General features: G+C 33.8%; 1 non-coding gene across 4 annotated transcripts; it reads right to left on the minus strand.

Moving 5' to 3' along the window:
- Positions 1–4,421: 4,421 nt before the first annotated feature.
- On the minus strand, positions 4,422–37,703 carry LOC105749164. Of its 4 annotated transcripts, none has more exons than XR_001120384.2 (8): positions 37,464–37,703; positions 36,824–36,919; positions 32,701–32,798; positions 29,902–29,926; positions 6,833–6,960; positions 5,335–5,442; positions 4,939–5,046; positions 4,422–4,747 (listed from the first exon to the last, which is right to left on the minus strand). It is a non-coding gene; the product is annotated as an uncharacterized LOC105749164 (transcript). The 4 variants fall into 4 exon arrangements; XR_001120382.2 differs by having other exon boundaries at positions 36,824–36,950; XR_001120387.2 differs by lacking the exon at positions 36,824–36,919.
- Between the last annotated feature and the right edge of the window lie 34,386 nt (positions 37,704–72,089).

Here is a 72,089-nt window from a genome sequence, read left to right on the forward strand (position 1 = left end):
ATTTGTGTTTAATGGTAGTAGGGGGGCTTTGAGGAGGAAGAAACAAAGGAAAAAATGTATATGATAATTCTGTATGTTTGAAAAAAGAGCAAGTTGTGCATAGAAAATTTGCAGTTTCATGTATAATTGTCTTTTTATTGTACTATATTGTAAATATACTTATTTTATTCCACAAATTAAAATAAGATTTGAAAATAAAAAAACCCTCTTTTCATTGGTTCAGAACAAAGTTTCTTAAATTGTGGGTCATAGTCTCACTGACTCATGAAAAAAGTAAGGGAAACTGAGAGACAGAAATGAAGTGTCAGAGCACGCTAAGAATGAGGGTCAGAAAGGTAAGGAGAGAGATGAAGTGTTCTGCTGGGACATAAGGCAAATAAGCTAGTATATATATATATATATATATATATATATATATATATATATATATATTATAGATTATAGAGTCTGTGGTAAGGCATGAAATGTGTGTAAACTAGAAAGCTAGGAAAAGAACCAGGTTATAAAGAGTTTAAAGATCAGGGTACTTGAATTTGTAAGAAAGAGGGAGCCAGTGGAGCTCTAAGTTCAGGAGGGATGACATTATTCCTTTAAAAAATCACTTTGTTGGATGAGTGAGGATAATTTTGAATGAAGGGAAACTTGATGCAAAGACAACAGTTAGAAAGCTACTGTAGTAGTCTAGAACTGAAAGTGGGGGTTGCAAAAAATTTGCCAACAGTAAAAGGTATCAAATATTCTACCAAGACAATTCTTTATGTAAAAATAAACAAGCATGTTCATCTCATTGGAATGACAATTTGTTTTTGCTTTTAATAAATAGTGAAATTATTTATATATGAAAGAGTTGTTTTAAAATAAATTTCTTTGTGATTTCTCATCAGTAAACATTGGATTTGCATACCTATTTTATATGTCAATATACCTGGGATTGCATAAAAATTTCTCTGGCAAAAAAGGAACATCATTCTGATATATAGCATCATGTCATAATGTTTTGTGATATAAAGGATAAAGTTCTAAGAGGCTGGAGGAACTTTCAGCTTTGGAAAAACACAATGCAGTTCCAGATTATCTTCAGAAAAAGGCTCCTGAATAGAGAGAAAGAATTTGAGAAGAAGCAGGAGAGATGCTGGTACCTTGATATATTTTTGATTTCCAGCTTGCCACATTAGAAAACCTGGAGAATTTCTCTGACCAACAGGATGATTTCAGAAAGGCCTGGAGAGACTTACACGAACTGATGCTGAGTGAAATGAGCAGGACCAGGAGATCATTATATACTTCAACAACAATACTATATGATGACCAGTTCTGATGGACCTGGCCATCCTCAGCAACGAGATCAACCAAATCATTTCCAATGGAGCAGTAATGAACTGAACCAGCTATGCCCAGAAAAAGAACTCTGGGAGATGACTAAAAACCATTACATTGAATTCCCAATCCCTATATTTATGCACACCTGCATTTTTGATTTCCTTCACAGGCTAATTGTACAATATTTCAGAGTCTGATTCTTTTTGTACAGCAAAATAACGTTTTGGTCATGTATACTTATTGTGTATCTAATTTATATTTTAATGTATTTAACATCTACCAGGTCATCCTGTCATCTGGGGAGGGGTGGGGGGTAAGAGGTGAAAAATTGGAACAAGAGGTTTGGCAATTGTTAATGCTGTAAAGTTACCCATGCATATATCCTGTAAATAAAAAGCTATTAAAAAAAAAAAAAAGAAAAACAAACAAAAAAAAGAAAACCTGGAGAATTTCTCCCTTACTAAGGGCTTTGGAACTGGAGAAAGGAGTAAGAGTGAACATCTATACAGATTCCAAATGTGACTTTCATATTTTACACACTCATGGGGCTATACAGAAAAAAGAGGACTTTTGACAGAAAAAAATTCTCCTATTAAATAAACAAGGGAAATTCTACAACTAGAATTGCAATACAACTATTGCAAGCTGTCCTCAAATGAGTTCTTACTAAACTGTGCCTGGAGACTTGAGATAATTGGGTGAAGAATCTTCCATTAGGGAGGGCCAAAAAAGGTCATTCTGACCACTCCAACTCGAAGGTTTCCCCAACTGGACTCTTGTTTCTAGAATTAAAAGTGCTATTCCTGTAACTTCTCCCTCAGCATTCCTGAATATTCCTGTGAACCCAGAGAGGACCTGAAACTACTCTTCCACAGGATTCCTGGAAACATACTGGACAGAGAAGGGTGAAATTGTGTGTGTCCGTCTCTCCCTCACTCTAGCTTTCTTTATTTCTTGTTATTTTCCACTTTTTCTAAGTGTACCTTTAACTACACTCTGAGGATGAAAGCTTTTTTCCTAGTATTTTCTCTCCAGCTTTCTCTGTGTCACTCTGTGGCCCTGACAGTGGGGAAATAACTCCTTAGTCTTTAGCCAGGATAGGGAACTTGGTGGGCAGTGGGGACACTCAGGATTGTTGGGTGGGCCCTCAACAACCTCAAGGTAGCCACATATGCAACCTGATACATTATTTGCAAAGGCTCCATTTCCAAATGTCACCATCTCCACCCTGTATGCTGCTCCCTTCACACTAGCTAACCCCCCAGGGAAATAACTTTAACCTGACTATCCCCTGTTTTCTTCCTGGAAAGGATCTCTTACCCACATGATAATTGTGGGATATCCATTCCAAAATTATTCTGGCAAACTCCCTCATAATGCTTCTACACCATCCTCCTTGAAGCTTCTTCATAACCTCCTGAAAACTAACATTCCTATTGGTAGATTTGTTTCCTTCAGACTCCAAGCTAATAACTTCCAACTATTCCAGCTAACTGATTCTGGCACTCAGCACCTTTCTGAATGCTGCTGCTGCCACCATCTTCAAGTTGTGTGGGTCCCCCTCCTCAGTCTGGACCCACTAACCAGGGACAGCTCTACACCCCTTATCGGCATGAAGCAGCTCCAGAAGATAAGGTCTCTCTCCCTTGGTCCCAAATGAATTTGAGGTACAAACTGCTTGAGAGAGGAAATGATATAATATAGCTTCTAGGGGAGACAGCAATAATTTTAAGGTCCCCTGATTTTAGGGGTCTTCTATTCTAATAATCTGTCAGTGATTCTAAAGTCCTCTGGCTTTGGAATCTATGATCCTGACGTCCCTCCCCTCACCCTAAGAATACTGTTGTTCTGACAATCTGTTTGTCAATAAAACATTACTGTCAATTGGTCAATGATAACCAAATTCTATCTCTGGGCCATAAAATTAGCATATAAATAACATGGAGAACTAAATAAATATGTTTCCTTGCTTCTGTTTTTTACAAAATTCTCTTAAAATTTAGACTACTTCAATTAATGTTACAATTACAATAAACTTTTGCCCTTGATTTGGAAATGGGTTCAAGCCTGCTAATTCTTTTAAGACACCTCTTAACACTGGCCTGTGACTCCAATCTTTTGAGGTTCCTTCCCAAACTCAAAACTTCTCTTCTATTACTTATAAGTGTAACCTTGACTCATTCAGAAAAAAATAAGATCCTAAAACAGGAAACAGGACATTAACATTACCAGAGGACAAAAGAACCTTGTCAGAACAGAGAAATGATTTATTCCTCACATGTGTACCCTAGTTACATGTATTCCTTATAAGTATGTACTTCCATATATGTATCCAGTTTGATTGTGGTGAAACTTTGGTTTGAACAAAATATAGCCAAAATAATTGAATTGATTAGAAAAAGTAAACAGCTTGAAAGGAGGACAGATAACCTGGTCTTTTGAATTATGGTTTTTTAATTGCTGTAGGTCAACAGAGTGACCTTGAACTTGAGTATGTTCTTTGTTTGTTTGGTCTAATCTGTTCTGCTTTGAAAGGGACCCAGAAGCAAAGAAAGTAAACAAATTATCTATGTATATGTCTTATACTGGTACTAGACTGCAAGCTCCTTGTATCTATTTACTCTTAGTAGTTCCTGGTAATGAGGAGAGAAACATTGGGATTAGGTATAGGTTCTGCACACTGTAGTACTTAATATATATTTGTTCAATTGAAATTCTGTCTCTATACCATTTATGGCCGTTTGAACCTCACATTTGAGAATCAATTATTGTGTTGGCATGGTATTTTTGAATGTATCAAACATTACTTATTAGTCTTGTCTGCTTGCCTTGTTGTCTGGATCATTGATTCCAGAGAATAGTCTACAGTAAATCTCAAATCCTTTTCCTGAGTCACAAACTTACAAAGATCAAAATTCAAAAGATCTCAAAAAGCTGAAATGTTGAAATCAAAGTAAATAATGTGAAATTCAACAGGTAGTGTGGAGAAAATAGAAGGTAGAATCAGAGAATTTAAAATAAGAAAAGATCTTAGAATTAAAAGGGATAATAGTTTCCAAAATTCTGAATAAACTTTATGACATTCTTTATAAATGATTACATAAACTTGAATTTTTTTATTAGCAACTCCCATAGAGAAAGTTCTTATTATCACCATTTTATAAATGAGGAAACTGGCACAAAAAAAGTGGTTAAATAACTTATCCAACATCACACAGATAATAAGAAAGGGGAGGTACAAGATGTGAAGCTAGTACAACAATGCTCTTGGAACCAAATGCAGCCTTTCCTTCTTGAATCAAAGATGTCTTCCAATTATACAGCTGGATTTCAGAACTAAAGGGTATGCTGATGCTAGGACATAATCCATAGTTAGATGTCACAGGCTGATGCTAATTTTCCTACTTTTTATTGAGGAAGCATCGATCTGTGGAGATAAAAGTAACACATGATTGGCTCTTAGACTCCAGCCCATATCAAACATTCAGGATGTCCCCATTCTGTATGAAAGAGAATTGAAACATTATGTGAGGATAAGAGTTGAACAGTGACTACTTCTTTTACATTGAATCCTCTTTCTTGTCACAGTAATCAGAGACAAATACTAGAAAAACTTACCAGTAGTGGTCAGGTTAATGATATTTTCATTTGTGAGCCCATATAATTCACATATTTGCTCAAATCTATCTTTTATCATTTCATTCAAGGTCCCATCTTTATGCCGGCCTGCATTTGAAGAGGATTAACTGTTACTCATGAAAACATATTTATAACCTCAACAGAAATTATCATTGAGACAATGGGGTTTTTTTGTTTGTTTGTTTTTGCCCTGGATTTCAGGAAAACAGTGTTAAATGCAGAGTCTCTCCCTGGATGGCCTTAATATTCTCAGTGGTGCAGGAAAAAAGATCATCCATTCATTGAAAAGAAGGGTAAAATGTAAGTAGTAGGATTGAGAATTGAAATTAATACACACACACACACACACACACACACACACACACACACACTTACTGTAGAGCTCCACCCCTAAGAGCATTTCATCAAATTGATTAGTTGTAGAAATCAGGAGGTAATCTTCTGGATCAACATCTTCTACATGGAATTCATGTCTACCAGGGTCTGTAAAGGAGTAAGATAAGAATTCACTTGGTAATCCAAGAGGAGGAGAGACAAACCCTTCCTAATAATATTCAATGACTGGTATTTCTCTAAAGAATCCTCTCTAGCCTGATACTCTTCATCAACAGGCGTGATAGTCCAGTTTCTTCTGACCCCTGTACATCTGGAGCTCTGCAGTCATATCTGAATGGTGCATTTTAAGAAGAAGCAATGATAAAGTTAAGAAAAGATTGACTAGAATCATTAGAGAACTTAAATCAATGCCATATAAGGATTCATAAATGGAATTAAGGTTGTTTAGATTGGAGAAGAATTCGGGTTGGGGAATAGCATATAAAGTCTTTTGTTTTTTTCAAATTCTATTAGAAGAAGGTCCCATGGAAAGGACATTGAGAAAGGATACTGAAATGATTCAATTGGGTATAGTTTCCCTGATTCTTCCTTTTCCTTGGTGGTAGGGTGACCAGAAGTATTACTCCAGCCTGAGGAAGACTGTAGTTTTTGTACTCTAGTATTCAGAAAGTGAACTCAACATCTCACATCTTTAGTTCACTGGAATAACTAAACATAAAGGGTGGTTTCAGTACTTTAAAAGGAAAAACTAGCCTAGGCTGGTGAGGGTGGTGGTCTGGGATAGGGGGAGGAGTTGCTCCTGACATAGTCAAAAGGAATTAGTTTTGCTTGAATGTACATATTTACAAAATTTACAATTTTCTTCTTTTTTTCCAAATTGAAAATAGAAGGTGAGAAGTAGAGGAAATATATTTTTGTTTATTGAAAACAAATTTTTTTTAAAGGAAAGCTACAGAAAGGCCAAATGAGGAAAAATGGGGGAAAGTTGCAGAAGGATATATTTAGATGTGTAAAGAAACACTTTTTTCACAAGTAGAACCATCCAAAAATAGAGAGGCCTTCTCTATCATTTGCAAGTTTCAAGGAGATGATAGATGGTCATTTCCTATTGAATTGTGTTCTTATTGATACATACATTTGAACTTGTATTTATTAGTTTCAACTCTGTAAGCAACCATTGTACTTGTGTAACATTCCTCTCTTTCCCTAGAAAGAAAAAATCCTGGAACTTAGAAACATGTGGAAGACTTTGCTTGAATTTTATTTTCAATAAAAATGAAATCTAAAAAGTGGCTGTCATGACTTACTTAGGGGATTATGGGTAGGAAAATATTTTTGATTCCAATGGTTCTCCTCCACTTTTTCTTGTAAGCTTTAAGTTCTACCAATACAAGTCTCTATAGCATTCTAGGGTCTCCTTATTCTAGTCCCATTACTATCCTATAGCTTTGAAAAGGAATTTCCACACCTGAATCCTGTATTAGCCTGTGTAGATTCCCCACAGTGACCCAGGAGCTTCCCCTCCTCTCTCACTTACCTGATAGAGAAGTTTATTATCAAATAATGTATAGTCACTTTAATTTCGTACAGTAAAGCTCCAAAGTCTTTTCTTTCCCAACCCTTATATGTAGAAGCCAAGAGAAAGGGATACCAGCGTCCTGAAAGCTGTGGAAAAATAATTTAGTAAATGGAAAGGAAAAAAAGAATGGGGAAAAGGACAAGCTGGGAAAAACACAACAAAGTAGAAAATGCTTGGTGTGTCCTGGACCTACTAATACTAAATACATAAATATGAAAAGAGGAGACAAAGCTTCTAGCTAGGTATAAAAAGATTCTATCCTTTATGGTCTCCAATACAAGAGTGTTCATAGGCTCTCTGGTCCAAGGGTCAACTGAGAGCTGAGTGGGAAAACAGTGGCCAAGGAAAGGTGCAATGTTCCTTGTACCAAGGGAGGCAGCCTAGAAGAGTTACCAAGGGCTTCTGATAATGAGTCCAGGAGAAGCTCATGCCAACTGGGGAATAGTCTTGGCAACCCCTTTACTAAATGGCTGGGCCCACTCTGAATTAGCAGAATGACAATGGCTTCACTCAGTGAGTTCAGAGACAAGGGAAGTGTTCCATCTGCAGTGAGAGGAAGTCTGGTCAGAGTATATGATCAAGGGAGTAGAGAGAAAACCAAAGGAAAAGGCAATCTCCTTTTTTCCTGGATTCTGAGTTTGAAAAGCATACTTGAAATACTTCAGTAATATAGGAATAATAATGTTAACTGTTCCCTCTTCCACTAATTTGTTTTTCAGCATCATTTCTGTTCTCCCATTTGGAGGAAGGTGTCCTGATACACATACTGACTTAAATGCACTTCATACTTCTTATTACCAGGGACAGTTGTCCCTGAGCATAAATATTTCTAATTATACTATTTATAATCTTACAGGATAAAGAGGAATGAAGGGAGAAAATGGTATTTGTTGGAGAGATGCTATGTTAAAAAGAACATTGGTTCAAATAGCGAACTCTTCCCATTACTTTTTTTTTCTTTTTTTTCTTTCTTCCTTTTTTTTGTTACAATTTTTTGGAGCATTGTGTTAGTCAACCAACTAGTTCCTATTTATCAAGTACTTACTATACACAAGGTACTATAACTTTTTATAAATCATTTTAAATTGTCATTTGTAAAATGAAGAGCTCTGTCCTCTAAAGTCTATAATTATCTTTGAAAAACTGGGATTAATAAAAAGAACAACAGATGGCACCAGGAGATTTGGGTACAATTCCCAACTTCTCTGTATAAATAATTGTACAAGTCACTTCCCTTCTCCAGGTTTCAGTTATTTCAACTACAAAATGAAGGAGATGGCATAAATGCTTCATGAAGGGTCTTTCCAGTTCAGGCTTTCTATGATTGCACAACAGCATCAAATCTAGTTTTTGTATGGCTTTCTATCAAGCATGAAACTTTCTTTCAAAGATCAATCAACAATAACTATTTGCAAAGTATTGTGCTTTGTGGAAAAGGCAGAGGAATACACATTTTGTGGATAAGCTTGCTAGTATTTAATGAAAGTTAGTGTTCATAAGGATGCCTCTGTGATTTCTTAAGTTCCTGATCACATTAGTTTGCACGTCAACTTTCTATTAGAGAGAATCAGAACTATTCATTCAATAGGCATGCTGAGTAGCAGGGATCTCAAGGTGGTTTTTCGTAATCATAAGCAAAGATTTATTGAGTCCTTTCATCAGACCGTATCCACCTTTTGATTATCCCTGCAAAGGGTAGAATGGAGGGGAAGACAATTTGCAATGGTTATTGTTACAAAAATATCTTCCATTTTAAGTTTAAAAAGACTGTTAAAAACCAAAACTCCTCCACTAATAAGAGGGGGAATGGAGGCCTATAGGAGGAAAGTGAATTGCTCCGTCATGAGCCTCAGTAGGTATAGCTAAGACTAGCGCGAAAAAAAGGAAATGTCTCCAAAACTGAGGAGCTCTTTCCTCTTAGAGGAAACTGCTGAGTCATATTGAATCTGATTTGCTTTATTACTCTCTATTCCCTAAGTAGCTACTGATAGAACTATTTAGAATATTTCCTAAAGTTTTAAAATTTACCACAAATAATCCGATCAGAAGCCTTAGCACTGAGTACTTTGCTCTCTTTTCTATTTTCTTCCAATCCTCTGATCTCATAGTAAACCAAAAGTAAATAGTCATGGTTTTTTATGCCACTATTATCCTCTGGGAACCCAAAATACATGGATTTAGACTGTTGGTGTTAGAAATCATTTCAAAAGATTGGAAACATGTTGTTATATCACAATATATACCTACCTCAAACACATACACACACACACACACACACACACACACACACACACACAAATACAAATGAAAACTCAAGGTCCAAAACACTTGAAGTTCAGTTCATTAGGATGATTGAATGAAAGATTAGATTTGGAGTTATTGTAAATAAACTATGTTATGCAGTATTGCAAGTAAACTCTTTCCAATGAGAAAAAAACTCATTTGAATACCCAGTTAGTAAAATAATATACATATACACAAATACTTACAGACATGTTCATACCTTCAATTTGTTCTTTACCCTTTATAATGCTAGCAAAAGCTCATACACTTCACACTTTTACATACAAGTTTGCCTCATTTTAATTTAGTAAACCTCACATTCCCACCCTCAGTCATGTGCCCTAGACTACCTTGCTCATATCAAATTCTTCCTCGGTATCAGTGGTCTGAACCTTAAAAGTACAAGACAGGAACAAACTCAAAATAAACAACAGAAGTCTCATCTTTACAGCACTTATCTCTCTTCCTCTAGCAGCCAAGCAAGCTGGAAGATTATTCTTATGAATGTCCCCCAGTTCTCCTTCAACTGAGTTTTTAAAATAAATACAGCCCTCGCTAAAATTGGGTTTTTCCACTAAAACCATCAAGCAAGATGTCTCATGCCCACGGAGGCCTTAAATTGGTTAATAATTGCCCAACTACTCAGTTTCCCAGTGACAGTCATGCTCTGTTGATACTTACTGTCTTATTCCTTCAAGGCTCATTTCCAAAAGCAACAGATCATGCTGTAATGGGCTGGCTTCCAAGTCACTGTATTGGGACCATTTGCTATAATTTGGGAGGTTGAATTAAGCTCTGTCCATGGACTGAGCCCTGATCCCAATTACTTCTGAAAGCACATTCTGAGCTTAAGGAAGAACAGATATTAAAGTCTTTCTTTAATTCCCCTGATCCTGATCACTTCTTTCTCTTATACTCTTTCAGATATATTAGTTCAATTTACAATGTCTTAATTAGTTCTTGATGATACATTGCGGCATTGAATTTATAAATTGTAATTATGTGTATGTGTACATGTGTGTGCATGTCAGGTTAATCAAACAATATCAACCAATGGGGAGTCTTAAGTAGGTGGAATGCTACTCTTTCCTTCTCAACTAATAGTTCTCTTATTTCTGGAGCTATGCAAACATATGGGCAGGTTCATTTATGGAAAAGTCTGCCCACCTAAAAAAAGGTTCAAGCTTTTTTTTCTCACAATCTTTGGAGTTTTGTACTACTACCATAGAGCCTTGAGGAAAATTGCTGAAAGCTTAGGTTTGGTTTATATCTAGAGTCTCCCTAAGGAAAAAGTAGAACTATAAATTTAGATCACATATGAGATGACTATTTATTGCTTTTACATAAAAGAATTTCTTAATCCATACAAGACTAAGACATGGACAGAAAAACTTAAACAAGCAGCACATGTAACAAAATTACTGTTGTAGTCTCCTAGGAGTTTGAGACTTAAACCATGAAAATATGAAAAGTTTATGAGAATACTAAACCAGTTTTTCATGTTTCACCCTGACTCTGCATTGTCCAATTCCATCCAGGTCCAAATCTTCCAGCATACTAAGCTAGGAACTGCTCTCATCTTTCAAGTGTCATTTTTACTCTAAGAATAAATCATATCAACTGATAGTGGTGATACATTCCTGTAATCTCTGCCACTAAGGGCATGATTAATACCATGATTCTACCTCATGGTGACTGAGGAGGGTGGATTATTTAAATTTGGGGAAACTGAATTGTAATTGGACAAAAGCCAATCAGATTTCCATATTAATTCTGGCACCAAAATGATACATTCCAGAATCAAGAGGTCCTCAGGATTCCTAAGAAGGAACAAACCAGCCAAAGTAAGAAACCAAAATAATCAAAGCTTCTTTGTTAATTAGCAATCGTAAGGGTAGATGAGTAGATGCTAAACTTCCAATCTGAGAGAAATATGGAGACATAATTTATTAAAAAAAACTAACAAAACAATAAATCTAGTCCTTTAATTCATTTGCATGCCATTCAATAAAGATTTTAAGATTAAGGGGAAATCTCTTCATCTGAGCCAAACACAATATCCATAAAGCTTTACAGGATAAATCATTTAAAATAAGTTTTAAATGGAGTTAAAGGAATTTTCTAAACTCAAGTCCCAAGTTGTCTTGAACACAGAAATTAAGTTGGCAACAGGAGAAAAGCAATTAAAAGTTAGTCTGATATGTATTAAAAGCAGGCAAAATCATAAATTTAAACTTAATCTAAGAAAAGTATCCATCTTAGTTGAGTGATCGGCTAGGGCTGTTGACTGATCTCTTAAGTGTTAAAGGGGGTATAACTTGCCATTACAATTCAAGAGATGGTAGCAAAAATCAACATGGCTCTAAAAAGCTGAAATCACTGAAAATCAGCAGATGATAGCAGACACATATGACCAGAGAAAATGGTCAGTAGAGATAAATTCACAGAGAATGGAGATATAATACCTAGAAGAGACCAGCAGCCAACAAGCTGATGATATCATATTTTAAGTTACATTAAAGGCACTGGTTACCTTGGCAATCAATTCACATTGGCTGCACATGTCCATAATAAGTGTGCAAACTTTCACTTAAGTTCCTTCATCATAAGCATTCTCTGTTTATGTGCCCTTCACCACTGGTAATGCAGTAACATGTGGGAAAGTATAGTTTATGCATATGTGGTAAATAATACGATGGGAAATCTTTTCTTTCATCTTATTAGCTATGGTATTTAATCAAATATTTTTTGTTTCAGACCAATCACCATAATAAGGGTCCAAGAGCTAGGCTTTGTATGGGTACTACATGGGCACATGGTATCTGAAACTTGGATTAGATTTTGAAAGATTCATTTATGAACAGGACTTTGATTGATAAAGGTGGATAAAATCATTAAACCAGTGCAGATAAATAATTGGTAACTGTTTATTCTCTTTGGAAAAACATAGCAATAAAGGAAGAATAAGGACAACATCTCTGTAGCATAAAGTTGATAACACTTAATGAAAAATTTAAGTTAAAGTTGATAAACTGAGATAGAGATTGAAAAGTTTAGGAGAGGAATAGGAACCATAATAATTTAAGGACATTTTAATATAGTAACAATACAGAAATCCACCACCACATAATAATCTAATATTAGAAAGTTCTAACTTCCTTGCAAGGACCCAGTAAAATAGACATTTTTTTCATCCACTATTGTAACAACCATTTGCTGTCCTTTGATAAGAAACCCTGAAGCTTTATCTAAAAAGGTCTTTCATAATTATGAAAGTATTTGGCCTTTTTTTTCTCCTTTCCTGATTTGAACAGAAAATTTTGTTTTATTTCAATAATAAATCCTGCTACTTTCATTCCAAATACTCCTCTTTTCTCCCTTGGTTGATATTCCTTTTTCTCCCCCACTTCCTGTCATATGAAATTCTTTTTTAACTATCCTAAATTGCCACAGAATGCTGCTGATTAGCTAAGTTCCCAAGAGGATCTGAAAGGAAATAAAAACCTAAGTTTTCCTCTAAGAATAAGAATTTGCTATCATTGAGAGTATATTCCTTAACATGCCAATTCATTTCTTTATTTCTTTTTAAAAATCATAAGACTGCTAACATTAGACATGGGATGCATGATGATGGATGCACTTAAGACAATACAGAAAAAGTTTATTGGATGTATGTCAAGACACAAAGCTAAAGTTAATGTTAGAGGAAATCCCAAAGCATGAGGGAATTAATTCTTGTCCCATCAAACTTTCTTAAGATCATAAATTTATAACTGGATGGGACATTAAAGTCCATTTATTCTGATTTTATATTTTACATTAAATATGCTTTATAAATAAGGAAACTGAAACATAAAGAGATAAAGGGACTTGTTAAAGTCACACAGGTAGTAAATAGCAAAGCAAATATTTGAACCTGTGTCTTTTTTAACCCCCAAATTCACCATTCTTTCTCCTGCACTGCACAAAGGGTCCTTCTTCCCTGAATTCATAAAATCTGTATATAGTAGTGTCAGTGAAAATGTTACAATTGTCCTTTTATGAAATATTTGGAACATATATTCTGACAAACCAGTCCAGGTTTCTATGTCCTGATTAGGAAAAACTACTTGTATTTGGTCAATCTGTATCAGTGTGAGCTTCAAGTCCTTTAGGAAAGCTGTATCAATAAAAAGATGAAAATTATGGTTTTGATAAATACACATCTAACATATATCTTAGGACTATCAGTGTTCATTGAGATTGATTCCATTATACGCTTAACTTTAGCTCTTTGGGGATCATATGAAACTCTCTACTCCCTTCTATTAAAGTATAATAGCTAAACATTCTCTCTGATAAAGGTAGATTGGTGATGTTTTGGTCTATAATTAAGACAAGAGACACCATACCCAGTTAGAGATTGAAAAAAGTCAGTGAGCAGAAGTTTTTGGCTTCTCCTTTTTCTTGCTGTAAAATAAGAGATTTTAGTCCTATATAGTTATATGACTTGGACTTAGAAAATTAAAGCCAAGATGGTAGATTAGAGGCTCAATCCAGCTGAATCTTCCCAATATTTTCCTTCAAATAACTTTCAAATAATGCCTCAAAATTTTGTAGTGGTAGAACCAAGGAAATATCAGGAATTGATAAATACTCAAAGGACATGAATAAACAATTTTCAGATGAAGAAATTGAAACTATTTCTAATCATATAAAAAGGTGCTCTAAGTTACTATTGACCACAGAAATGTAAATTAAGACAACTCTAAAGTACCACTAAAAAATTCTCAGATTGGTTAAGATGACAAGAAAAGATAACGATGGAGTTGAAGGGGATGCGGGAAAACTAGGACATTGATACATTGTTGGTGGAACTGTGAATGAATCCAACCATTCTGGAGAACAATTTGGAACTATGCATAAAAAGTTATCAAACTGTGCATACCCTTTAACACAGCAGTGTTACTATGGGGCTTATATCCCAAAGAGATCTTAAAGGGGGTAAAAGGTCCCACATGTGCAAAAATATTGTGGCAACCTTTTTCGTAGTGGCAAGAAACTGGAAACTGAGATCATTAGAGAATGATTGAATATGTTATGGTATATGAATGTTATAGAATATTGTTCTATAAGAAATGATCAACAGGATGATTTCAGAGAGGCCTGGAGAGACTTACATGACCTGATACTAAGTGAAGTGAGTAGAACTAGGAGTTCATCGTACATGGCAACAGCAAAATTATATGATGATCAATTTTGATGGACATGGCTCTCTTCAACAATGAGATGATTCAGGCCAGTTCCATCTGGAAAATAGATTGAAGAGAGATAATTTAAGAAGTATTGTTCTACCTTAAAGTTAAAATTAAAACAAGAATCTGACATATTATTTTAAGAAATTATAGAGAAAACTATCCAGATACCTTAGATCTTGAAAATAAAATAGAAATGGAAAGAATCCATCAATAACCTCCCAAAAGAGATCCAAAAATTAAAAAAAAAACTGAGGAAAATTGCCAAATTACACAATTCATAAGTCAAGGTGTAAATATTCCAAGCAGCCAGAAAAAAAATTGATATTATGAAGCCACAGTCAAAATCACATAAGATTTAATAACTTCTATATAAAGCAGAGAGCTTGGATTATTATATTCTGAAAGGCAAAGGGACTATTATCATAAGGAAGAATAACCTACCTAAAAATGGATTTTAATCCATCAGGGGAAAATGTATATTTAATGAAATAGAGAACTTTTAAGCACTCCTGATAGAAAGACTGAAACTAAATAGAAAATCTGATATTCAAACACAGGATTCAAGAGATTTACTTAAAAGGTAAATATAAAAGAGAAATCATAAAGGACTCAGGAAAGTTAAGTTGTCTACTTTCCTATATGTAAAGATTATGCACAGAATATCTAGAGAATGGCATCATTATTGTGGAAATTAGAAGGAATCTATATAGACTGAGGAATGGGTCTAACTTGATTTTGTTGAGATGACCTAAAAAAGTAAAGGGATGAAAAAAATGATAAATTTGGAAAATGGAATTTATATGAGGAAAATTTTACTCACATGTATGAGATTCATAAGGAATAACTTTTACAATGGAGGGAAAAATAAGAAAGGTGGTGGGCAATGCTAGAAGCTCACTCTCATTGAAATTGGTTCAAAGAAGAAAGAATATATGTACAAATTCAATTGGGTAGAGAAATCTATTTTATCCAGTAAGAAAAAGAGATACAAAATGGAGAGTGGAAAAAATAAAAGAGTGGGCAGTTGAAAAGAAGCAGTGGTCAAAAGTAAAACAGACTTTTAAGAAGGAACAGGATAAAAAAAGAGAAGGAAGAATAAACAAAAGAAAATGAATTAAAGAAATATACACATTAATCATAACTATGAATAAGAATGGGATGAACTCACTCATAAAATAGTAGATAGTAAAATAAATGAATAACTAGAATCCAACAATATGTTGTTTACAAAAAACACTTGAAACAGAAAGACATGTAGTTAAAATAAGGACCTGAAGCATAATATAATGTTTTAGCTGAACTAAAAAAAAAAAAAGCAGGAATAGCAGTCATTATATCAGACAAATCAATGCAAAAAAAAAAAAAGACCTAATTAAAAGAAAAACCAGGGAAATAACATTTTGTTTAAAAGAATCATCATTTTGCAGATAGTTCCTTTTGCTAAAAAGGAAGTAATATAAAAAATTTACAGAAGTTTCTCTAATAAAGACATCATTTCTTAAATATATAAATAATTGAATCAAATTTATAAAAAAATTAAGAGCCATAACCCAATTGATAAATGATCAAAGGACATGTAAAGGTAGTTTTCAGAAGAAGAAATGAAAGTTGTCTATCATATGGAAAAACATTCTAAATCATTATTCAGTAAGAAATGCAAATTAAAACAAATCTGAGGTACTACATTATACCTATTAGATTGTTTAACATGACAGAAAAGGAAAATGACAAATGTTGGAGGGGATGTGGGAGGGAAATGAGACAATAATATCATCTAGATGCTGGAAGGGAGATGAGTAGGATGTGAAATGAAACTTGTCTGGAACTGAACCTTTATATGTATATTTACATACAATTGTGCATAATTACATTAAGACTTCTATCTGTTAGATCTTTCTATGTTGAAAGTTTATTTCCAGATAATTGGAAACAGCCTTTATATTAAATAGTTAGGGAATAATTGAACAAATTGTAATATATCAATATAGGATGGCAGAATTCAGAGCTGAAAGGAAACTGAGATAATATTAGTTAGTCCAATTCCAATCACTTGACAGATGATGAAACTTTGATCTACAGCAGATAATAGGATATATTTGTCATAAATAACAGAAACAGAATTTGTACTTAGTCCAGTAGTGTAATATTATTATGTCATATAGTTATATGAATACATCAAAGAAGTATGGAAAAATGTCAGTCAATATCTCAAAAAACATTTTAAGGGCATAAATGTTCTCAGATCTAGAGATATGAAGAAAAAAACTAAATACTCCCTGTCCTCAAGGAGCTTATATTCATTTCATCAAGGTATATAATATAAGTATATATAAGTTACATCAAAAAGAAATACAAAATGGGGAGGGAATACTAACAATTGGGAAAAATCAGGAAAAACTTTATGTAGATAGATTAATAGAATCTATCTCCCAGAGTTATGTGAATCTTAAATGAGAAAACACATTGCCATCTTAAAGTGCTACATAAATGTTAGCTGTTATTAGTTCTAGATGTCATGCTACCTCATATATGATCTTCATATCTATCACCTTTCCCTTTCTAGTTACTATCAGGTATTCTGTGTGTGTGTGCGTGTGTGTGTGTGTGTGTGTGTGTGTGTGTGTGTGTATGTATGTGTGTGAATAATGCTTTTAAATGCAAAAAATAAAATATATAAGATTATAAAGGAAACAAAAACATTAAAATATAATTATCAAAAATATTTAAAAATTTAATTAATCTTAGATTAAAAACCCTTACATATATCACTAAGAAAATCCAGGAAGAGATAATAGAAATGGAAATCCAGAAAGAAATAATAGAAATGGATATCTCATTCAAAATAATAACGAAATCAATAAAATATCTAAGAGTCAATTTTTAAGACATCCATAAGACATATAAATATGAAGAAATATATTTAAGAAGGAAGCATAGAAATAAGTGTATGAGTAAAAGTATGGTAGGGTCCTAAGTTTTGGAAGGAAATATTTCATAAGAGGAAAACAGAGGAAAATTGTGAAATGCTAAATATGAGTGAGAAAATATAATCCCAAAAACATGAGAAGAGGCACACAGGAAGAAAGATGAGAGGGAAATATGAAGAAAAGTAGAGGGTTATTCTGGTAAGAATGTATGGCCATAAAAGAAAATGTATGAATTCACCTTTCAGACTGGCTAAGATGACAGGAAAAGATAATGATAAATATTGGAGGGGGTGTGGCAAGACTGTGATACCAATGCATTGTTGGTGAAGTTGTGAAATGATTTAAACATTCTGGAGAGCAATTTGGAACTATGCCCAGAAAGTCATAAAACTATGCATACCCTTTGATCCAACAGTGTCTGTATTGAGTCTGTATCCCAAAGGGATCATAAAAGAGATAAAAAAAAAAAAGACCCACATCTGCAAAAATGTTTGTAGCAGCCCTTTTTGTAGTGGCAAGGAACAGGAAATTGAGTGGATGCCCGTCAGTTGGAAAATCGTTGAATAAGGTGTGATATATAAATGTAATGAATATTATCGTTCTATAAGAAATGATGAGCAGGCTGATTTCAGAAAAATCTCAAAAGACTTACATGAACTGGTGCTAAGTGAAGTGAGCAGAACCAAGTGAACATTGTACAAAGTATCAATGAGATTGCCTGATAATCAACTGTGATGTACTTGATTCAAGGCTATTCCAAAAAAGTTGGATGCAAAATACCATGTGCATCCAGAGAGAGAATTATGGAGCCTGAATGTATATCAAAGCATAATATTTTTACTTTTTTTGTTGTATAATTTGTTTGCTTGTGTTATTTTCCTTGTGGGATTTTTTCCCTTTTGATCTGACTTTCCTAACACATGAAAAATATGGAAATATATTTTAAAAAATTGCTCATATTCAGCTTTTGTCAGGATTGCTTGTTGTCTTGGGGAGGGAGAGGTAAGAAAGGAAGAAAGAAAAATTTGGAACACAAGGTTTTACAAAAATGAATGTTGGAAGCTATCTTTACACGTATTTGGAAAAAGAAAATACTATTAAAAATTGTGTGAATTAAATATTAGAAGAAACATAGTTTTCCCCTTTTTCTAATTTTTCTTTCATAAATGACTAATATGGAAATATGTTTAAAATGATTGTACATGTATAGCCTATATCAGATTGTTTGTTTCTTGGGAAGGAAGGGGAAATAAAGGAAGGAGGGAGAAAAAAAGTTGGAACTCATTATATTATAAAAATGGCTCTTGAAATCTATCTTTATATATAATTCAAAAAATAAAAGATGATTGAAATTTATATATATATATATAATGTATAAGAAAATTTAAAAATTAATCTAAATTAAAAAAATAAAATTAAAGAAAGTATATGAGTGATGAAGAGTAGGCAGTGTTTTAATTAATGACAAAATCCAGGTGTCTTGACTGACTTGTAATTCTTGCTACCAGAGAAGTCTGAGGCTGATATATTGCTTGAGTTTGTGGATTATGAATTGTAGTAGAGCTAATGTCAACCTAGTGTCTATACTAAATCCAGCATTAACATGGCAAACATGAAGTCACCAGGCTTCCTAAGAAAGGCTGAACTCATCTAGATTGAAAAGAGAGTGGTTCAAATCTTCTATGTCAGAGCTTCTTACATTTTTTCACTTGCAACACTTTTTTAACCAAGAAATGTTTATGTAAACCTATATATATATATATATATATAACCCATATATATATTAAAATAGGTTTGCAAATCAAACATTTACTGATACTAAATCATAATTTAACAACTTCTTACATTCAGTTATAAGACCCATATGGGGTCACAAACCAAAGTTTATGAAACTGGGTTCTCTGCCAATCAGAAGTATATCCAATCTGTGAGTGACCTCTAAGCTTTCAAATTAAGGAGATGTAACCTCAAGGTACCCCTCCAAAAAACCTTGATAGCTTTCAAAATAGAAACTTAATTATATTAAATATGCCCACAGTTAAAGAACTGGGCACAAAACAGAAGACGTGTATTGAACTTCATACAGTAGATATCTTTCTGAAAATCTGTAGATACATTCAACCATATTTTCCATTTGGTTTGTGTCAATATGTCAGCATCTTTACTTTCTATGATATTTATTTATTTTTACCTTTCCCTGTGTGTATATAGAAATATATGTTACACAATACTATATCATATATATTGGTTGTTTCTAAAATAGGATCCAAAGAGATCAGAAGCAAAAAGCATAGCCTGGTTTAACTCAGTGCCTTACTTCAAAGGAGTACCACTTTGTATTATAAGAACAAATGTTATTCAGCCAACCAGTGAAAGTACATTAAGCACTTTTCTTCCTTTGAGGAATATTAAGAAATCTTTTCCCCCCCTCAATATGCCAATCTGAATTCCTTTCTAGTTCTACCTGAATAAAGAAAACCTTATCTGTAATTAATCAAACTTTTAGGAAAACAATGTCCTGCACTAAAAATACCTTTAAACCCGTTACCAAAGATCTAACTATATTTAGAAGAGAAAACTGAGTGAAACTGAGGAGAAATTCTAAACTCTTAGAAAATGAATTTTATTGGTAATTAGACTTAATGATTCCATTTTAATCTAAAGTCATTGTTTATCTCCACACTTGTCCTTTACTCCCTTTCTCTAGGATGTGCCAAGATTTTAAGTTTCTATTATTCTGTATGATGAATCAAAACTGACATGGAATTATCAGCCCAAATTTATAATTATGTTTTATTCTAATGTACAATATCATTTTTGTTTGATAATACTAAAAAAATGGCTCTTAGAGGAATTTTCAAAGGCAGAATTCATTTTTGTTCCTTTTTTTTTTGAATGTCACCTCTAAGAAATGCATAGAATTAAATTTAATTAGTAAATTCTTCTTTAGCAGATTTCTGCCTAAAACATAGAGTTCAGTGTTTTTTCTTCTCCTCACCTCGTTTCCCCATTTCCTGCAAATCTTTACATCATGGTAAATCCCTTATAAACGAAATAGCTTCACCCTAGTTCACCACTTTCCTCTGCTCATTTTGTGGTAATCCAACTCCATCTAATGGCCCGCTGCATCATGCCATAAACACCCACCAGCCTTTCTTCACATGACAGAAAAGCTCTATCACATTGGGATGAGAGATAGCAGCAGATACTAGGGTCAACTGAATCATCAGCAATGGCTTCTAGAGCTCTCATCCTATAGATAATAAAGGAGTTAGGCATCTAGCCAGAAGGAGATTACAAGGAACACTTTTCATGCACAGGGTCCAGGACTTTATTGCATTGCCCTTGTATGAATTAATCACAGTCCTAGTTCACAATCATAGAGTGAATAACATTACTAGGACACTAGAGTTTGTGGTCTCAGGGGAGTAGGATTTCTGGTCATAGATCCAGAAAGGAGTTTATGGTCACTCACAGATCTATGAACAGGCTAAGAGAGTGTAAACACTCTCCCAAATTTATACCACATTGAAAGAATTAAAAACTTACAGACACCCAGAATTATCTCTGAAAATAACTGTGCAAAAAAAAGCTAAAGCTTAAGATAATGCCCCCTGCTTCCCAGCAGCAGAGCCCAAATTTAACATAAAATTAAAAGGCAAGGAATTGGCTAGGGAAATGAGCAAATAACCAAAAAAGAACATGACCACAGAAAGTTACTGTAGTGACAGGGAAGATAAAAATACAAACTCAGCAGAAGACAACAAAGTTAAAACTGTTACACTGAAAACCTTAAAGAAAAATGTGAACTGGTGTCAGTTCAAAAAAAAAGTCCTAGAAAAGATCAAAAATGATTTTAAAAATCAAATAAGAAAAATAAAGGGAAAACTGAGGAAAGAAATGAGTAATGAAAGAAAAATCATTTAAAAAGAATAACATATAAAAGAAGGCTAAAGAAAGCACACATAAAAATACTAAAGAAAATAAAACCTTACAAAAACACAATAGGCCAAATAATAAAATAGGCACAAAACTGCACCGAAGAGAATTCTTTGAAAAGCAGAATTGCACAAGTTATAACTTCTCAATTGAGCACCAAATTATAAATCCTGAAAATCAAAGATGGGATTATGGTAGCTAAAAGTTTAAAAAAAAATCCTACACTATTGAGCTAATAAATAAACCTAGGCATTGGTTTTTTTGGGGGGAAAAAACCAGTAAGATACATAAGCCATTGGTTAATTTGATTTAAAAAGAGAAAGAAGAAAACCAAATATCTAGCACAAAAAAATTAACCACCACCAATGAAGAAAAACGTAAAGCAATCATTAGGAAACATTTTGCCCAATTTATATGCTAATAAATCTGATAATATGAATGTAATCAATAAATACAAATACATAATTTATCTAGTTTAACACATCAGGAAACAAATCCTAAAAAATCCCATTTTAGAAAAAAAATTTAAAACACCATTAACTAACTCCTTCAAAAAAATTCCCAGAGCCAGGAGTTTATGAGTAAATTCTACCAAAAATGTAAAGAACAATTCTAAAACTATATAAAGTATTTGGAAAAATATGCAAAGAAGAAATTCTACCAAACCCCTTTTATGACAAAAATATGGTGCATACCTACCTAAACCAGGAAGAGATAAAATGGAGAAAGGACATTATAAAACAATTGTCCTGATGAATATGCAAAAATCTTGAACAAAATACTAGCAATATGATTACAGCAATTTGGCACAAGATTATATGATCAGGTGAGATTTATACAAGCCAGGTTGATTCAATATTAGGAAGATCATCAACATAATTAACTGTATCAATGACAACATGAAAAGAAATCATATGATTATCTAAATTGCTTTTGACAAAATATAGCACCCATTACTATTAAAAACATTACAGAGCATAGGAATTAAGAGAGTATTCCTTAAACTGATTAGCAGTATCCGTCCAAAACCATCAACAAGCATTAACTATAATGAGACTAAGCTAGAAGCCTTCCCAATAAGATCGGGGAGGGGGGGGGGAGAGGGGGGGAAGCAACAATACCCATAAAAGAAACTGAAGGCATTGGAATAGAATAACTATCATTATTTGCTAATAATATGATGGTAACATCAACTAAAATGTTACTTAAAATAGTAACTTTTGCAGAGTTGCAAGATATAAAATAAATCCACATAAATCATCAGCATTTCTTTATATAACCAACAAAACCCAGCAGCAAGAGATAGAAAGACAAGTTTTATTTAAAATAACAATAGAAAATATAAAACATTTGAGAAGCTGCCTGCCAAGACAAACCTAGGCATTATATGAACACAATTACAAATGTTTTTTTTACACAAACAAAGTCATATCTAAACAATAGGAAAATATCAATTGCTCATGGGCAGGCTGAACCAATATAATAAATATGACATTTCTGCCTAAACTATTTTACTTGTTTGGTGCAATACCAATCACACTACCAAAAAAACTATCTAATAAAACTAAACAAATTAACAACAGAATTTATCTGGAAAAATTAAAAGATCAAGAATATCAAGAGAATTAATGAAAAAATTATAAAGAAGGTGGCTTAGCAAAACCAGATCTTAAATTATACTACAAAGTAGTAATCATCAAAATTAATTGGTACTGGCTAAGAGATAGAGTAAGATCAGTGGGATATACTGAGTATACCAGAAACAATAATAAATGACCTTAGTAATTTGGTGTTTGATAAACCAAAGACTCCAGCTTTGAGTATAGAACTCATTATTTGACAAAACCTTCTGGGGAAACTGGTAAACAATAAGGTACAAATCAGGTATAGACCAACAGCTTAGATCATATAACAAAATAAAACCAAAATGGGTGCATGATTTAGACATAAAGAATGATAACACAAGCAAATTAACAGAACAAGAAGTAGTCTACTGTCAAATCTACAGAAAGGAGAAAATTTTATAACCAAATAAGAGATAGAGAGCATGAAAAAATGCAAAAAATATAATTTTGGTTAAATTAAATTTAAAAGCTTTTGTACAAACAAAACCAATGCAACCAAGATTAGGAGGAAAACAGGAAACAATCTTTATAACAAGTGTCTCTGATAAAGGCTTCATTTGTCAAATATATAGAAAATTGAGTTGAAAATATAAGAATATTTTCCATCGCTCATTGATAAATAGTAAAAAGATATGAACATGCAGTTTTCATAGGCATATGAAGTTTTCTAAATCACTTTTGATTAGAAAAATGCAAATTAATTAGATTAGACACCTATCAGATTTGCCAATATGACAAAAAAAGGAAAGCAATAAATGTTGGAGAAGATATGAGAAAACTGGGACACTAATGCCCTGTTGGTGGAGTTGTGAACTGATCTAACTATTCTAGGGAGCGATTTGGAAATATACCCAAAGGGAAACCAAACTGTGTACACCCATTGATCCATCAATATCAGTACTAAGTCTGTATCCCAAACACTTCAAAAAAAGGAAAAAGAACCCACATGTACAAAATTGTTTGTAGCAGCCCTTTTTGTGGTGGCAAAGAATTGGAAAATAAGTGGATGCCCATCAATTGGGGAATGGCTGAATAAGTTATGATATATGAAAGTGATGGAATGTTATTGTTTTATAAAAATGATGAACAAGCTGATTCCAGAAAGCCCTGGAAAGATTTACACAAACTTATGAAGTAGAACAAGTTATATAGTGTACACAATAACAGCAAGATTTTACAATGATAAACTAGGAAAGACTTGGTTCTCAGTGATTCAGTGATCCAAAATAATCCCAACAAAGTTTGGATAGAAAATGCCATCTGCATCCAGAGAAAGAACTAAGAAGAATAAATATAAATCAACATGTGTCATGTTCACTTTTTTCCCTTTTTTCTTCTGTTTTTTTTCCTCTTTTAGTTTTTCCCTTTTGTTCTGATTTTTCTTTCAACATGATGTATAAAGAAATGTGTATTTTTAAAAAAATCAATGTACATGTATAACCAGAAAAAAGAAAAAAGTAGTAAAAACATTTTGTAATGCTTTCCATGTCTTGTTTGGTCCTAAAGTCTTCCCTTATCCATATATCTGACATGTAAACTATTCCATGCTCTCCTAATTTGGTATCACCTTTTATGTTTAAATCTAGTACGCACTTGATATTAACTTGTTATATGATGTGAGATGTTGGTCTATAATTGGTCTGCATCTCTTTGACTAGTTATTTGACCATGTTATTATTTTACTATTACCTTTCTATTTTATTATTTTATCTACCTTGATGTCCTGTGGTGATGGGGGAGTGGCAAAATAGTAGATGTAGAAATAATGGGCATTGTAGTCACAATCCTACACATAGGTGGCCAAGGATATAGGGTCATTTTCTCACTTATTTTCTCATGGACTCTATTTATTAGAGAAATTGGTCTATGTTTTTCTTCCTCTGTTTTTTGCTTTCCCTGGTGTAGGTATCAAAACCACATTTGTGTTATAGAATAATTTTAGTATGACTCTTTTTACCTTTTTTTTTTTTCAGACAGCCTATATACTATTGAAGTTAATTGTTCCTTAAATGTTCAGAATTTATTTGCAAATCCACCCAGTCACGGGGATTTTTTTCTTTGAAAGCTTATTTATGACCCGTTAAATTTCTCTTTCTAAGTTAGTGCTACTTAAGTATTTTCTCTTCTGTCAATCTGGGCAATTTGTATTTTTATTCATTATTATTTATTCATATTTTTGTTCATCCATTTGATTTAGATTGTCACTTTTATTGGAATATAGTTAGTCAAGAGAGCCCTTGATAATTGCTTTTATTTTGTTTTCACTAAATGGACATTTACTCTTTTCATTTTTGGTCTCAGCAACTATTTGGTTTTCTTTTTTAAAAAAAAGTCAAACCGATCAATGGTTATCTATTTTAGTATTTTTATAGTACAAATCCTGATTTTATTTATTAGCTATTGTTGGTTTATCCTTGTATAGTCTTTTATGATATCTCTTTCACTCATGCTTAATTTTTTATGTTTTTTTTACATTTTATGTTTGAATGTTAGCTCTGGTCTTTCATCAGGAATGCTTGAAAATCCCTAATTTTATTAAATATATATATAATTTCCCCTGTATAATTATATTCAATTTCACTAACTAAGTTATTTTTAGATATAATCCTACTTTCTTTGTTTTCTGGAATATGGTATTCTAAACCTTCTCCACTTTTATATTGGCAAATGTTAAATCTTGTATGATCCTAACTACATATTTAAATTATTTTTTATAGATTCTTGAAATATTTTCTATTTGATCTAAGCACTCTGAATTTTGCTTATAATATTCCTAGAAATTTTCATTTTGGGATTTCTTTCAGAAGATGAATAGTGGATTCTTTCCATTTCTACTTTGCCTCTGGTTCTAAGATATCAGTTTTTTGAAATATGATGTCTGGAGAGTTCTCTATTGTTTTAGGGTGCCCAAGACTGAAAATGACTCACTCTGACTTTTTCTTGGCTTTACCATTCAGAATTCAGTTTTGCACACTTTTAGGATTATTGTGGAAATGATTTTAGGAAAGCTGAGACAAAGCTGCCAAATTCTCACCCTGCCATCCTGACTTCATATACTTAATTGTTAATGCAACTTGAAATGTGAATTGTTAATATTCATGCAATTAGTATTTGAATAAAGGAATAGAACCATGAGAAGGTACCTCTGGATTGAGTAAGTACAGATAAGCCTGGTTCTTTGGATACCCACCGAAAAAGACAATGATGGCAAGGGGAAGTAATATTTAAATCATGCTTTAATAAGGCAGAGAAAGTTTAAAGGAAAGTGGCTTAATGGTACAGATGGTGTGGGGACAAGGATGGGGTAGATAGAAGGATGCCCACAGTTGAGAAAGAGAATGGGGAAGGGACAGGGACAAAGCAACACTTATATAACTGTGGTTGGATGGACTAGGTGCATTCAGGCAATAGGCATCCAGATGGAGATGGAAAAGGTCTTGGGGCAGAATTGGAGCATTTTATTTTGATACAATTTTGTTGGAAGACAACTTAATTCTTGTCCATACTATCATGAAGTTAGTTCATTAATATACCCACATAAACTCAAAATTATTAGTGTATCTGTCTTATTGTGGACATCTAGAATTTATCTGAGGCTTACAAATCACAGGCAGTTAGCAAAATCAAAGGGCCCTTACACTAAGGCCTAGTTAGCTTTTGTTTTGATTTAGCACATAGTCTCAGGATGTAACTTTTAATTAATTTATGAGATACAAAAAACTGTTAAGTTTTCTTTATCTATAGGACAGTCTGTAAATAGCCAAGTTTTCCCTTCTCAAACTAACATTCTGCTATTGTTTCTTTATACTAGTTAATTATAGACTTAGTATACTAACTAGAAGGGGATGTTCAGTGAGCCAGAAAAAAAGACAAATTTGACCATCTCTCTATTAATCAAATATGCTTACCACTCTTTTCACTTCAAAAATTATTATTGAATTTTTTACAATTTAAGATTATATTAACTAAATATGGAAATGAATCAAGTAGAAAAACAATAAAAATACTCTTTAAAAATCTTGTTAGATGTACATGTATAGAAACCCCTGAGGTTTCAGGTTTTTCCAAATATAGTGCAAAAAAGCAAAAGACAATATTTCAGGCAGATATTCATCAAAAGTATTACCACTATTCTTAAGTGGACATTTTGGTTTCTGAAAGGAACAAAAAAAGAACATTTGTGTAATGTAACAGATAAAATCAACTTGTGGAGATCAAATAAAATGCTGAGGAGAGACACAGACTGTTCTGAAGATCTGAGAAAACTACCTTTCATTAAATACCCTAAAGATTTATTTTAAGACAAGGCTTTCAATGAATTAATTGCCCGCTACAGGACATTGTGGTCCATCAGTTCATTTGTATGCAACTATTTTCAGAGTTTCAAAAAACTTAGTTAATAAATTATAATTCAGATAAATATTAGAGACTATTAAAAATAATATAAGGACTTTTAGGATTATATTCAAGAAAAATGGGAGTTTTGAGTTTCACATAATAAGTTAAATATAAGAAGGCCTCATGACTCCTAGCCCCTGACTCAGACCAGCTTCAAGGTCCTACAACCCTAGGTCAGTCTAGTGGTGAGGTATCAGCATAGGTTAGTAGCCAGGTCATATACTTACATTCCTGAAACTTGGGAAAATGCCCCCTCCAACAAAGTAGCAGAGCCCAAATTAAACACAAAATAGGCTGAAAAATAAAACATAAACTAAAAAAAAACCTGATTGTGTGTGTGTGTGTGTGTGTGTGTGTGTGTGTGTGTGTGTGTGATATAGAGGAGGGAAAAGAATCTACATTTTCTTTCACTTATGGAAATATTTTGCATATCTTTACATGTCACTTTTCAGTGGGGGAGAAGAGAGTGGGTGAGAGGAAGGAAAAAATAATTTATAACTCAAAGTTTTAAAAACAAATGTAAAAATTGTTTTACATGTAACTGGGGAAAAAATAGGATTTTAAATTAAAAATTAAAACAATTAAAAATGGAAAAGAAGCTGACCATAGATATTCCTGTAACTGTCACTATGGTGACAGGAAAATCAAAATACAAACTCAGAAGTCCACAATGTCAAAAGAACTAAATGTGACGCCTCAAAGATTGGTCTCAGGCTACCCCAAAAAATGAACTCTTGGAAGAGCACAAAAAGGATTTTTAAGCTCAAATAGGAGAGGTTAAAAAAAATTTGGGGGGGAATGAAAATGATACAAAAGAATGATGAAAAAAGAATCAACAGATTAGAAGAAAACACAAAAAATGGAAAAGGATATGCAAAAATACACTGAAGAAAACAATTCCTTTAAAAGTAGAATTAAACAAATGGAAAAGGAGGAGCAAAAGAGCAATAAGGAAAATAATTCCTTTAAAATTAGAATTGGGCAAACGGAAGCCAATGACTTGGACATCAAAAACAATAAAACAAAATTAAAAGAATAAAAAAAGTAGAAGAAAAATTGAAATATCTCATTGGAAAAACAGCTGACTTGAAAAATAGATCCAGGAGAGATATTTTTTAAAAAAAATTATTAGACTACCTGAATGGCATGATTTTTTTTAAAAGTCTAAATATCATCCTTCAAGAAATTATCAAGGAAAATTCCCCTAATATTTTAGAATCAGAGGGTTAAATAGACTTTGAAAGGATATACCAATCAACTCCTGAAAAGGATCTCAAAATGAAAACTCCTGGGAATACTGTACCTAAATTCCTGATTTCCCAGGTCAAGGAGAAAATACTGCAGGAAGGTAGAAAGAAACATAAACTAATCTGTAAAAACCTTCATTTTACAGATGTAGACATGAAGGACTAAGAGGAGATAACTTACCCAAATTTACATAGTGATTGAGTTAGCAGAAATAGGACTAGAATTTGTATTGGTTTTTTTGTGTGTTGTTGTTTGTTTGTTTTTTGTTTTACCTCAACTATATCACGTTGCTTCTATAAACAAATAATTTAAATTATATTAATTTAGAGGGAAGAACTTTAGAAATAATTCTAGTTATATGATACTAAGCAAATCACTTCACCTCTATTTACCTCAATTTCATCAATTGTAAAGTGGTAATAGTAATAACACCTACCTACCAACGTGGTTGTTAGGATGAAATGAGATAATAGTTGTAAAATGCTTATCACTTTGCCTGACAAGTAGCAAGTGCTATGTAAATCTTAGTTATTATTATTATTATTATTTGCTTAAGGTCACACAACAGTTGATTAAACAGTCAGGATTAAAATTTAGATCTGCATATTCTAAATCTTAATGTCTTTCTACTATATTACTGCTACACTATAATAACCAAATTATTAATACAAATTTATGAACTTTGTATTCATGGAATAACTGTAAATCTATGTGCTTTATCCCAGAAGTGAACATCCAAACTAGTTGTAGTGTTCTCTTCTTTTCTCAAATATATGATCATTCTCTGGGAGCAGGTTTCTTGATAGCCTTCGTTTCAGTTCAGATGACTAATCACCTCAAATGCAGCCAGCTGATAAAATCCTTTATTATTTCTTCCAAAATAGCCCGGTTAGTTTTCTTAGAGGCCTCTCTCCCTCCTTGGTTCCACGAGCTCTTGCAGCTTCTCTTTTGTCACCTCCAGCTCTCTCTGAATCTCCAGTTCTGCCTAACTGCAGTCTCTAGCTTCTCAATCTCTACAACTCACTGACTCCACTGAATCAGCTCCTTTTATGCTCTTTTAGAGGTGTAAACTCAAAGGCTGACTCTTCCTCCAAGAATGGGATTGTGGGAGGTGTAAACTTGTGAATCTCATACTAAATCCTGAAATCTCCCAAATTTGTGAACTAATGTGTAAGCTAATGTGTGAACTCTCAAAAGGGTAAACATAAACATTGTTTCTATCAATTCCATTGAGTTAACACCTTGTTTCAAGTTCTGGCTCATAACAATTAGTCACACCAAATTCTGACTGATGACCTGATGAAATTTTAATATTCCCCATTCTTCAGCAATGTTAGATAAAATGCATAAATAACAATGTGTTCACTCACCTTATGATATCTTTGGGACATCTCTCTAAGGAGAGATAGAAAAAGACTGGTTAATCCAATGAGTCCAAAAAAGAAGTGAAGTTAAGTATGGGGATATGGGAAGCTCATTTTTTCATGAGAAATAATTTTCAATTGTGGTTGTGGGGAGTCATCGGGAAGTAATTTTAAAAAGATTTTAAAAATAAGTTGACTAAAAATAAAATAACTAATAATAAAGTTAACTTCATTTTTAATGTCAAGGAGAAAATTTAAACTGCAGAAAAATTAAAGTCTTATCTGTTTCACTGAAGTAATAAATATCACTTCTTTGCAAACCATAAGCCATGATTTTAGACTCAAATTTCATTTTATATATTCTAGGCATAAATAAGAAGAAATACTTTCTGAAACCAAAAAGATAGACACGTGAATGAGCTGGCTGGGAATCCATGAGGCTTTATCATTCTCATGTTTGGTTCATTGCCTTAGATTGAATCATGACTTCTAATTATAGGTTCCTAGGAATTAAGATCTAGAAGACAGATTAGAGATGATCTGATTCAATGTTACTCACTTCTTTTATCCCCACCATTTACAAATGAGGAAATTGACACACAAATACCCCAGAGAATTAAAACGATTTATTCAAGGTTACATGGGCATTAAGTAAGACTTTGAGTGTTTAGACCTATGTTTTCTAGTTCCAAATCCAGTGTCTTGTTGAGAGTAAAGGAAATGAATAATACTCTTTATGGTGGACATGACAGTTACCTTAGATGAGTATCAGTGGGACTGAATAACTCCTTGGGATAGGTAAAATTCTTAAATGTGTCTTGGATCACTCTTGATCCTATTTGTATCTATGTCCTGGGTAATAGTATAAAGATTATGTTCACTGAATATAGTGAGTTTAATAGGAAGAAGAAAAATTCTATACAAGCAAATGTAGGCTAAAGGTCTTAAAGACAAAAACCATATTACAAAGATAGCATTTGAAGTAAAACTAGAAATTTAAGGTTATATACCTTTTAACAAGATAAGGTCAAAATAGGTACATGATTAGACATAAAGGGTAATACCATAAGCAAATTAAAAGAGCAAGGAATAATTTACTTCTCAGAGAAGGGAAGAATTTATGACCAAATAGGAGATAGAGAACATTAGAAAATGCAGGATATCCCTTCAACAATGAGATTATTCAAACCAGTTCCAATTGTTTAGTGAGGAAGAGAGTCAGCTATACCCAAAGAGAGGGCTATGGGAACTGAGTGTGGTTCACAACATAGCATTTTCACTCTTTTTGTTGTTGTTTGCTTGCATTTTATTTTGCTTCTCTTTTTTTTCTGGTTTGCTTTGACTTTTCTTGTGCAGAAAGATAATTGTATAAATATGTATGCATATATGGATTTAACATATATTTCTACCATGTTTAACATATATTGGACTTCTTGCCATCTAGGGAAGGACGTGGGAGAAGGAGGGGAAAATTGGAACACAAGGTTTTGCAAGGGCTGATGTTGAAGAATTGTCTATATATATGTTTTTGAAAAATAAAAAGATTTAATAAAGAAAAATAAAAGAAAATGCAATATAAGTAATCTTGATTACATTAAATTAAAAAGGTTTTGCACAACCAAAGCTATTGCAGTGAAGATTAGAAGGGAAGCAGAAATCTGGGAAACAATTTTTACAGTCAGTATTTCTTATAAAGGCCGTATTTCTAAAATATATCAAGAAGTCAATCATATTTATAAGAATACAAACCATTCCCTAAATGATCAAAATATATGAACAGGCAGTTTTCAGATGAAGAAATTAAAGACATTTATAGTTTTATGAAAAAAAAAACTTTCTAAGTAACTATTGACAAAAGAAATATAAAGTACCATCTCTCACATATCAGATTAGCTAACAAAACAGAAAAGAAAAATGATAAATGTTCAAGAGGATGCAGAAAAATTGGAACATTAATGCATTGTTGGTGGAGTTGTGAAATTATCCAATAATTCTGTTCAGCAATTTAAAACTATGTTCAAAAGGGTATAAAATTGTGCATGCTCTTTGAGGTCTGGATCTCAAAGAGATTAAAATGGAAGTTAAAATGGAAATGAAAAGAATTAAAAATGGAAAAGAACCCACAGGTACAAAAATGTTTATAGCAGCTCTCTTCGTGGTGGCAAAGAATTAGAAATTAAGGAGATACCCATCAATTTGGAAATGGCTAAATAAATTGTGGTATATAAATGTAATGGAATACTATTATTCTGTGAGAATGATGAGCAGGTGTATTTCAGAAAAACCTGAAAAGACTTACATGAATTGTTGTTGAATGAAGTGAGCAGAACCAGGAGAACATTGTATACAGTATCAATATTGTGCAGATGACCAATTTTGATAAACTTAGCTCTTCTCAGAAATATGATTATTAAACACAATTCTAAAAGATCCATGATGGAATGCTATCCACATCCAGAGAAATAAATATGGAGTTTAAATATAGATTGAAGTTTTTACTTCTTTTGGTTATTTTTTTTCTTTCTCATGAGTTTTCCATTCTGATTCTTTTTTGCAACATGACTAACGTGGAAATATATTTAATATGATTGTACATGTATAACCTACATCAGATTGATTGCCCTATCGGGGAGGCAGGAAGGGAGAGAAGCAGAAAAATTGGAAATAAAATTAATAATAATAATAATTTAATACTATACTATATAAAATAAATGTCAAAAAACAAATAATTTTTTAAAGTAATCATATATAGAAAGTAATTAAGAGAATAACAAGTGTTGTTTTTAAGATAGACAGAAGACTTACCAAGTAGTTTCCATTCCCCAGTATTCTTCCCAACTTGACAATATAAAATTAGGAAGTTCTGACAGTATCGTCCATAACAAAATAGTTATTTTCAAGATCTATAAAAGGAAAGAATTAGTGGTAATGTGAAGCTTCCACTTTCTATTCAAGGTAAAAGTCAAAGACGTGTATCTATTAGTCTTTTGTATGCCGTGGATAATTAGGACATGTTTGTTGAATTAATATTAATATCCTAGTCAAGAGCATAAGCACTGGTCATCTTGTTTTAATAATAATCGCAAAAGCATGCTATCACAGGAACTCTGAAGAGTTATATTTCATCCATCTTCTTCCTCTTGAACAAATGTTGAAATCACTCAACAGAATGTGATTTTTTTATTTTCTTTTTTCTTCATTTCCCCCTAATGTAGCCTCTATTTGAACAGTAACAGTAAAGAGCAACAAGCTGATAGCCCATTGAAAATTGAATTCTCACATTTGAACTGGCCCTTGCATTTAGCTTTTAAAAGATGAACCTACTTAGGAGAGATAGGAACAGACACATATCATACCCACATAGGTGAGGATGAACTGGGTAAAGAACCAGGTTTCCATGTGAATTCAAAAGGTAACCACTTGTATTTAACAATTGGTTCCAAAAGAAGGTTTTTTTTTTTAAATTTGAACCTCAGTTAAAGAAAATGGGAGAAGACACTGAACTGTTCAGATTCATTCAAATTTTGAGAGAGGATCCCATCAACATTATCTTAATGACTCCAAAGAAAAGACATATTAGAACACCAAGAAATAATGTTCACTGAAGATATCCCAGACTTATCCCTTCTCTGTTATACTTCCCTTAGCCTATGAAAATGGTTCTGAGAGCAGAAATTCAATTTCTAGTAGATGAATTGACTCATCTGGACACATAACTTAATGGATTCTTACTGTATCACTGCATGCAAGCACTTAAGAATAAATGAATGAATGAATGATCAACTTAACAAGGATTCTTTCATATACATACAGGTAATGCCATGCTCTCTGCATTTTCTCCTTAGTCATTCCATTACTTAGATAGAAAGAGTTTAGATACATGATTTCTATGTCCAAATATACTAACCTGGCATTAAAAAGTACATAAGTAGGTGATTCTCACTAATCTCTACTATCACCAGTATGAAGAAATTTAATTCATACAGGCCATTATAGGCACTTAATGTTCACATCATGGAAAAACAGAAAAAATACTGCACTAGTGGCCAAGAAACACAGATTTGAGTTCCAGCTTTTATATTAACTGGAAATCATCTGATCTCTCTGGATTGTACTTCACACATGAAGAAAAGTAAGAATAAAACAACCGGACTTATTAAATTTTTGCATTCTTTCCAGCTGTAAATTATATTGGCTTGATTCTCCTTTGTCTATGTTCAAGACCCCACTTATGACCAACCCTTGACATTGCTGTGCAATTTTTTCAATTCTCAGCATCATCTAAAAATATATTTTTGAACAATTTAAAATTACACTATCTAGACTTATGTCTTGTATACCAGGGACAGATTTCTACAACTTTTCCAGCCTATGAAGGTTGACAGGATATGAATCTTCTTCCTCAAATAATGGAGTAGCAAGAACAAGAAATCCAAAATGGGAGGTGCTGAAAGGCCATTTTTATGTATTATTCATTCCTTGGTATTATAGGACTTTCATCTTATTTTATTTCAAGACATGCAGACCCCAGTATGGAAAAAAAATCCAAATTTTTAACTATGGCTACTTGATACTCCAAAAGGAAACTGGTGATTTTGAAGGACACCTTTAGAACTATGAGCTCAGGAAAAAACCAATCAGCCTCTAGGTCAGATGGTTGGTGAATAAACAAATTATGACATGTCACTGAAGGACCCTGGCACTTATAAATGAAAGGGGCCTGAGAAAGCAGCTATTCTAATCTCCACATTTGACAATTGAAGAAATTAAGGCCCAAAGAGATATATTTGCTTAAGAAATACAGGTAATAGGGAGTAAAAACAAGATCTCCAATCTTTCAAAGAAATATTATTGTCCTTCAAAGAGACAAATATGCAGAATGTAAAAAAGTGAGATTTACAAGAAAAGGTGCAGGAAGAAATCTGAATCAGAAAAATTGTGCATATAATAAATATATAAATACAATTATTATAGTTTTCTAAAGAAAATGAGAACAACAAAATATATGGTTAAACACATTAAGATGATATTAGAAATTAGAAATATTATTGTTATTTTGTTGGATTTTCCTGTTAGCTAATTTTTAAGTTTGGAGTATAGACTGCATGATTTGATTCCTTACTTTGTCTATTTATTTAAATAGTTATATAGTTTATAACTGACTACATATATGCATATATGTATATACACATGTATATGTATGTAAAAGAAATATAGCTTTCATTATTGCTATTAAAATCTTGTAAGGCAGGAGCCATTTGATATATTTGATTTGTTTCTATTCCATGAGGAAAAATTTATACCTACATGATATTTACTTTTAACTTTGTATTGCTCAGGGATAATGGTTGCAGTGAGTGTGATATTAATTTGTTGACATATGTTCTTCCAACTAGAAAATAAAATTGATATTTCTTGTGTATTTTGCTCCATGAACTTTTTGGGATTCACATGCATTATAAGATATTCAATAAAATCACAGTTCATATATTGCTGATAGCCTAATTGCCAGATCTGATAGCCTTCTCCAAATGGTCATTCTTTTTTATTTCTCTGCAACATTTGACTCTATTAAGCATTTTCTCATGATTTTCCTGTCCCCTTTCGGTTTTTCTGATCCTATTCTTTATTAATTCTCCAATCATTCTGATAACTTCTCAGACTGCTTAATTGAACATATGTCACACCCATTAATCATGAGTTTGTTCTGGTTCATCTTCTTTTTCTTTTCTATATTCTTTCAATTCTCATGGGTTTAAGGATCATCTCTTTGAAGATTACTTATAGATCTTTATATTTAGTCTTCCTGAGGGCTGTAATACTGAATCATGGTCACTAGTATAATACATAATCATGGACATCTAGAATTGAATGTTCAGTAGGCATCTCAAACTTAACATTTCTTTAAAAGAGCTCAACTGTTTTTCTTCTAAATCTACCCCTTTTCCTTATTAGTATCATGCTTTATTTGAATCACCATTATTTGAGTCATCTAAATTCACAACTTGTATCATTCTTTTTTTCTCACTCTCACTCATCTCAATTATTCAAATATTTATCGAATCTCATTGTTTCTATCTCTATATATCTTTATTAAGTCTCTGTTCTACTTCAGGCCCTTAGTACCAATATCATTTCAATAGGCTCCTACTTTACATCTCTGCCTTTGGTCTCCCTTTGTCTAATCCATCAGTAACAACAAAGTCTTTGTCTTCAAAACACTGATTATTTAGATATTTTGATACATAATTATTATAGATAAATAAATGCCTCTCTATGCTTATATTAAATGAAAACCAGTATCAAAGGATATGGATAACTTTTTAATATCAAGTCTGTCACTACTTCATGGAACATATTCCTTCTCTTATCTCCACCTTTACCAATTCCTGTTTCCTTTACAACTTAGTTCAAGTGTCACTTCCTAGATGAAATCATTCTTTATTCCTTCTTTCCCCAGGTGGCAGAGCCTCACCCTTCTAAATTACTTGATATTTACTTTAAACTGACTTTGTCCATTTTCATGTTGCTTGTTTCATGAGAATGTATACTTTTGGTTAGGTTTCAGTAATTTCAGTCTTTAAATCCCAGCATCTACCATAGCTCTTGGCATGAAGGAGGCATTTAATAAAAATTTGTGTATTAATTGATTGATTAATTGATCAATAGCTTGATTAATTGATGCTTCAGTGCGACATTGTGAAAGAGTTTTAAATCAAGAGTTGGGAAACCAAGAAATTTTATTTCTGCTACTTGTTCCTTTAATGATCTTCCCAAAATTCTATGACCCTCAAGTTTTTATTTGGAAAATGAATAGATAGGATTATATAGTTTCCCAAATCTAAATGCTGTGCAAATTAGCAAATAATTAGTTCAGACCTAGACAGTACCACATAATTCTGTCAGAATTTCCAAAAGTTGTACTCACTTGGTGTAGGTTACTGTATCAATATCTGCATTCTCTTTGACTTTGAAGGAAGAGATTTGAAACCTGCTTTGTCCAGCTGGCATTTTCTCCTTTGGTCTGTTGCAATGGAATACCACTTCCCATTAATCTAAAGTGAGCCATGAAGTGAGATGACATTAAAAAATTGCCCAGCTCCTTTGAGTATATACTGGCTTTCATTCTGATACAAGCATAGAGACAGGTGTTTATTTATCTATAATAATTATATAAGTTTATTTCAATTTTTAAATACAAAATTCCAAGAATGGTTAGAATAAGTGCCAAAACATTGGAGCCAATAAGGAAAAGACTGACTGGGAAGGAAGGCAAGAACCTAATTCTACCTATGGCTAGGAATGATCAAGAATGGTCTATAATGGCCTCTAAGAATTGGTGCTTAGATCCATAGAATATGAGAGTCATCAGTTGATGACTGATGGCCTGATGTCATAGATATATCGACTATTTCATTTTCCTCCGTACTTCTCAGTAATAGTCACCTTCTTCTGAGAAGTATATGGAAAGAGAAGGGATTTGAAGGAATAGAAGACAGAAAGATGAAAGAAATGAAGAAAAAGAAACAGAATGTGGTACCAGAAAGAAAGGATAAAGATAAAATTACCATAGTTTTTTATTCCATACTCAAATCCTCCATCTCAGAAATGAACAGTAGAGCTCAGCTTCATGGTATCTGTTCATGGTATCCAGGTTTGAACTCAATATTTTCACTGGCCCATTTTTTAGGGTCAACTACATTGGCCATACATAGGCCAATGGCCAGAAGTAGAAGCTTCATCCTTATTAAGGAAATTTGTTCTTCTCTGACTGGAAGTAGAAAGATATATTAATAGGAATGAAGAAGGACACTAAGTCAGGTTCCTTTATATAATATCCTCATAAGTTGGCTTACTACAAGGGCTTGGCAGTGTATCTTGCATCCACTCCTCCCCCCAAATTCATCTTTCACACTTTCCCCGTCATACACGCATACATATACACACACTGAGTCAGCATTCACCAGCTGTTACTTAATTCTGCCAAGAGATATACTATTTTCCTTAGAATTTTGTGCTTATGTTAGGATTGTTTTAAAATTATCACTGGTACTATCATTTCAATAAAAGAATTGCATTATTCTTGGCATTTAGTGATGTTATATAAGAGCAAGACTAATTTTTAGAACAATTGTTGATCTTATCTTTTGACTAGGATGTTAGATCAGATTAAACACTTAATGTTTCTTATCTAAGTACAAAATGCTCATTTTAAAATGACTCAATATGAGGAAGAGAATGAGAAATCAGTGCCTATATTTGCTTTTACTGAATTATGAAATAGAAAATTTTTTATTTTATTGTACTTTATTTATTTTTAATCAATCATGTTGGGGGAGAAAAATAAGAGCAAAAGGGAAAAACTATGGGAGAGACAAAAACAGAAAAAAGAAGTGAATATAGCATGTGTTTATTTACATTCAGCCTCCTTAGTCCTTTTTCTGGATTCAGATGGCATTTTCTGTCCAAAACCTGTTGAGATTGTTTTGGATCACTGAACCACTGAGAAGAACCAAGCATTTCATAGTTCATCATCACATATTCTTGCTGTTATTGTGTACCATTTATTCCTGGCTCTGCTTGTTTTGCTCAGTATCAGTTCCACAAATCTTTTCAGGCCTTTCTATAAACAGTTTGTTCACCAATTTTTTATAGAACAATAATATTCCATTACCTTCATGTACTTCAACTTGTTCATTTCCCCAATTGATGGCCATCCACTCCTTTCCCAATTATTTGCTACCACAAAAAAAGAGCAGCTACAAATATTTTTACAAATGTGGGTCCTTTTCCCTCTTTTATGATTTTCTTGTGATATAGACCCAATAATGACACTGCTGGGTCAAAAGGTATGAGCAGTTTTATCGCCTTTTGGACATAGGTCCAGCTTGTTTTTCCATAACCCCTCTAACATTTATCATTATCTTTTTCTGTCATCTTAGTCAATCTGAGAGGTGTGAGATAACATCTCAGAGTTATTTTAATTTGAATTTCTCTAATCAATAATTTTTTTCACATATAACTATCAATGGCTTTAATTTAATCATCTGAAAATTGTCTGTTCATAGCCTTTGACCATTTATCAATTGGGGAATGACTTACATACTTATAAATTTGGCACAGTTCTTTATATATTTTATTTAAAAATTTTTTATTATAATAACTTTTTATTGACAGAACCCATGCCAGGGTAATTTTTTTACCTTATCCCTTGCACTCACTTTTGTTCTGATTTTTCCCTCTCCCTCCACCCCCTCCCCTAGATGGTAAGCAGTCCTATATATGTTGAATATGTCGCAGTATATCCTAGATACAATATATGTGTGCAGAACCAAACAGTTCTCTTGTTGCACAGGGAGAATTGGATTCAGAAGGTAAAAATAACCCGGGAAGAAAAACAAAAATGCAAACAGTTTACATTCATTTCCCAGTGTTCTTTCTTTGGATGTAGCTGCTTCTGTCCATCATTGATCAATTGAAACTGAATTAGGTCTCTTTGTCAAAGAAATCCACTTCCATCAGAATACATCTTTATACAGTATCGTTGTTAAAGTATATAATGATCTCCTGGTTCTGCTCATTTCACTCAACATCACTTCATGTAAGTCTCTCTAAGCCTCTCTATATTCATCCTGCTGGTCATTTCTTACAGAACAATAATATTTCATAACATTCATATACCACAATTGACTCAACCATTTTCCAATTGATGGGCATCCATTCATTTTCCAGTTTCTAGCCACTACAAACGGGGCTGCCACAAACATTTTGTCACATACAGGTCCCTTTCCCTTCTTTAGTATCTCCTTGGGGTATAAGCCCAGTAGTAGCACTGCTGGGTCAAAGAGTATGCACAGTTTGATAACTTTTTGGGCATAATTCCCGATTGCTCTCCAGAATGTTTGGATTCGTTCACAACTCCACCAACAATGCATCACTGTCCCAGTTTTCCCACATCCCCTCCAACATTCGTCATTATTTTTTCCTGTCATCTTAGCCAATCTGACAGGTGTGTAGTGGTATCTCAGAGTTGTCTTAATTTGTATTTCTCTGATTAATAGTGATTTTGGAACACTCTTTCATATGAGTGGTAATAGTTTCAATTTCATCATCTGAAAATTGTCTGTTCATATCCTTTGACCATTTATCAATTGGAGAATGGCTTAGTTTCTTATAAATTAGAGTCAATTCTCTATATATTTTGGAAATGAGGCCTTTAATTTTCTATTTTGTGATCAATAATGGTCTCTAGTTCATCTTTGGTCACAAATTTCTTCCTCCTCCACAGGTCTGAGTACAAAAGCTTTTTAATTTGATGTAATCAAAATTTTCTATTTTGTGATCAATAATGGTCTCTAGTTCATCTTTGGTCACAAATTTCTTCCTCCTCCACAGGTCTGACAGATAAACTATCCTATGTTCCTCTAATTTATTTATAATTTCATTCTTTATGCCTAAATCATGGACCCATTTTGATCTTATCTTGGTATAAGGTGTTAAGTGTGGGTCCATGCCTAATTTCTTCCATACTAATTTCCAGTTATCCCAGCAGTTTTTGTTAAATAATGAATTCTTATCCCAAAAGTTAGGATCTTTGGGTTTGTCAAACACTAGATTACTATAGTTGACTATTCTGTCTTGTGAACCTAACCTGTTCCACTGATCAACTAATCTATTTCTTAGCCAATACCAAAGGGTTTTGGTGACTGCTGCTTTATAATATAGTTTTAGATCAGGTACAGCTAGGCCACCTTCATTTGATTTTTTTTTCATTAATTCCCTTGAGATTCTCGACCTTTTATTCTTCCATATGAATTTTGTTGTTATTTTTTCTAGATCATTAAAATATTTTCTTGGAAGTCTGATTGGTATAGCACTAAATAAATAGATTAGTTTAGGTAATATTGTCATCTTTATTATATCCGCTCGGCCTATCCAAGAGCACTTAATATTTTTCCAATTATTTAAGTCTGACTTTATTTGTGTGGAAGGTTTTTTGTAATTTTGCTCATATAATTCCTGACTTTCCTTTGGTAGATGGATTCCCAAATATTTTATGCTGTCGACAGTTATTTTGAATGGAATTTCTCTTTGTATCTCTTGCTGTTGGATTTTGTTGGTGACTTTATATATTTTAGAAATGAGACCTTTATCAGAAATACTGGCTGTAAAAGATTTTGCTTTGTACTTACTTGCTTTTTAATCTTGTTTTTGTTGGGGGGTTTTTGTGCAAAATCTTTTTAATTCAATGTAATCAAAGTTGCCCATTTTGCCTTTCATAATGTCCTCTAGTTCTCCTTTAGTCATAAATTCCTCCTTTCTCCAAAGATCTGATAGGTAAATTCTCCTAATTTGTTTATGGTATTATCCTTTATGCCCAAATCATGTATTCATTTTGACATTATTTTGGTATGAGGTGTGGGATGTAAGTTTATGCCAAGTTTCTGACATTATTTTCCAGTTTTTCCAGCAATTTTTGTCAAATTGTGAGCTCTTATTGTAGAAGTCGGAGTTTGGGGGATTATCAAATCATATATTGTGAGAAATGATCTAGACCAGGAGGCCGCGGAATGTGAGACATCTGGAACATCAAGACATGAGAAATTATCTAGACCACAAGACCATGAAAGATGAGACAACCAGACCACCAGGCCATGGAAGGCAAGACATCTGGAACACCAAGAAGTGGGAAATGATCTAGACCACTAGGCCACAGAAGGCAAAACATCAGGACCATGAGGCCAGGGAAGACAAGACATCTGGAACACCAAAATGAAAGAAATAATCTAGACCATGAGGTCACAGAAGACAAGACATCTAAAACACCAAGACATGAGAAATGATCTAGACCACAAGGCCACGGAAGACGAGACATCTGGACCACCAAGACATGAAAAAAGATCTAGACCACGAGGCCAAGGAAGACAAAACATCTGGACCACCAGGCCATGAAAGGCAACATATCTGGAACACCAAGACATGGGAAATTATCTAGAACATGAGGCCACAGAAGATGAGACACCTGGACCACCAAGATGTAAGAAATGATCTAGATAATGAGGCTACGGAAGATGAGATATCTGGACCACCAGGCCATGGAAGGCAATACATCTGGAACACCAAGACACAAGAAATGATCTAGACCACGAGGCCACGGAAGGCGAGACATCTGGAAAACCAAGAAGTGGGAAATGATTTAGACCACCAGGCCATGGAAGATGAGATATTGGTGGCCCCAAAGTGGAACTGTTGGTGGCAACATGGCTCCAAAATGTGGGAAATGATCTAGATCACCAGGTCACGGAAGGCAAGATATTCTTGACCACTAGGCCACAGAAGATGAGACATATGGACCATGAGGCCATGGAAAATGAGATATCTGGACCACCAGGCCATGGAAACAGAGACATCTGGAACACCAAGATGCAAGAAATGATCTAGACCACCAGGCCATGGAAGGTGAGATATCTGGACCATGAGGCCATGGAAGAATAGACATCTAGACCACCAGGCCATGGAAGCCAAGATATCCGTGGCCCCAAAGTGGAGCTGTTGGTGGCAACATGGCTCCAGAGTAGAGGCTGTCCATGGCACCAAAGTGGAGACTAGAGTGGAGGCCATCTGTGGCACAGAGTGGAGGCTAGAGTGGAGGCCATTCTGTGGCACCAGAGTGGAGGCCGTCTGTGGCACTGGATGGAGGACATCCGTGGCTCCAGAGTGGAGGCCGTCTGTGGCACTAGAGTGGAAGCTGTCCATGGCTCCAGAGTGGAGGCTGTCTGTGGCTCCAGAGTGGAGGTCAGAGTGGAGAATGTCCATGGCACCAGAGTGGAAGCCATCTGTGGCTCCAGAGTGGATGTCAGAGTGAAGAACGTTCATGGCACCATAGTGGAGGCCACCTGTGGCTCCCGAGTGGAGGCCATCCATGGCACCAGAATGGAGCCTGTCCATGGCTCGAGTGGAGGCCAGAATGGAGGCCATCCATGGCACCAGAGTGGAGGCCGTCCATGGCTCCAGAGTGGAGGCTGTCCGTGGCACCAGAATGGAGGCTGTCTGTGGCACCAGAGTGGAGGCTGTCTGTGGCTCCAGAGTGGAGGCCATCCATGGCACCAGAATAGAGGCTGTCCGTGGCTCCAGAGTGGAGGCCAGAATGGAGGCCATCTGTGGCACCAGAGTGGAGGCCGTCCTTGGCTCCAGAGTAGAGGCCATCCATGGCTCCAGAATGGAGGCCACCTGTGGCACCAGAGTGGAGGGCACAGTGGAGGCCATCCGTGGCTCCAAAGTGGAGGCTGTCTGTGGCACCAGAGTGGAGGCCGTCTGTGGCACCAGAGTGGAGGACAGAGTGGAGGCCATGGATTGAGGATCTAGTAAAGAATCTAGGAAGCACTTTTTCTGGATTGAGGATCTAGAAAAGAATTTAGGAAAGGATTTTTCTGGATTGAGGCTTTAGAAAAAATATAGAAAAGAGTTTTTCTGGATTGAGACTCTAGAAAAAAAATCTAGAAAAAGGTTTTTCTGAATTGGGGCTCTAGAAATATCGAGAAAAGGGTTTTTATGGATTGAGGATCTAGAAAAGAATCTAGGCAGAGGTTTTTCTGGATTGAGGATATAGAAAAGAATCTAGGAAAGGGTTTTTCTGGATTGAAGCTTTAGAAAAAATCTAGCAAAGAGTTCTTCTGGTTTGAGGCTCTAGAAAAAAACCAAAAATTTTTTTCTGGATTGAGGATCTATAAAAGTATCTAGGAAAGAATTTTCTGGATTTAGGCTCTAGAAAAATCTAGAGAAGGGTTTTTCTGGATTGAGGTTCTAGAAAAGGGTTTTTCTGGACTGGGGGGGGGGTCTAGAAAAATCTAGAAAAGGGTTTTTTTGGATTGAGGACCTAGAAAAATCTTGAAAAGAGTTTTTCTGGATTGGGGCTCTAGAAAAATCAAGAAAAAGGTTTTTCTGGATTGAGCATCTAGAAAAGAATCTAGGAAGAGGTTTTCTGGATTGAGGCTCTATAAAAATTGAGAAAAGTGTTTTTCTAGATTGAGGATGTAGAAAAGAAATTTCTGGATTGAGGATCTAGGAAAAATTGAGAAAAGGCCTTTTCTGGATTGAGGCTCTAGAAAAGAATTGTCTGGATTGAGGCTCTAGAAAAATCATGAAAATGGTTTTTCTGGATTGAGGATCTAGAAAAGAATTTTCTGGTTTGAGGATCTAGAAAAATCTAGAAAAGGGTTTTTCTGGATTGGGGGTCTAGAAAACTTAGAAAAGGGTTTTTCTGGATTGGCGGTCTAGAAAAATCTAGAAAAGGGTTTTTTTCTGGATTGAGGCTCTAGAAAAATCTAGAAAAGGGTTTTTTCTGGATTGAGATTCTAGATAAGCATCTAAGGAAAGGGTTTTTCTAGATTGAGGCTTTAGAAAAAAATCTAGAAAAGAGTTTTTCTGGTTTCAGGCTCTAGAAAAAACCAAAAAAAAATTTTCTGGATTGAGGATCTAGAAAAGTATCTAGGAAAGAATTTTCTGGATTTAGGCTCTAGAAAAATCTAGAAAAGGGTTTTTCTGGTTTGAGGCTCTAGAAAAGCACTTTCTGGATTGAAGCTCTAGAAAAATCTAGAAAAAAGTTTTTCTGGATTGGGGCTCTAAAAAAATCTAGAAAAGGGTTTATCTGGATTGAGGCTCTAGAAAAGAATTTTCTGGATTGAGGCTCTAGAAAAATCTAAAAAGAGTTTTGCAGAAATGATCTAGACAACGAGCCCATGGAAGGCAAGAAATCTGGACCACAAAGCCATAGAAAGCGAGACATGTGGACCATCAGGCCTGGAAACCAAGACATCTGGAACACCAAGATGTGGAAAATAATCTGGCCCAACAGGCCATGGAAGACTAGACATCTAGACCACCAGGCCACAAAAAGAGAGACATCTGGACCACCAAGACATGGAAAATTTTCTAGACCATCAGGCCATGGAAAGCAAGATATTCTTGACTACTAGGTCATAGAAGGTGAGATATTCTTGACCACTAGGCCACAGAAGGTGAGACATCTGGCACATCAAGACGTGGGAAATGATCTAGACCACGAGGCCAGGGAAGACAAGACATCTGGAACACCAAGACACGAGAAATGATCTAGACCACAAGGCCACAAAAGGCAAGACATCCAGATCATGAGACCATGGAAAACGAGATATCTGGACCACCAGGCCATGGAAGGCAATACATCTGGAATATCAAGACACTGGAAATGATCTAGACCACAAGGTCATGGAAGGCAAGACATCTGGAACACCAGGCCACAGAAGGTGAGACATCTGGCCCACCAAGACGCAGGAAATTTTCATGACCACCAATCCATGGAAGGCAGGACATCTGGAACACCATGATGTGGGAAATGATCTAGACTACAAGGATAAATCTAGAAAAGAATTTTTCTCGATTGAGGCTCTAGAAAAAATCTAGAAAAATGGTTATGCAGTAAATGATCTAGACCACAAGACCATGGAAAGCTAGACATCTGGTACACCAAAATGTGGGAAATGATATAGACCAGCAGGCCACAGAAGCTGAAACATCCGAATGATGAGGCCACAGAAGATGAGACATCTGGACCACCAGGCCACAGAAGGCAAGACATCTGGAATACCAATACGTGGGAAATTATCTAGACCACCAGGCCATGGAAGGCGAGAGTCTGGACCATGAGGCCATGGTTGACAAAACATCTGGACCACCAGGCCACAGAAGGTGAGACATCCGGACCATGAGGCCGTGGAAGACGAGACATCTGGACCACCAAGACACGGGAAATGATCTAGACCACAAGGCCACAGAAGATGAGACATATGGACCACAAGGTCACAGAAGGTGAGACATCTGGAATACCCAGACGTGACAAATGATCTAGACCACCAGGCCACAGAAGGCGGGACTTCTGGACCACGAGGCCACAGAAGATGAGACATCTGGACCACCATGCCATGGAAGGTGAGACATCCAGACCATGAGGCTTTAATAAAAGGCTTAAGAGTTATTTGTGAAAGGGAGCTGAATTTAAACATTTTCCACTAAACATTCATTAAATAATTTCAGTGTAAAAAATACTAAAAATCTAACACTAAAGCTAAAGTAACAAAACTATAAACAGTTGACTATACTATATGTATTTTAAAAAATGTATACATTTGGCTCAGTATATACAATCATACAAAAATTTTTCATTATCTTGCAAATTTAAATAAATCCATGACAAATGTGATTTTTAAAACCATACTATTTGATGTTGTATTTCTACATGATAAGATTTCAATATGGAATCACTTATATGATCCTAATGACCACACACATATAAGCAAAGACAGACAAGCTCTACTTTCCCATTGTCCCCACTCATTTTGACCTTCCGTTAAATATGTTAACAATTATGACTTTTGATTAGATGAGGTTCCTGGACACCTGTAGCAGCTGCTAGCAACACAACATAAGGATGCAACCCTTTCTGAATTTCTGATCTCTATAAGCAAATAACTATCCCCACACACAAATCTGCTATCAGTGAGTGACCTAGAGAATTTCCACCAGCACTCCAAAACCCAAGTCCAATTAGGAACACCATTTCCCATAGCTGGCATTGATTACCTGTTCTCAACTGTCTATCCTTAAGGTATAAAAATTCCCTCTTCAAACTCTACTCTGAGCATGTCCCTCCCACTAAAATATTTGCCACTGCATACATGTCCTTGTGCATAGAATTTCTTTCTGTCACTGTTGCCATATTGTGTATGTGTACTGTTGTTTTTCCTGCTTGATGCACCACATAGTCATAAAGACAATGCTTCTACTAGCTTCCCTAGTACCAGTTTTTTATTGTAAATTCATAGACCTGAGTCTTTGCTATAACCTGTCAAATGAAACAAAACCTCTGGTTTGGGACTTCTGAAATGGATAAGACTTCCTTAAGATAGTTTGCCTTTAATCTAAGAAACATCTGCCTTTCTTTTATTTTTGATAGTTGGCAAATGCTGTACCATAACTTTCCATTCCTCATGCTCCCAGCATAGCATTGGTCTGACTGACCAATTCCAATGTTGGCCTGACCATGGCATAAGAAACAGAAAACAAATCAGATGTATTTGAGCAAGAATCCAACCCTCCTATAAAAGTCATAACCTTCACTTTCTTCATTGAGCTATCTTGGTCAAAAAATAAAAGCCAGCAAATCAAATCCAGGGAAGTCACAGGTGTGATCTAAGTATGCCAGGACCAAAAGTTGGATTCTCAGTGAATCATGATCATCTGCTTTTTCTTCTTATTGGAACCTAAAGACCATTACTTATGACACCAAGTAATTTCACTTGTGGAAACTGAAATCCAATTGTACTTTTGCTTTGGTTCCATGTCACAATATCCCAAGACACAGGATTTAGGTAAAAGTGGAGATCATCAGTTAGACCTTGTGTGTTCTTATGAGCTAAAATACACATCTACTAAAGGTCTGTTACTAATATGTTTGTTGCTTGTTGGTATCCATCCTTTGTCTTTGAAGAGGATCAATGACATCAGGAGGGTGATGTCTTGGCATGCACATGAATTAGACTCAAGTAGGGTAGAGCTGCACAAAGTAACTAATCTTGCTCTCTTCTCCAGAATTATCAGAGTCCAGGGGCACGACAAGACTCAAGATAACAGGCAATTGCTATTAACATAGTTGATTCCTTTGTCAAAACCCCTGAATCATAAAACAGGTTTCTACTAAGGCCTATTTTCTCTTTTGACAGCCAACAATAGCACAAAATAAAAAAAAATTATCTAAGCTTGCTTCTGAATGTAGCCACAGCTATGTTTGATTATAGTCGGATTATAGAAAATGAACCAGTTTTATAAAATATCCTTCAGTTTGTCCCCAAAATAATCTCTAAACTTGGGCAAATAAATGAATCTGAAAGAAATGTCTTAATGGAAAAAATCAATCTTTCCAAGCTGTGTTCTAGACCAGCAACCATGGGCAACCATCTGGCAACCAGAATAATGACTAATTCTCTCTCCCTACACTTTGTTCATGCCTCTAAAGCTCAAAACTTTCTAGAAAGAATGGAGTTGTTACTGCTGAATTTATTTTTATAACAATTGATCAGAATCTTGACATCCTTCCACCAAATGAACCAATATCTCCTACCCATGACATACAGATAATGGGAGCAACATGCTCAGGCTCAAAAGAAATCACATGATCCTGAAGTTAAACTTGGAGGGATCCAAGGAAAAGTCAGTTCTCAAACATCCTATGAGAAAGGAAAGAAACCTCATTGTATGGTTAGGACAAGGAAATGGTAAATAGTACAGAAGCTGATTATGAATTCTGGGAAAACAGTCATAGATCAACATTCTGATTTTCTCTAGGAACCATTTATTCTTTGACTCCCACTTTTTCATCTCTGTTCTGTCTTTCCAAGTAGATTATAAAGCCTTGAAGACAGGGATTTTTCCCTATTGTTTTTGTATCCCATGAATTATTTAATATGGTCCCTGGAAAAATGTTAAAATAAATACATGCTGTTAACTAGCTGAGCAAAGGACTACAAATAATTTGTGCTACACTTTTCTTAGGTTCAAAAAATTTTTTTAAAGTTGAAAAGCATCATAGATGACATGTAATCTAGTACTTGCATTTTATATATGAGGAATTAAGCTGAAGAGAGTTTATAACTTACCTTGGGTTACACAGTGAATTAATCAGCAGAGTTAAGACTAGAATTGAGTGTTCTAACTAGAACCTTGAACTACTAATCTTTGTATTATACCACATTGCCTTATTAAGCAAATAGCTTTAAATTAAGAGATTAAAGGAATAAGAATAGGCAATGAGGAAACCAAATTATCACTCTTTGCCAATAACATGATGGTATATTTAGAGAACCCCAGAGATTCTATTAAAAAGTTATTAGAAATAATCCACAACTTTAGCAAAGTTGCTGGTTATAAAATAAACCCACATAAGTCATCAGCATTCTCATATATCACTAACAAAATCCAACAGTCAGAGTTACAAAGAGAAATTCCATTTAAAGTAACTACTGATAATATAAAATATTTAGGAATCTATCTGCCAAGGGAAAATCAGAAACTTTATGAGCAAAATTACAGACCACTTTTCACACAAATTAAGTCTGATCTAACCAATTGGAAAAATATTAAATGCTCTTGGATAGGGCGAGCAAATATAATAAAGATGACAATATTACCTAAACTAATCGATTTTTTAGTGCTATACCAATCAGACTCCCAAAAAACTATTTTAATGACCTAGAAAAAATAACAACAAAATTCATATGGAAAAATAAGAGGTCAAGAATTTCAAGGGAATTAATGAAAAAAAAAATCAAATGAAGGTGGCTTAGCTGTACCAGATCTAAAATTGTATTATAGAGCAGCAGTTACCAAAACCATTTGGTATTGGCTAAGGAATAGATTAGTTGATCAGTGGAATAGATTAGGTTCAAGGGATAAAACAGTCAACAAATATAGCAACCTAGTCTTTGACAAACCCAAAGATCCCAGCTTTTGGGATAAGAACTTACTGTTTGATAAAAATTGCTGGGAAAATTGGAAACTAATATGGCAGAAACTAGGCATTGATCCATACTTAACGCCGTACACCAAGATAAGGTCAAAATGGGTTCATGACCTAGGCATAAAGAATGAAATTATTAATAAATTAGAGGAACATAGGATAGTTTACCTCTCAGACCTGTGGAAGGGGAAGGACTTTATGACCAAAGAAGACCTAGAGATCATTACTGATCACAAAATAGAAAATTTCGACTATACCAAACTGAAAAGTTTTTGTACAAACAAAACTAATGCAGACAAGATTAGAAGGGAAGCAATAAACTGGGAAAATATTTTTACAGTCAAAGGTTCTGATAAAGGCCTCATTTCCAAAATATATAGAGAATTAACTCTAATTTATAAAAAATCAAGCCATTCTCCAATTGAAAAATGGTCAAAGGATATGAACAGACAATTCTCAGATGAAGAAATTGAAACTATTTCTAGTCATATGAAAAGATGCTCCAAGTCATTATTAATCAGAGAAATGCAAATTAAGACAACTCTAAGATACCACTACACACCTGTCAGATTGGCTAAGATGACAGGAAAAAATAATGATGATTGTTGGAGGGGATGCGGGAAAACTGGGACATTGATGCATTGTTGGTGGAGTTGTGAACGAATCCAACCATTTTGGAGAGTAGTTTGGAACTATGCTCAAAAAGTTATCAAACTGTGCATACCCTTTGATCCAGCAGTGTTACTACTGGGATTATATCCCAAAGAGATTATAAAGAAGGGAAAGGGACCTGTATGTGCACGAATGTTTGTGGCAGCCCTCTTTGTAGTGGCTAGAAACTGGAAACTGAGTGGATGCCCATCAGTTGGAGAATGGCTGAATAAATTGTGGTATATGAATATTATGGAATATTATTGTTCTGTAAGAAATGGCCAACAAGATGATTTCACAAAGGCCTGGGGATACTTACATGAACTGATGCTGAGTGAAATGAGCAGGACCAGGAGATCATTATATACTTCAACAACAATACTATATGATGACCAGTTCTGATGGACCTGGCCATCCTCAGCAATGAGATGAACCAAATCATTTCCAATGGAGCAGTAAAGAACTGGACCAGCTACGCCCAGAGAAAGAACTCTGGGTGATGACTAAAAACCATTACATTGAATTCCCAATCCCTATATTTATGCCCACCTGCATTTTTGATTTCCTTCACAAGCTAATTGTACAATATTTCAGAGTCTGATTCTTTTTGTACAGCAAAATAACAGTTTGGTCATGTATACTTATTGTGTATCTAATTTATATTTTAATATATTTAACATCTACTGGTCATCCTGCCATCTGGGGGAGGGGGAGGTAAGAGGTGAAAAATTGGAACAAGAGGTTTGGCAATTGTTAATGCTGTAAAGTTACTCATACATATAACCTGTTAATAAAAGGCTACTAAATAAATTTTAAAAATATAAGGATGATAAATTCCTATCCAAAAATAGAGAATATGTGCCAATAAATGTTAAAAATATATAATAGTGAGATAAAACAATCGTTACAACTTTGAATATAAATGGCATTGTTTTTAGCAGTCCTCTTTGTGATGGCAAAAAAGTAGAACTTTCAGGAATCCATATCAATTAGAGAATGGATAAAAAAATCATAGTGTATGGTTGTGATGGAATACTGCAGTGCTATAAGAAATAACGAGCTCAGTGATCTTAGAAAGGCATGGAAGGACTTGAACAAAAGAAAGAAAAGAGAAGTGAGCAGAGCCAAAAGAACACTGCATACAGTAAGAACAATATTGTTTTAAGAAAAATTTTGAAAGACTAAATCACTTTGACTATCATAAATACTGAAATTAAAAACAAAGAACATATATACAAAAACTCTATCTTCATCCAAAGAAATAATTGATAGAGAGATATATGCAATAATTTTACATATAGATACCTATTATCTAATGCTACTTTTTGTACTATGTTATGGAAATGCTTGTTTTGTCCAATGGTTTGAAAATAAATTTTTAAAAAGAATATATTTGACTAGCAACTTACACATCTAAAAAGGACTTTTAAATAAAAAGAATGATAGAGGTGAAAGATTTCTTGGTACCACAAGAGTGAAGGATAAATGTTGCTTGGGTTTTCCCAAGATGAAAAAGAATGGAATTTATCAACTATTGGCCAGTGAGCTTGATTTTGCTGCCTATGAAAATTCCAGAATGGATCAGGATCAGGTCAGTGACTATTTAGAAAAGGAAGTAATGATCACAAAGAGTCAATAAGATTTTTATCAAGAACAGACCATAACAGACTAACCACATTTCCTTCTTTCATAGGATTGATAAACTGGTATTGTAAATATTGTTTACCCAGATTTTAGCAAAGCTTTGGATAGAATATTTAATAGTATTCTTAAATAATTTAAAAATTATTAATTTGAGAGTTGTTGATAAACATGAACATCTCTTTGATAAAAGGCAGAAAAAGAAGACTCCATCCGAAACTGTGAATCTACCATATTCAAACTAATTTTTTTTAGTACACATCAACTTTAACATTGTAGTAACATTCCCCTTGTTTTTATCATTTAATTATTTTTGTTTTTTCTATTTATACATGTACATCAACTTTTTAAATACACATTTCTTTATGAATCATGTTGGGAGGGGAAAATCAGAACAAAAGGGGAAAACCACAAGAGAGAGAAAAAAAAATTAGAAGTGAATATAGCATGTGTTGATTTACATTCAGTCTCCATAGTTCTCTTTCTAGATGCAAGTGGAGTTTTTTTGGGATTGCCTTGGATCACTGAACCATTGAGAAAAATCAAGCATTGCACAATCTTGCTGTTACTGTGTATTATGTATATTCCTGGTTCTGCTTATTTCTCTCAACATCGACTCATGTAAATCTTTTCAGGAAATTAGTATGGCAGAAATTAGGCATGGACCCATACTTAACACCATACACCAAAATAGGTCCATGTTTTAGGCATAAAGAATGAGATTATAAATAAATTAGAGGAACATAGAATAGTTTACCTCTCAGACTTGTGGAGGAGGCAGAAATTTGTGACCCCCCCAAAAAAACTAGAGATCATTATTGATCACAAAATAGAAAATTTTGATTATATCAAATTAAAAAGCCTTTGTACAAACAAAACTAATGCAAACAAGATTATTAAGAGAAGCAACAAACTAAGAAAACATCTTCACAGTTAAAGGTTCTGATAAAGGCCTCATTTTCAAAATATATAGAGAATTGACTCTAATTTATAAGAAATTAAGCCATTCTCCAACTGATAAATGGTCAAAGGGTATAAACAATTTGCAGATGAAGAAACTGAACCTATTTCTACTCATATGAAAGGGTGTTCCAAATCACTATTGATCAGAGAAATGCAAATTAAGACAACTCTGAGATACCACTACATTTGTCAGATTGGCTAAGATGACAGGAAAAAATAATGATGGATGTTGGAGGGGATGCAGGAAAATTGGGACACATTGTTGGTGGAGTTGTGAATGAATCCAACCATTCTGGAGAGCAGTCTGGAACTGTGCCCCAAAAGTTATCAAACTATGCATATCCTTTGATCTAGCAGTGTCACTACTGGGGCACACAAATATAGTCACTCTTTGGGGAGATACTAAAGAAGGGAAAGGGGCCTGTATGTGCCAAAATGTTTGTGGCAGCCTTGTTTGTAGCGACTAGAAACTGGAAAATGAATGGAAGCCCATCAATTGGAAAATGGTTGGGTAAATTGTGGTATATGAATGTTATGGAATATTATTGTTCTGTAAGAAATGACCAACAGAATGAATACAGAGAGTCTTGGAAAGACTTACATGAACTGATGCTGAATGAAATGAGCAGAACCAGGAGATACACTTCAACAACAATACTGTATGAGGATGTATTCTGATTGGAGTGGATTTCTTCGACAAAGAGAAGTTCTAATTCAGTTCCAACTGATCAATGATGGACAGAATCAGCTACACCCAGAGAAGGAACACTGGGAAATGAAAGTGGACTACTTGCATTTTTGTTTTTCTTCCCAGGTTGTTTTTACCTTCTAAATCCAATTCTTCTTGTGCAACAAGAGAATGTATGGTTCTGCACACATATATTGTATCTAGGATATACTGTAACATATTAAACATGTATAAGACTGCCTGTCATCTAGGGGAGGGGATGGAGGGAGGGAAGGGTAAAGTCAGAACAAAAGTGAGTGCAAGGGATAATGTTGTAAATAATTACCCATGCATATGTTCTGTCAATAAAAAGTTATAATAAAGAAAAAGATGAACCATTCCTCCCAGCTTAATTTGCTCAAGTAATAAATCAAACCAGGGAAAGAGACCTTCACCACTCTGTTTCTGTGTTTCAGGGATCATAACTTCTTTTTGGATATATAAATTACCATTCCAGGGAAGGATCATTCACTCTAAAATCTTGATGTGCTTGAGAGTTGTCTTTTTGATGACTTGGTTCCCAAACATAGGAAGGATCCTTCACTCTTCAGGTTCCAGCCCATTCTGAAAAGACAGAGATCCCAACTTATTCCTTTACCCTCATTAGATATCACATTTCTGACCTTCTCAATGAGAAAGGAAAAGGAAAAGAAGGTAGAGAATTCAAAACTCAAAAAATTTAAATGAATGTTAAAAATTAAAGTTAGAAAAAAAGAGAACTAGCCTCGAGCTCTAATAGTTGGGCAATGTTTAAACAAATTAATGAAAGACCATAAAATTTAGAGCTGGAAAACATGTAAGAAATCAACTAGCTCAATTTTCATTTGCAAACAAAGATGCTAAGATCCAGAGTAATACACAAGACAAACAAGTAATAAGGAATTAGACTGAAATTCAAACTGTACCAGCCCATTAATGGAATATTATTGTCACACACACACACACACACACACACACACACACACATTAAAAAAATTGTAGAGAGAAGGAAAAATATTATAAAGATTACATGAAATAATACAAGATAAAAAGTTTTGAGCCAGTATGACCACATACATTTGATTGTAAAAACATAAATATATTGACACTTTGACTAAACTTTTATCCCTTGTTTTGTTAATTAGACTTTAATACTTTTTAAGTGTATAATGAAGAATATTATATATCATATATATGTATATAATATATACATATATATGTGTGGAGAGAGAGACAAAAAGAAAGAGAGACAAGGAGACATTTTTAAACAAGAAACATAAGGCACAACATTGCTTTTATGATCATTCCAGTAAGATACCATTCAATATGCCCACTGTTTTTCTAATTTATGATCTTTTTTAATCTTCTAAGTCATACTTAAGATTAAGATGACATGCCTTAAGTAGTAGTTTTAATTAGCAGAAAATCAACGTGTTTTTAAATATTTATCTATTTAAAATTAAATACAAGTTAATACATAATAATAATAATACATAATACTTTAAAACTAAATACAAGATAAGTGACTTGATTGTTTGTTTTTACACCATGCCAACATAATGAAAATGACAGTATTACCAAAACTAATTTACTCATTCAGTTTCATGTGAATCAATATAACAAAAGATTTCTTCAATGGGCTAGAAAAATAATCATAAAATATATCTGGAAGAATAAAAAATAAAGCAATTTAAGGGAAATATGAAGAGAAGCAGGTCTTGCATGACCAGATCTTAAATTACAAAAAAGTAATTTTGAAAAGCTTGATTTAAGTAAGTTGTTCATTGACACAAGTATGATAGATATAATAGATAGGAGAAACTCATCTTGTTAAATCTTATTTTATAGAAGGGGAAATTTGAGCCCTAACAAAGTAAAGTATTAAGTTCATACAGGTGGTAAGTGGCAGAGTCATGGTTCAAATCCATATATTGAAACTTCAAATCTAGAGTTCTTTCCAAGGTCAGTCTTGATAATTAGGATCCCCCTAACTCACTATCCTTTCACTGGCACTAACTCTCTTCTCTGCTATTGAGCCTTGATTTTTAATAGATTTGAATCCAACAAATGAGATAAAGCATTAACAGAAATTACAATATTTTAAATGATTATAAATAATTTTAGGAATAATTACTAATATTAATGATGACTACATTTAGTCATTTTGTCAATCTTCCATATACGTCATCTGTCAAAAAGACAAAAGAAATATTCATAGTAGTTGAGATCCTCTCTTTCTTGTTAATAGCAAAGCAGAGTCTCTTTCTAGCTCTTTCCAGCATATTGACAATTGTTTCTTTTTCCTGACCTCCCAGGAATATGTTTAATTATTTGATAACATTTCCACATTGAAGAACACATCTTTTCTTTCTGCTAATGACTGATAACCTAAACATTTTTAGTAAATATCTTTTGTATGGGAGGGAGCAGTGTGTAATATGCCAAAAACAAAACAAGATAATTATATTATCTGGTTCTGAAGACAAGAATAACCGGAAAACAATGACCCAGATATTGTTAGAAATATGAGGATTCTGTTATTAAAAACAGCCTCCCAATGGGTTACTAACAAGAAAATTAACAATAGTATCTACTTCCAAACAGACTCCATTTTTTTCACTTGAAAGAAAAATCAAACCTATTATTACCTAAGGACTATAAACCTTCAGTAATTCAGAACAGGACAACTTAGAAAGATGATTTTACTAGACATTTATACAGGAAGTGCCTTTTCAGAAAAAGTGTCGAGATTTCCTTAAGACTTTTTGGTCAGTTGTTTCAGACAAGCATAAACTGTTCAAGCACATAGTAAGAAAGCAAAACCTAGGTTGGGTTTACTTGTTTTGGGGGGCTTGGTTCTGTTGATAAATGTGCTGGATCCCTGGCTACATCATACTACCTTCGTCAAAATTATGATATGAGGGAAACATGAAAGAGGTGTTAGACATATAGAAAAAGTCACAAACTTATTACAATGATAATGATTCTCTTTGTTACTTTTCTCAGCGCATGAATTGGTTAAACTTGAGGAATGGAGAACAATCAAGCCCAGATATGGTATTCCTATATATTTGCTTTACCTACAAAAATAGGTGACACTCAAGTAGCCATTTTTTAAGAGGTAAATTTCTACCTTCCTCTTTATAACCTTCTGGTCAGTAGCATCTAATTTAATGGAATTCCTTATTCCTATAAAGTTTTTTAAAAAAAGAACCTGAGATTATCTTGATCCACTGATTAGAATATTGAGTCAGTAGACAAATTTAGGGCTGTTGTCCTTAGGTTAACCATAGATAGTCATATTAAGTAAAATATCACCTTCCTATGATTTATCTCATTAAAATCATTTCACCAGACATTTTGCCAGGAAGTTCTATTATATTTTCTTCTGATGAAGATAGAAAATTATAAACAGATTAGGACATTAAGTTTCCTGAGATTGGGCAATATATTCACTACTGTGGCCCTTCTGGGATACCATATTGGGAGACCTGAAACTTTGAGGGCATCATTTGAATACTTAAGGAGTATCAAAATTCACAAAGTACAAGATTTCCCTACTTTATAATTTAGCCAAGAGTCAGCCTTGATGGGCAGTTCACTTTGTTTTGGGAGTAGGAGTTAATGAATCCCAATAGAGGTACATGAATAGATTCCGGGGATTCCATGAACATGGATGGAAAAAAAATGCATCTTCATTTTAACTACTATCTAGTTGAAATTCAGTATTTCATTCCTTTATAAATGTTGGCAGTCTGCATTATTCTGAAAAGGAATACACACCTTCACCACATTGCTAAAAAGATCTAAGACTTCCAAAAGGTTAAAACTCCCTGCTCCAGGCAGGACTTATAGAATACCTGTACTGACAGAGAAGCATAAAAAGGACATATGTTCAAGATGGAACATTACAAGTCTTGTTTCATTTTTTTTTTACAACACCAAGTTCTGATAAACCCAGTATTTGACCAGTAATGAGCAATCCGGTTTTACAGAGGTGTTTCTTCTGCTACTAATACCCAGATTAAAACAGAGTCTCAGTTTAAAGCTCTTTCCAGCATATTGACAATTGTCCTTTTTTCTGACCTCCTCCCAGGAATATGTCTAATTACTTGATAACATTTCCACATTGAAGAACACATCTTTTTTTCTGCTAATGATTGTTAAAATAAACATTTTTAATAAATATCTTTTGTATGGGAGGGAGCAATGTGTAATGTGCCAAAAACAAAACAAGATAATTATATTATCTGGTTCTGAAGACAAGAAAAGAATAACCAGAAAACAGTGACCCAGATATTGTTTGATATATGAGGATCCTCTTTTTAAAAACAACTGAACCTCCCAATGGGGTGTAACCATCTTTACTAACAAGAAAATTAATAATAATATCTATTTCTAAACAGACTCCATTTTTTCACTTGAAAAAATCAAACCTATTATTACCTAAGGACTATAAACCTTAATTCAGAATAGAACAGTTTAGATAGATGATTTTACTATGCATTTGGATAGGAAGTACCAAGATCAGTCAAATCTGCTGGGAAGATAAGCAAATAGGAAAGGCAAATGAATATCCTTTAATTTCTAAGATCAATTAATCAGCAAGTAATCTATTACTACTATATGTTAGGTCCTAGGGCTAGGTCCTAACAAGGAGTTTACATGCAAGGGGCAATTGTTCTGAATTATCGTTTATTGCTAGATTGATAATGTAGGATTAGAGGCTGAAAAACATTGACAATCCTTGACATTTATTGCCAGATCAGCCTTTCCCAAGTAATCTTGATACCACTGAGCCTTTCTCTTTAGGTTTGATCAGAACTCCATATTCCCCAAGTAACAAAAAGTAATCAAAGAAAAAACCTAGGAAACTAGCCTTCAATCCTCACATCTAGCATTTTCTCTGTCATAACAGTTAACATTATCTTTTGAAAATTCTTCTGCACAGGAGTATCATTTTATTCCAGCATAGCAAAGGTGAAATTTAACCCAATATTTAGCAATAACAGCTTCAACCTTCCAGATAGCCTGATTCTATTTTTCTCAAATCCTTTAACGTACCGATATTCAAATGTTTAGAGAAAAGTAATATTAATTTGACATGTTCTCTTTGGCACTCAATACTGTGCCCTCTGCCAGGCCCCCAAAGGAAAGGTCATCTAGAAAGGGGATTCTTGATTTTTAAAGTGACAAAGAAAAGAAAAATATTTAGAAAATGAAGACAGAATGTCCAGGTAGTAGCATCAGAATAAAGTAATCTAAATAGACCTGTCAGAGACCTACTTACTACATTTTATTTGTTACAATGTATATGCTGCTTTGGTGCACAAATTTAAATTTATTCATCCCATAATTTCTTCAAAGGATATCTAAGCCAAAACATTTTCTTCAGGAATTCTTAATATTTCATGGATACCAGAATTATAGTCTGATTATCCATTTATAAATTTATCTCCAACTATATACAGAAATTCATTTGTACAATTCTTCCAATATATGTCATTGTTAGTAATATGCTACAACCTGCTTACACACATGAATTATCTTTCCAGGTATTTTAAGACTTCTTACTATTTGGACTCTTCTATGATAACTCTGTGACTCAAAACTATATAGCATCACCAATTCAATATTAGTTTTATAATAGGAAATATCTTGGACCATTAAAAGTGATATGCAGAAATGATCCAATCATTATGGAAAACAATTTGGACTATGCCCAAAGAATTTTAAAATTGTCTTACATTTTGACCCATCGATACTCCTACTAACTTTATATTTCAAAGAGATCAAATAAAAAGTAAAAGAACCAATATGTGGAAAAATCTTTATGACAACTCTTATTTGTGTTGACAAAGAACTGGAATTTGAGGGGATGCTCATCAATTGAGGAAATGCTGACCAGGTTGTGGTATGTGGTTATGATGGAGTATTATTGTGCTATAAGAAATGTTCAAAGGGTTGGTTTTAGAAAAAAACTTGCAAGACTTACATGAACTGATTCAAAATGAAATAAACAGAAGCAGAATTATGAATACAGTAATAGCAATATTGTAACTACCATCAACTGTGATAAACTTAGTTCCTCTGATCGAAATAAAGATCTAGCATAGTTCCAAAGAACTCATTGTGAAAAATGCTATCCACCTCCAGATAAAGAACTGATGAACTCTGAGTCCAAATTGAGGTACATTTTTTCACTTTATTTTTCTTGGTTTTAAAAAATAACTAAAATGGCTTTTGAGGGGATAACTTGGAAACAGGTTTTGTATGAGTTTACATGTATAATGGGTATTTTATTGCATACCTTCTTTGTGTGTGAACAAGGGACTGGAGGAAGAAGAGGATTTGAAATTGAAAATTTAAAAATAAATGTTAAAAAATTATAAATGCTAATTGACAGAGAATAATAAAACATTTCAATAAAGAAACACAAATAAAACTTTCCTCTGTTCCAGTATAACTGAGAAACATGCTTTCTTGAAGTGGTATTTATTATGTATTTTGAATCCTCCCTGATGTTCTACTGGGCACATGACAATGTTTTTTTTTTTCTTTTATTTCATTTTGTTTTGTATTTTTTTTTCTGTTTTTCTTTTTTTCCCCCTTATCCTGTTTCTGTAATGGGCTGAGGCTTGAGTTGATGCACTGACTATACTCTATTAATATACATGCTTGGATAAAGAATGGCCCCGCCCACTCTCTGTGCAAGTCCTGATGTCTTGGATAGGAAATGACGATTTTGGTGGGTGGAGGCAGGGAGACAGGAAGAGAGGCTGAGAGAGATTGCTGCCTGGGTTCAATTCTGGTAGCTGCTGGTCTCCTGGCTTCTGATCTAGCTAGCTTCTTGACTCAGCTGCTGACATTGCTATTGCTGATTCCCTTCTACCTCCGACCTTTCTTCATCTCTGCTAAGAATAAAGATTGACGATTTTCCCCTAACCTGAATTCCTGACTCCAGCTGATTTTAAAATACGCAGTCATCACATGTTTCTTTAAATAAAATAAATTTGGCAAAAAAATATTCCATTTCCTTCTCCAGCTCATTTTATTAATAAGGAAGCTGAGGCCATCAAGATTGAGTAACTTGCCTGAGTTCATATAGCTAGTAAATATCTGAGGCCAGATTTGAACTCAGGAAGGTGAGTCTTCCTGAAAGGGAATATTCAATATGAAATAGAAAACCATTCCAGTTTTTTTTATCTACAAAACTTCAAATGGGGTCATGAAGACACAACCGAAAAATGACCAACTATCATCAACAATTTAATGTTTGATAAATTCACAAATCCCATGCACTGGGGATGAACTCACCATTTGACCAAAATAAATAAACTGATGGTAATACGCCAAAGCAATTTTCCATTACCTACATGTAGATCAAGATCTCACAAACACACCAAGATTAGCTCCAATAGGTATGTGATTTTAAAAGGGTTATATCATAAACAAATGAGAGAAGCAAGGATGATATTTATTGCCTGCTAGATCTACAAATGGTGTGGAGTACATGAATAATAGCTGGGTAGTACAGTGAATAAAGCACTAAGATTGGAATTAAGTAGACTCATCTTCATGAGTTTAAATCTAGCTTCAGATACTTAACTAATTTTATGGTCATTTAAACTTAAAAAAGTATCTAGTATCTTTGTCAAGAAAATCCCAAAATAGGAGAATTGGCCATGACTGAAATTACTGAACAGCAACAGGGCTCAAAACCAAACAAGAGATACAGGGAATTACAGAAGGTAAAACAGACAATTTTCATTACACAAATTGAAAAGTTGATACAAAAGCAAATAAAACAATTAAAATCAAATTAAAATTAAAAGGAAAAGAAATCAAGTAAATGGGGAAAATATTTACAGAAAATCTATTTGATAAAGGTCTTATTGCTAAGATTTACATGGAAATGATTCAATATAGAAGAATAAGAGCTAATCCCCAATTATTAAATAGTCAAAAGATATGAACAGGTATTTTTCCCCCAGAGGAAGAAACTCAAGCTATCACTTGTATATAAAAATGTTCATATTTATTAAGAGAAATGTAAATTTAAATTAACTTTGAAGTTAAATGCTTGAACATTTTCTCAAACCCATCAAATAAGAAAAACTGACAAAAATAAAAAACTTACACATTCTAGAGGAGCTGTGGGAAAACAAGTACATTAATGAATTGTATATAGAGGAATAAAATTGTCAAACCAGTCTAGAAAGCGGTTTGAAACTATGATCCAAAAAAACCCTAATAAACTATAAATACTTTTTGACTCTTATGTAGGCTACTATATCTATACCCTAAAGAGATTAAAGAAAGAGAAAAAGCTCCAAAATATACAAAAATATTCATATAAGGTTATTTGGGAGTGAAAAAGAAGAGGAAATTAAAGTATACTGATCCACTCTGTAATTGCTGAATAAATTATGACATATGATTATCATGGAATGCCTTCATATTTAAGAAATTTTTGAAAAGACAGTTTCACAGAAACTTGGGAAGACTTGTATGAGCTAAACAGAGTACGAGAAGAACAAGAAAAAATTGCTCTATACCAATATTAAAAGATTTGGCACTCTGGTCAACAAAACGATCAATCCCAATTCCAGAAAACTCATAGCCAAATATAGTGCTTCCTAATAAAGAGATTAAAGGATTCAAAGTGCAGGTTGAAGAATATATGGTTTGACTAACTATACATATTTGTAATGGGGGATATTTCTCTTACTTTGTCAAAGGGGGTTGGTAAGAGGGGAGAAAGATCTTTGTTAGCAAATTAAAAAAATTTTTTTTCAAGGAAACTTCTTTTGTCCTTTTCTACAACACAATAATACTCCATTCTTTTAATAATGGGTCATCCCTTAACTCTCAATTATTTAACATATTTAAAAAAGAGTTGATATATATATATATATATATATGTTGTACATATGGACTGTTTCAAAGCCTTTTTATTTTATCTATTTGTAATATAAATCTAGTACTGATATTTCTCTATTTCTGGGTGTGTGAACAAAAAAGTGACTTTTTGTCCATACTTCCACAATGTTTTTCCAGAAAGATTGTACCAATTCATAGCTTTGTTAACAATACATTAGTGTCCCTCCTTTTCAGTATTCCTTTTTGTCATTTTAGCCAATCTCATGGGTGTGAGGCAAAACTTCAGAGCTGCTCTAATTTGTGACTCTCTTATTATTAGTGATGTGGAATATTTGTTTCTTATTATCACTAACAGCTTAGATTTCTTTCTTTGAAAACTATCCTTTGATTACATATTCTTGTTATTAAATATTTGAACAAGTTTCATATATGCATGTGTGTATGTATGTATATTAGATATAATGTTTTAATCAAAGAAACTTACAGCAAGTATTCTTTCCCAAATAGCTATTTCCTTTTTAATTTTAGATGCATTGGTGGTGTTTGTGCAAAAACTTTTTAAATTTTATATCATCAAAATGATTTCTGATTTTCTTGTTCTACTCTCTTTGCCTTGAATAGTCACAAAGTCTTCCCCTATCAATAGATAGAGCTAATTTATTCTTTTTAAATTTATGATGTAATGTTTTATATCTAAATCATGAATCCATTTGGAGCTTTCCATGGTATTTGGTGTAAGATGTTTGCCTACATCTAATCTTTTTTATTTCAATATATTTTGTTGAATAATGAGACCTTCTCCCAGTCACTAATATCGCTGGATTTATCAAAGGTTGAGCTTCTGCATTCATTTTCTAGAAATGCGAGAATAGGTATGAATAGAGAATTATTATTATCTTTTCTGTAGTCTTTGTAAAAAAAAATCAGTATTTCCCACCAATAAGATTACAAATTCATTGGTGTACTGAGGTATCTAAGAAGTCTGCTGTGCCTGATGGTGACTAACTTGATTGGCACTTCTGAATTTTTATGCTCTCAAGTGCACAGATAGGGTCCACTGTTTATCCTGAATCCACTTGGTCTCCACAAAAAGGAAAATTGGAAGTGGCAGAGACTGTGTAGCTTTTTATCTTAGCTCCATTCTTTCAAATGCCAACTGGTTTAGGCCAAATCTGCTTATATATTATTCTAAATGTGCCTTCAGATTTATCCAGTCTCTGGATTAAGGAGATGGGCAGAAATTATATTTTCCTAGCACATTGGAGAACATTTCAAACATCATAACTGACATTCCAGGTCTTGGATGTTTTTATTCTCTACCTCATTCCAAAGGAGGGAATGATAAGGAGTAGCCTAGAAGTATAATGAAGCTTTGGACTTCTCTGACAGCCTCAGAATTCTCAAAGGAAATCAACAAAAATAAACTAGGATCTACAAAAGAAATGATACTTCCTTTGAGAAGATTAACAAGGTAATTAAGAGCACAAAATACTTAGGAAAACATTCTCCAAGCTATTGTCTTTGGATCCTGCTGTGGCTGTTGGGGCAAACAGGAATAAGGAACCTCTCATTGCCCTATCAAGCCTATCACTTGTTCCAAATCTCTAATGAAGGGAAAGAACAGGGAAATAGTGTTTCTCTGAAAATCCTTTAAGTGTCCTGTTGTACCAGGAATTTAGTTATAACCTGGATCAACTTAGACTTAACTACTTACTCAGTAGTATTGGTTTGTGATAGAGATAGCTGGGTAGATTTAAAATATATGTGTAGAAATCATTAAAAAATTATTAACTGCCTACTATGTACAGAGCACTATATTAGGTTCAGAGGGAAATAAGATTTTAAGAGTTTAATATTGAAGCCAAGATGGTAGATTAGAGGCAACCCACCTGAACTCTTTCAATATTCCTCTCCAAACAACTTAAAATAATGCTTCAAATCAAATTATACTATATGGTAGAGACAACAAAAGGTCAGGATAAGACATTTGTGACCTAAGAAAAATTGCGAGGTTGGCAGGACAAATTTGTAACATCTACATGGAAGCCTGTCCAGAGTCCACATATTCAGTAGCAACAACAATGTCTGCAGCAACTGCTTCAAGAGCACTCATCCTATAGATGGTAAAGAGTCAGAAAATGATCAAATAGAGATGGCAGGGAAGTACTGAGTACAGATGGCACTGATAAGCAATTCTGGATCACAGTGCTAGGGCCAAAAAGAATGCTGATGGTCAGTCACAAAAGAGCAGAGAACCTGGTCACAGTTCTAAGACAAAGAGAAACACTATTACTTGTCACTGCAGGGGAAAAGAGAGAGGCCCGATCTGAGGAAGGAGCAAAGCACAAATTTGGAGAGCAATGATCACAACTTTCCTCACCACACACACCTTTGAAAGCCCTGGAAACTTGCAGAGCCCCAGAACTATCTCTGAAAAGAGCAGTGTGAAAAAGCCTAAAGTTTGGAGCGTGTCTTCTCATCCTCCAGTGAACAGAGCCTAACATTAACATAAAGTTCAAAGTCAAAAAATAGGGAAAATGAGCAAACAAACAAACAAAAATAATTTGACCATAAAAGTTATGATAGTGGAAATGAGGACCAAGATATAAACTCAGAAGAAAACAACAATGTGAATAAACAGCTACAAAGTCTAAAAAATGTTGCTAATTGGACCCAAGGTCAAGAAGGATTCTCAGGAGAGTTAAATAGATGAGTAGTTGAGGAAAAACTAGGAAAAGAAATAAAAATGATGTATGAAAATTAGGAAAAGAAACTTGGTAAAAGATACTGAAGAAAATAACAACTTAAAAACCAGAATTGGTCTAATGGTAAAAGAAACATAAAAATTCACTAAAGAACTCTCTTTAAAACAGAATTTACCAAATGGAAAAAGGTACAAAATCTCCCTGAAGAAATAATTCCCTAAAAAATATAATTAGTCAAATAGAAGCTAACAATTCCATGACACATTAAAAACAATAAAACAAAATCAAAAGAATGAAAAAAGAGAAGAGAACATGAAATGACTCATCAGAAAAAGTTGATGTAAAAAATAGATCCAGGAGAGAAAATTGTTGGACTACCTGAAGACCAAGACCAAAGAAATTATCAAGGTAAAGTGTTAGAATCCTTACAATGTGATGTCAGTTGCCTAATTTAGCATGGTACTTAGCAAATCCTCTAGCTCACCTAATGTATTTAAGTGCTCATTGGAGTTCACACTTTTGAGAGATTCACAAGTCAGTATTCAGTATGAGATTCACAAGTCAGAGACCCATAATCCCATTCTCGGATCCCATAATCCCTCTCTTGGAGGAGGAGTCAACCTTTTACACTGAGCATAAAAAGAGCTTCAGTGAATCAGTCAGAGTCAGTTGGGAACATTTCCAGGAGTCAGACAGAGCACTCTGGGAGGAAGCCCACAAGCCTGCTCCCGGAGGTGGAGTCAGATTCATTCCATTTTCCACCTTTGTGCTAGCTGGAGGCTAAAGAAAGCAGAGGCAAAGGACAAGTTGCAAGAGCTCTTGGAATCAAGGAAGGAGAAAATAAACGTTTGGATTTCATAAGCTGGCTGTATTTGAAGTGATTATTACTTTGAACCGAAACTAAAACCACCTCCAGAAAACCTCCCCAAGAAACCTGCTCAGAGAGAACCATTATATTTAAGACAACACCACAGAAAAGTGTCCCAGTATCTTAAATACAGAGCATAAAATAAAAATTGAAAAATCCACCCACCATCTCCTGAAAGAAATCCCAAAATTAAAACTTTAGCAATATTATAATCAAATTTTGGCACTCCCAGATCAAAGAGAAAATACTTCAAGTGATCAGAAAGAAATCATTCAAATACCATGGAGGTTAGGATTACACAAGATTTAGCAATGTCCACATTAAAGGAACACAATACTTGGAATATGATATTCTGAAAGGCAAAGGAGCTAGGGCTACAACCAAGAAAAAACTACCCAACAAAACTGAGTATTCATCATGAGAAAACTGAACAGTTAATGAAATAGAGGATTTTTGAACATTTCTGCTGAAAAGCCAGGACTGAATAGAAAATTTGACATTAAACATAAGACTCAAGAGAAGTATAAAAAGGTAAACATGAAATAGTAATCATAAGGACATCAACTAAGTTAAACTACTTATATTTCTATATGGGAAAATTATATATGTAACTTCAAATAATTTCCATTGTTACAGCAAGAAATTGGCATATACAGGAAACATAAATATAATGTCAATTATGTTAAAATGTTACCCTCCAAAAAATGAAATATTTAGAAAGAGGGATGCATTGGGAGAAGGGTAAAGGAAAAAATAAAATGATGATATTTTCTACTTTAAAAGAAGTACACAAGTAATAGCTTTTGTAATGGAGAGGAAAATGGAGATAGATGAACCTCACTCTTAACAAAATTGATTCAAAGAAGAAAAATAAGTATACAAACTCAGTTGTATATAGAAATGTAACTTACTCAATAGGGAAATAAAAAAGAAAAGGGACAAAGAAAAAGGGCTGAAGATAAAAGGGAAGACAGATTAAGGGAAACAATGATTAAAAGCAAAACAGACATTTGAAGAAGGACAAAAGAAAGAAAGAAGATGAAATTGAGGGGAAAGCACAGTTAATAATTATAACTGTGAATGTGAATAAGTTCACCCATAAAAATGGAAATGGATAGCAGAATGGGTTAGAAACAAAAATTCAACAATATGGTATTTATAAGAAGTACACTTAAAACAGAAAGATATAGAGTTAAACTTCTAGAGCAGAATTTAATATACTTCATGTAAATAAAAAAAGAGATAGTAATTATGATCCAGAAAAAAAGCAAAAATAGACCTAATTAAAAGGGATTATCAGAGAAACTATATTTTGCTAAAAGATATAGAAAATGAAGTAGTACCAAAAACTTTTACAAGTTTTTTTCTAATAAAGGTCTAATTTTGAGAGATATATTGCATAGAAAACTGAGTCAGATTTATAAAAATAAGAGCCATTCCCCAATTGATAAATAGTTAAAGGATATAAATAGGAAGCTTTCAGAAAATGAAATCAAAGCTATCTCTAGTTATATAAAAATGCTCTAAATCAATATATTTGGCTACGCTGATCAATACAATGACCCAAGACAATTCCAAAGACTCATGCTAAAAAAAAAAGGCTACATACTTCCAGAGAGAGAATTTATTAACTCTGAGTACAAATTGAAGAATAATTTTCTAACTTTATTTTTCTTATTCTTTTTGAAATATGGCTAATATGGAAATGTTTTGCATTCTTTCACAGGTTTCACATTATTTACCTTCTCAGTGAGTGAGGGTGTGGAAGATAAGGAGAAAATTCGGAACTCAAAATTTAAGAAGAAAAAAATTAAAATGATAAATTTTTAAAATAAAAAATGCGTTTTTAATTGTTGTTTTTAATAAATCAAGTCAATGTTTAAATTCACTCAGTTTTCTTTCAGAACTTGAGTTGAGTGATCTAGTAAGATACTTATTTCCTTCCTTTTCTACAAATTTTCTTATAAAATCTGGATTTTTCTCTTACTCAGGGTGCTTAGAATTGGAGTCTATTCATGAGGGAGAGTATGGAGCCATACCCTGAGGCTCTTATAAAGAGCCAGGGTACAATCACCCCACTACAATCCCAGAGTGTTATTTGGAAGCAAATTTCTCCTGGAGGCTACCTTCTCTCCCAGTGTCTATAAGGCCAATAACCCAGATTACCTGATCTGACTGCCTCAATTGCATGCAACATGAAAGTCAAACTGTGCCAGCCCAGACAACTGTCAGTGGCAAAAGTGATACCTTTTCACTATAGGACAGGTGAGTATAACCGATTCTGATTATAAATTAATCTATGTCTTCCTGTCTCTTTCTTTTTGTACTACTTCCTAGACTACTGTAGTGCCCTGTCCATCTCTTTCACCCTGTTAACTGAATTTTCCCCAGCTATAACTAATTAGTTCTTATTGTTTCCTTAAAGTAGTATATATCTTTATATATATATTTTAAAATATTGATTGAATATACATATACACATATGCATATGTATATAAGTATATATGTATATATAATGTATATTTCAATAAACATTTATTAAGCACCTGCTATGCACCAAGAATTATGCTAGACTCTGAAACTACAAAGGCAAACTGAACAATAATGCCTGTTATTAACAAGTTTCAGAAGGATATCATTGACCATGTATCAAATATAAAATCATGAGAGAAGGAGAGTACTCATAATCATGGGGCATCAGCATGGATTTTATGGGATAAGAGATGGCACCTAAGATGAACCTTGAAGGATATTAAGTATTCTGAGAGCTGCAGGTGAAGAGGGAATGTATTCTAGAAAAGAAGCCCAGCCTGCTCCATTAACATGAAAGAACGTAGAATTCCAAGTTCAGGGAACAACATAAAAGGTTAGTTTGATTGGCATGTAAAGTATGTAAAGGAAAATCATGATAAATAATATGTAAAGGTAGAAATTATAGCTTTTATCCATCAAGAACAACATTCTAGTGTATTTCCTGTGTCTGAACAATTATGAATCTCATCTGTCTTTTCCTGTTCACCTAGGATAATTCAATCAGGGTTTGCCCAAGGAAAGCAAATTCATTTTGATTTCAGCCTTAGCCAGTTTTACAATGAAGTATAACTCTTTTGATGCAAAATAACACAAGAAAGCAAAATATAAATTTTTTTTACTGAATATTCAGTACTTTGTGTTATTTGCACCATTTTGATCCAACTCTAAATAAGGCATCAAGGAAGATTTATGACTAGAGATTCATAATTTCTCTACAACTGCTGCAATGTCAAGGATTTGTTACTTATGATTTGTTTGCTTTTTACCAGAAAATTCAAAAATTATGTCTCAGTCTATTAGTTCTATTTTCAGGCTTTCATAGTCCTGATGATACAATTATCATGGTACTTCCTCTGGAGGAAGGAATTGTTGGCTTTGAACTCTGGTCTGAGGCATTCTGGACAAAAAGATGGAATAGGGGGAGAGGTAGAGCAGAACTCAGCTCCTCATTATTAAATCAATTTAAGAAAGAAAGCATAATGATATTGAAAAAGCACTGGATTTGCAGTAGAGAATTTGGGTTAAAATATTGGATCTGCTCCTAGGGCTCTATTTCAGTCTCACAAATGACTCAAGCCCTCTGGACCTCCTACTTCCAGCAATGATGTAAATTGAGGAGGTTGAATTAGATGACCACTAAGATCCCTTCCAGTTCTAAATCTATGATCAAAAGGGGAACTTCCAATATCCAGAATACTACTGTATGTCTTAGTTGCATAGGGTGCTGGAACTAAAACCATTACTCAGTCACTTGGATAGCTAAACTTCTGGTAGTGAATCTATCAAAATTAAACTGCACTGCTAGAATCTGTAACTAGGTCTGTACTCAAAGTGTTTCCAACTTGGTAGAAGCTTCCAATTCTTATGAATCTCCCACATAGCTTTGCAAAACCTTTGTCACTCCCAAGCCAATCTGAGGCATAAAATAGGATTTTAATAGAAAATTTTAAAGACAACATCTAAATAGAAAGGGAGTCATGAACAAGTCCTAGAGGGTCTTATCCCTGTAATAATTATTATGACATGATTGCACCTGTTATTTAAAAAATTATTTTTTCTTGATGATCTCACTAACTGTGCATGATTTGTGATATTTTTCCCTTAGCAAGACTACATAGGGAAAGAGATCATAACCACTCCAGCTTTTGGACACTGTTCTTATTATTTCTCTTCCTCCTTCCACTTGCTTCTATTTATTCCAAGAGACAAGAAGTAGAGATTAAAGAATAATTTCTCTGAATTTCCTCTGAGAAGGAAATGCTTATATTCTCACTGAAATCATTCAGTGTTCTTTGTTTCCTCAAAATAAATTAAGTTGTCTATAGCAACCAGAAATTTATTGCTGGGGTAAATTTCACCAAGGGTTTCTGGCAGCCAGCATAGAAAACTGTTTATGTAAAGCAATTCCAGAAAGGTATGTCTGAAATTATTATATTAGTCTAAGTCCTATATGAAAAAAAAGTGAAATTCGAGTGCCCTAGCCCTAATCTTAGCACAGTTTGTCAGTATATGATAATATGTCTTGCCCTAGTTAAGATCAGAAAATATTTCCCATAATCCTGAATGATCCCCTGTATAAATCTCAAGAGTTTCTAACTTCCTTTCCATACAATTACTACAGTTTTCAATCTGGTAATAGGGAAGGAAAACACTTTCTAAGAAAGAGCAGAGCACTGTATGTTCAGAGGAACTAGGATTTTCTGAAAGTTCTTATGAATGCTGGAACCAGTTCTCTTTAGATGAGACGCTTTCACCTGACAAAGAATCCTCTGTCAGACAGGAAACTCAACCTTTTTAGGCACAAACAAAATGTTAAGAGGGTAAGTCATGGGAGAAATTGGGTAGGGTTAGAGAAAGATGCACTGACCTCAATGTCTTATAGGAGTTCAATTGATCTCATTGATAGGTATACTGTGTCCAACAAGTTAAATCCTATGCCATTTCATTCTATGATAATTTTAGCCATATCTTCCCTCTTATTTTTTTTGTATCTGATGAATACCAGTACATCATCTATGCTTTCTTTCTGGATTCATGACCAGCCCCCTCCTCAATAATTGGCTGTTGAATTGCATTGAACTGACTAGAATTGAGTTTAATTAAAATTAAATGAATTGTAGCTTTAAATGGCATAGGAAGGATTTTTGGAAATGAGAAGAAAGAACAGAACAGCTGTTTGTTTGTATATCCTTATCATTTAAAAAAATTAAACATTCATCTGATATATGTATATATAGATATATACATAATGTATGTAAATTTACTTATTCACAAAAAATATACATGTTGTTGTTGCTGTTGTGTCATTTCAATTGTGTCCTACTTTTCATAATCCCATCTAGGGTTTTCTTGGCAAAAATACTGGCATAGTTTGCCATTTCCTTTTCTAGACCATTTTACAAATGAGGATGCTAAGATAGATAGGATTAAGTGACTTGCTCAAATGTCACACAGCTAGCAAGTATTTGAGACCAGGTCTGAATGCTGATCTTGCTCACTCTGGGCCTGGCCTTCTATACTTCTATACCTAGCAGCCATCATGCTATAATAATAATATACATTATAAAACTTAACTTTTGTTAAAAAAAAAAAAGAAATGTAAAAAGATGAGAAAAACTTGAAATAACATTTAATATTAGAGTCAATTGGTAGTCACTAGAATATTAAGTATTCAAACCTGAGCTTTTGATAACCAATTTTGTCCAGTGAGTAGAACCTAGATTGAAAAGGAAGAGGCTTGGGGCAGGGAAATCAACTAGAAGGCTACTGAAATGGTCCAAGAAAAAGGTGTTAAGGTCTAGCACTAGGTTGGTGATTGTTTGAGTGGAGAAAAGACAGAAGGGAAAGATACAAAAGAAAAAGTGGCAAGAATTGGCAACTGATTGGCTATGTAGGGAGAGGATAAGTGAAGAATAAAGGATGATACTAAAGTTATTAACCCAGGTGATGAGAAAGATGGCGGTGCTCTCAAAAGAAATAGAGAAGTTTGGAAGAGGGATAGATTTTGGTAGAAAGATGATGGAATGAAATCAGGACTTTGACTCAATGCCTACTTATCCAGTGTGACTCATTCTTGTTTCCCTCAAAACAAAAACAAAACAAAATAAAACAAAAAAATTAAAAATAGAAGTGGAGTTCTTACCAATCTTGGCCACAAGAGTGCAAACTTCCTCTCCTCTCCAAGGGATACTTGCC

This window comes from Sarcophilus harrisii, chromosome 2 (assembly GCF_902635505.1).
Source record: "Sarcophilus harrisii chromosome 2, mSarHar1.11, whole genome shotgun sequence".
Lineage (NCBI taxonomy): Eukaryota > Metazoa > Chordata > Mammalia > Dasyuromorphia > Dasyuridae > Sarcophilus > Sarcophilus harrisii.